A 72089-nucleotide genomic window follows, 5' to 3' on the forward strand; every position below is an offset into this window, starting at 1 on the left:
GTTATTTGCCTCGCAGAGTTTAGTCCCTCAGAAGAACCGGAAACGTAGAATTGTGGGTACGAGTCCCAGTTTCGCCTTGATGATATTTCTAGGTTCGTCAGTGCCCTGGTCATAGGTGTCACCAAACTGGTCACTGTTTAAGATCTGTATCATACATAGGCGGATCAAGGAATTTCGGGGTGAGTGGGTAGCTTAGTGGTTAAAGTGTTGACTCGTCGCCCGGGTTCGATTCCCAACATGGGTACAATGTGTAGCCTACCGGGTGTCCCTCGATGTAATATTGATAAAAGCGGCGTAAAACCAAATCCCTCATTCACTACAATATCAAGCCTAGTAAGGTTTCATTAACGTTCGTAATTTTTTGTCAAATACAATTTCCGTGCATATTTTGCATACTACGTAAGTCTTTATAATTATGTAAACACAGAAAGCATATACTCCGTCGCTCTTATCATGCCGATATGTTCATTTTCATATTATTCCAGACAAAAGGGTGGTGGTTTCGATTCCCCGCATCGAAACACATTTCTAGTGTCCCCTGCCGTGATATTGCTGAAATCTTGCTAAAAGCGGTGTAAAACCATACTCACTCACCCTCAAAAGCGAAATCCATACTCGCTCAATTGTTCAACCACTTAACGCAGAGGAAAAATTAAAGATGAACGGATCATGTTTGAATCGTTTATGTCCGTTTCTGAATATATTTCCATTTATCAGGTGTGGTACACATAAATACTCTTATTGTTAGGATGGCCAATACACCAACAGTGTTGGAGAAACGATCTGCTGGCCGATGGTGAAATGCAGGTTTTGCTCTCGGTTGAAAAGAGAAAATATAATAGAGTGCATGTTTGTCAGCAAAATATATGTCACAATCCCCCAAACAGTGTCCTATTTTTCTGACTCCAACGACCCCCACTTTTTTTTATTTCACAAATTGTCATGTAATAGACACACTAACCCACTCGTGCACTTAGAGCACCAACGTTCACTTGAGACTTACCTCATGATTTTACTCCCACTTCAATTACTGTTTCTCATAAACGCAGCAACCTGGAGTTATACAAAATAGGGGCTTGTAGATATACAGTAAAAATACACAAATAAAATCGAGAGTCAGGTTTCTATTATGTGTACCTAAACGATCCTGAGTAAGAATATCATATGCTTGGCACATATTGATAGGGAGACAATACGTGAACGCCTGGCGTATATTGATAGGGAGACAATACGTGAACGCCTGACATATATTGATAGGGAGACAATATGTGAACGCCAGGCACATTTTGATAGGGAGACAACATGTGAACGCCTGGCATATATTGATAGGGAGACAATACGTGAACGCCAGGCACATATTGATAGGGAGACAATATGTGAACGCCTGGCATATATTGATAGGGAGACAATACGTGAACGCCTGGCATATCTTGATAGGGAGACCATATGTGAACGCCAGGCATATATTGATAGGGAGACAATATGTGAACGCCTGGCATATATTGATAGGGAGACAAAATGGGAACGCCTGGCATATATTGATAGGGAGACAATACGTGAACGCCAGGCACATATTGATAGGGAGACAATATGTGAACGCCTGGCACATATTGATAGGGAGACAACATGTGACCGCCAGGCATATATTGATAGGGAGACAACATGTGAACGCCTGGCACATATTGATAGGGAGACAACATGTGACCGCCAGGCATATATTGATAGGGAGACAATACGTGAACGCCTGGCACATATTGGTAGGGAGACAATATGTGAACGCCTGACATATATTGATAGGGAGACAACATGTGAACGCCTGGCATATATTGATAGGGAGACAATATGTGAACGACAGGCACATATTGATAGGGAGACAATATGTGAATGCCAGGCACATATTGATAGGGAGACAATATGTGAATGACAGGCACATATTGATAGGGAGACAACATGTGAACGACAGGCACATATTGATAGGGAGACAACATGTGAACGCCTGACATATATTGATAGGGAGACAACATGGGAACGCCTGACATATATTGATAGGGAGACAACATGTGAACGCCTGACATATATTGATAGGGAGACAACATGGGAACGCCTGACATATATTGATAGTGAGACAACATGGGAACGCCTGACATATGTTGATAGGGAGACAACATGGTAACGCCTGACATATATTGATAGGGAGACAACATGGGAACGCCTGACATATATTGATAAGGAGACAATACGTGAAAGCCAGGCATATATTGATAGTCAGACAACATGTGAACGCCTGACATATATTGATAGGGAGACAACATGGGAACGCCTGACATATATTGATAGGGAGACAACATGGGAACGCCTGACATATATTGATAGGGAGACAACATGGGAACGCCTGACATATATTGATAGGGAGACAACATGGGAACGCCTGACATATATTGATAGGGAGACAACATGGGAACGCCTGACATATATTGATAGGGAGACAACATGGGAACGCCTGACATATATTGATAGGGAGACAATACGTGAACGCCAGGCATATATTGATAGGGAGACAACATGGAAACCTCTGGCATATATTGATAGGGAGACAACAAAGTGGTTATGACAAAGGTGCGGTTGCCTTGGTAACACAACTGAGACATTATATGTGTTTGAAATCCTAAACTGTGAGATAGTCTGATCCACATGCACTTAAATTGCGATTCAGTACAAAGAGCAGTGCATTACATAACGCATTTTTCTCGAATAACGATATTTTTCAGAACTATATTCTACAGTAGTCTAAAGTACACCTTCAACTAACTGAGGGCCCTGAAAAATTGCGTGACCGGTGTTATAATAACAATGTAGAGAATTTGTCCTTTGTATAATAAAATTACACCGACCTAATGAAACAACACCGTACGGCAGTTGTTATTCATACTTTGAACACAACAGAGGTCAGCGTGACACTGGCTCAAAAACACGTCATCAACAATGGATTACGGCACAATCAGTCATCTTCATTAGCGTTTAACTGTATCGTCGACAATAAGGATGGCCATATCGGCACGTTACAAGAACACCTCGCCCGAGGCTAAAAAGGCGCCAGTCGCATCAGCGTTGCAACCACAAAAGACAGCCCTTGTTCCAAATGCAGAAATATTACTGAAAGACGCGATCTAAGCTCCTATCAACGAGGTGAAGCCATATAAAATGCATCCCTTTCATCACTGTAGCGAGGTATCTAATATAAACACTGGAATTCAAGACGTCATAGTAAATATATATACATGATGTGTTTCATGAATAGACGTAATGTATAAAACACATTTCGCGTTAAATAATAACACATTTAATGAAGAGGCAAAACATTCATTGCTCATTGACTGACACACAAGTGTTACTGACCGCCTCCGTGGTGTAGTGGTTAGAGCCCGACCGCGTCATAGCAAAAGACGTTAAAATATGGTACTTGTTGGTCCCTGCCTGGCGCTCGGCATTAATGGGTACAACAAGGACTGGTCGGCTCGGAGTCAGTATAATGTATCTGAGGGGGGTATTCATGATTCACTGCGGCATGGTATCTCAGTTTGCTAGCACTATAAAACCAGCTTAAGTCTGGGCTAGTACAAGCAGCCGCACATACCCATACACACGCATGCACGTCGTCATATGAGCGAAATATTCTCAAGCACGACGTTAAGCACGACTGGTCGTTTTATAAAGCAGTTACGGTGGTTTAAATTGTTTGAGGGGCTCATAAAATCCAAAGACTTGTGCGAAATCTGAATTACCTTGAAAGTCCTGATCAATACAAACCCTGCAAAATAGGACTCTTTACCCCGTGCATGTTCATGTAATGTGTTTGATTGTACGTCCCTGTGCCGCTGCCCGATTCGGTTGCCAACCTTCGATGATTCGTTGTGATTTCCCGTTAAATTGGAACTTTTTATTGCACCTTCGTTCGTGCGTGCATGCTTGTGTGCGTGTTTGTGTCTGGCTGCTTTTACTAGACCCGTTAATCAGCTGAGTGAGTGAGTATGGTTTTGGGCCGCTTTTAGCAATAATCCGGTAATATCACGGACGGGGGCACCAGAAAGGGGCTTCACACCTTGTACCCATGTAAGGTCTTCGGCGTTACAATCGAACGTTTTAACCACTAGACTAAACCACGTCCTCTCTAACCAATGGAGGTACCACACCGCGCTATAGCGTGGGTGCCCCATTCAGATGCGTTAAACTGTCCCCACGATGTCGGCCCTTGCATTATCCTCTTCATGCCGGCGCACCTGGCAAGTTACAAAAAGGAAATTACGTATTTTAAAAAAAAGTCTGTCAAAGCACCAATCCACCGACATCCATTGTCAAAGTTAAAGCACAAGGTCCCCGTACTTCAACGCTGAAACAGTTTGTTAAAGTTTACATAAGATTTTAACTATAACCATTTCAACAATTAGGCACCTGGAGTCCGAGCGCTCAAACCTAATTACACCATGGCAAAATGCGTGGAAACTCAACATCTCCCATGTTTTGATACCTGTATTTAGAGACCGCCTCCGTGGTGTAGTGGTTAGAGCGTCTGCCCGGAGAGCAGAAGGTCGTGGGTTCGATCCCCGACCGCGTCATACCAAAAGACGTTAAAATATGGTACTTGTTGGTCCCTGCCTGGCGCTCGGCATTAATGGGTACATCAAGGACTGGTCGGCTCGGAGTCAGTATAATGTGTCTGAGTGGGGTATTCATGCTTCACTGCGGCATGGTATCTCAGTGGGCTAGCACTATAAAACTAGCTTAAGTCTGGGCTAGTACAAGCACACGCATGCACGTCGTCATATGAGCGAAATATTCTCAAGCACGACGTTAAACCCAATTTCACCTCACGTCACCTGTATTTATAAAGTTCCCTCTCTGCTCCACTGAACACTACTTGAGCTGTTCTCACCTGAAAGACGTGCAGTATGTTTCGGTTGTTATAAAATGCACGTTCTGGCGCATGTCTTATGTTTATATTGGCCCAGTATATCCCCACTTTGACTGGCCAATTCTGATCAAATACAGGTCTGATTATGACAGGAATACTTTTCCCCATGTATGTTCCTTTTTAACGACAAGCTACCATATGATACAGTTGTTTATTCATCCGAATTTCTTCTATGTCACTTTATCAGATCACTACATTCAACATATTTAGCCTACAGAGCAGAGTTCGTACGCTGATGGCGATATACTTTTTTCGTCAAATCAGTCGAATCATAAAATTCTGGGATTAGGAAAACCCACAGTTACGTCATTGCAAACTTATATTTAACCAACAAAAGGTTATATAAATGTCATGCTGATACAGACTTCGAGTGAGTGAGTGAGTATGGTATAACGCCGCTTTTAGCAATATTCCAGCAATATCATAGCGGGGCACACCAGATATGGGCTTTACACACTGTACCCATGTAGGGAATCGAACCCAGATCTTCGGCGTGACGGTAGAGCGTTTTAACTACTCTCCCACCCCACCGCCAACATACACTCCTCAGTAAGACCAGATATAACGAGGAGTCTCCACGGGGCGAACCTCATTCCTATCGGTAAAATGTAACTTTGCCGTCGGTAGCCTAGTGGTTAAAGCGTTCGCTCGTCACGCCGAACATGGCTAGTATTTGTGAAACCTATTTCTGGTGTCCCCCGCAGTCATAAACTCACGGGCGAAAGAAACGTCACCTCGCATTTTTAACATGTCACAAAACAACAAACTCAGATTTGGGAAATTTAACAATCATATGTGGAAAATTAATGGATTTACAACATTCTGAATGATGAAAGTGTGAACTACAGATATGAATAATCGCTAAGTGTACGATAAAAGATTAAAAATCATTTTGGTGACGTTTCTTTCGCCCGTTAGTATATTACTGGAATATAGTTAAAAGCGGCGTAAAATTACACTCCTCACTCACTGTAGTTAGTATAAGTGTTGTACCGCTTCACCCATTAGCACAGAATCCCGGCATATGGCTGCACAGCCCATTCAGCCTCCTAGAAATAACATATGTAAAGGGAAGCGAAAGCCAGTGCCACCCTGATATTGGTGAGCGTTAGCAGAATGAACATAATAACACTACTCTTGTGCTTCGAACAGAAAACATTACAATATTATATCAGCTAAGGAATAATTAAAAAATACTGCTTGATACAGATAGGTGGGCCTAACCTTTATAAACATATGGGAAAATTAAACCACTGCCACTCAAGTGCAAATATAACCAGATCTAGTCACTACCCAAGTAAGAGAAAACCAGATACCTCCCTTTCACCAAGTAAAAGACTAGGACAATTCATTAAAAATGTTAGAATAAATCAGTACAACTCACTACAGAGCTAAGATTAAACCCGTACCACTTTAACCAAGTAAGAATAACACCTGTACCACCCGTTAACCAAACAAGGATAAAGCCTGTACCACTCACTTACCAAAACAAGAATAAAAGCTTACCACCCGCTAACCAAACAAGGATAAAGCCTGTACCACTCACTTACCAAAACAAGAATAAAACTAGGCAAGAGAAAACCTGTACCAACCACTACCACCCGCTAACCAAACAAGGATAAAGCCTGTGTACTCACCCAAACTAAATAACAAGGATAGGCAACTAGGCAAGGAAAAGCTACCCCCACCTGTACCAACTAGTAAAGCCAAGGAATAAAACCTGTACCACCCACTAACTAGGCAAGAGAAACTAACCAAACAAGCTGTACCACCCACTAACCAAACAAGAATAAAACCTGTACCACTCACTAACTAGGCAAGAGAAAAGCTGTACCACCCACTAACCAAACACCACCCACTAACTAGGCACCTGTACCACCCACTAACTAGGCAAGAGAAAAGCTGTACCACCCACTAACCAAACAAGACCATAACTAGGCAAGAGAAAAGCTGTACCACTCACTAACTAGGCAAGAGAGGAAAGCCTGTACCACCCACCAACTAGGCAAGAGAAAAAACCTGTACCACCCACTAACTAGGGGCAAGAGAAAAGCTGTACCACCCACTAACCAGGCAAGAGAAAACCTGTACCACTCACTAACTAGGGCAAGAAAAGCTAACCGCCCACTAACCAAACAAGGATAAAGCCTGTACCACTCACCTACAGAGGCAAGAGAACATGTACCACTAACTAGGCAAGAGAAAACCTGTACCACCCACTAACTAGGCAAGATAAAACCTGTACCACCCACTAACTAGGCAAGAGAAAACCTGTACCACCTGTACCACCCACTAACTAGGGCAAGAGAAAAGCTGTACCACCCACTAACCAAACAAGGATAAACCTGTACCACTAGGGCAAGAGAAAAGCTGTACCACTAACTAACTAGGCAAGAGAAAAGCTGTACCGCCCACTAACCAAACAAGGATAAAACCTGTACCACTGTAGGCAAGAGAAAAGCTGTACCAATCACTAACTAGACAGGTACCCCACTAAGGCAAGATAAAACCTGTACCACCCACTAACTAGGCAAGAGAAAAGCTGTACCACCCACTAACTAAACAGAATAAAACTGTACCACCACTAACTAGGCAAGAGAAAAGCTGTACTAACAATAAAACCTGCCAGGAATCAAACTGTACCAATCACTAATTACAAGAATTAAACCTGTACCACCCACTAACTAGGCAGGAATAAAATCTGTACCCTCCACTACCCATGTAGGGATAGAACAGCGCCATTCTCTACCAAGATAGGAATAGAACAGTACCCTCCATGACCCAAATAGGAATAGAACAGTCCCCCTTTCTTGAAGCATACAAGAAGTCCTGGGGTGAGCAAACAGAAGCATGAACTGTATGTAGTGAGGAGCGACCACTAGAGTGAGTGAGGGTAATAGTTTCAACGCCGTTTGAATAGTACTTCAGTTCTATTTACTGAATGTCAGTGTTAGTCAGTATGTCTGACTGACTGAGTTTTGTTTTACGCCGCTTTTAGCAATATTCCAGAAAAACCTGGGCGGGGGACACCAGAAATGGGCTTCACACATTGTACCCATGTGGGGATTCGAACCCGGGTCTTCGGCGTGACGAGCCAACGCTTTAACCACTAGGCTACCCCACCGCCCCAGTTAGTATGTCAGTTGAAATGGAAGTTACAAAGTGACAAGAAAGACCCCGCTTACTGATACGACGAAACACATCAGCACAGGTATCCTTTCCGTGTTTGTTGTTTACCGCGATACTCAGCAATACTCGACAGCAGTCTGTAGATAATCGAGTCTGGACCAGACAATCCGGTGAATGGCATCATCAACATCGATCTACACAGTTGGGACAACGTAGATGACATGCACCCACCAAGTCATCGTGTCTTTTACTTATTACGACAAGCACGTTTTGCTGAAAACCAATTCTAACCCGAATCTTCACATTATAAGAGCATGAATATCAAGATGGCAAGTTAGAGTAAGAACTCAAACCATTCGAGTGAGTGAGTGTTGCGTTACGCCGCTTTTAGCAATGTTCCAGCCATTATCACGGCGGGGAACACCTGAAATGGGTCGAACCACTAGAAATGATTATCGATATTCGATATGATGTATAAGAAAATGATTTCAGAAACATGCTGTGTTAAAGTTAAAGAGTCATGAGGTTATTCCACAGGTTCGAATATAATACGCACTTACCTTGGGTTATATCACATGGGTGTTGGTAATATAGCATGCGTTGTTTGGTTTAATTTAAATAACACTGTGGAACTCATTTCCTGTTTAGAGAACCCAAATGTTATCTAAAATTATGTTACTCAAAAAGGGATTTTGACTGGATTCATTTTTTATCAAAGAACAAACAGAAAACTCAACAACAACTAAAAACCAAATAAAAAAACCCTAAAAACCCCCAAAAGAACCCCCAAAAATCGAGTGTATCAATTTCTTTCAAATTGCAATTTTTATTAAGTCTTCAGCAGTCTCTTAAATATAAATTTAATAAGAAACTCCAACTTCGTATTGACTTATTTTTAGAAGTAATAACTTCAATGGAATAGTGTAGTGTTGAGAAAGAACCTGACAAATTCAGGCCCTAGCAGAGGCTGGGTTAGTTTTGGACGGGAACACAGATTGGGTACAAGAACTGAATTGGGGAAGAGATGAGGGCTCAGTGACCCGGTCACCGCGTCACAGGAAGGTGGTTTCAGAGTCAGAGAGATCCTCAAAGCGATCGTAGCCCTACGTCGTTCGTAAGCGTGCTTCATTTAGGGATTTACATTACCGTTAGGGCTGGGCGGAAGGGAAAGTAATATGTTCAGGGAGTGAAAGACAGACTAATTGTCAGGGAAAGAGAGGCTTTCGGGCTGGGTTGGGCACCGAGACAACATCATTTCAAGAGAGGCAATTGAGGGCAAGGGATATAGCAAAATGTTCATGGATAAAGAAACACTGAGCTGGTTCCGGGAAAGTGGGAACCGTCCATGAAATACAGTCCTTGACAATATCTGTAGAACACAGTCCAAGGCAACATCCACGATACAAAGTCCAAGACAACATTCGTGAGACACAGTCCAAGGCAACATGCAGGAGACACAATCTAAGACAACATTCATGAGACACGATCCAATACAACATCCATGAGACACGGTCCAAGACAAAGCCAATGAGACACTGTTTCAGACAATATCCATGAAACACTGAGACAATATCCATGAGACACAGTCTGAGAGACAACATCCATGAGACACAGTCCAAGACAGCAACCACGAGACACAGTCCAAGACAACATCCACGATGAACAGTCCAAGGCAGCAACCACGAGACACAGTCCAAGACAACATCCACGATGAACAGTCCAAGGCAGCAACCACGAGACACAGTCCAAGACAACATCCACGATGAACAGTCCAAGGCAGCAACCACGAGACACAGTCCAAGACAACATCCAGGAGACACTGTCCAAGACAACATCCATGAGTCACGGTCTGAGACAACATTCATGAGACACTGTTTGAGGCAATATCCATGAGACACAGTCCAAGACAAAGTCAATGAGACACGATCCAATACAACATCCATGAGACACGATCCAAGACAAAGCCAATGGGACACTGTTTCAGACAATATCCATGAAACACTGAGACAATATCCATGAGACACAGTCTGAGAGACAACATCCATGAGACACAGTCCAAGACAGCAACCACGAGACACAGTCCAAGACAACATCCACGATGCACAGTCCAAGACAGCAACCACGAGACACAGTCCAAGACAACATCCACGATGCACAGTCCAAGACAACATCCATGAGTCACGGTCTGAGACAACATTCATGAGACACTGTTTGAGGCAGTATCCATGAGACACAGTCCAAGACAAAGTCAATGAGACACGATCCAATACAACATTCATGAGACACGATCCAAGACAAAGCCAATGAGACACTGTTTCAGACAATATCCATGAAACACTGAGGCAATATCCATGAGACACAGTCTGAGAGACAACATCCATGAGACACAGTCCAAGACAAAGTCAATGAGACACGATCCAATACAACATCCATGAGACACGGTCCAAGACAAAGCCAATGAGACACTGTTTGAGACAATATCCATGAGACACCATCCAAGACAACATCCATGAGACACGGTCCAAGACAACATCCATGAGACAATGTTTGAGACAACATCCATGAAACACGGCCTGAGAGACAACATCCATGAGACACGGACCAAGACAACACCCGTGAGACACGGTCCAGACAACATCCATGAGACACGGTCCAAGATCCATGAGACATCCAAGACAGATCCGTTACACGGTCCAAGACAACATCCATGAGACACGGTCCAAGACAACATCCGTTAAACACGGTCCAAGACAACATCCATGAGACACGGACCAAGACAATGATCCGGTCCAACACGGACACGGACCAAGACAACATCCATGAGACACGGTCCAAGACAAGATCCATGAGACACGGTCCAAGACAACATCCATGAAACACGGACCAAGACAACATCCATGAGACACGGTCCAAGACAACATCCATGAGACACGGTCCAAGACAACATCCATTAAACACGGTCCAGAGACAACATCCACAGTGAAACATCCACCAAGACAACATCCATGAGATCCATGAAACGGTCCAAGACAACATCAATGAGACACGGTCCAAGACAACATCCATGAGACACGGTCCAAGACAACATCCATGAGACACGGTCCAAGGCAAAGTCAATGAGACACGGTCCAAGGCAAAGTCAATGAGACCTTCTTTGAGACAACATTCATGAGCCACTGTTTGAGACAACATCCACGAAACACAGTCCAAGACAACATCCATGAGACAATGTTTGAGACAACATCCATGAAACACAGTCCAAGACAACATCCATGAGACACGGACCAAGACAACATCCGTAAAACACGGTCCAAGACAACATCCATGAGACACGGTCCAAGACAAAGTCAATGAGACCTTCTTTGAGACAACATCCATGAGCCACTGTTTGAGACAACATCCACGAAACACAGTCCAAGACAACATCCATGAGACAATGTTTGAGACAACATCCATGAAACACGGCCTGAGAGACAACATCCATGAGACACGGTCCAAGGCAACATCCATGAGACACGGTCCAAGGCAAAGTCAATGAGACCTTCTTTGAGACAACATCCATGAGCCACTGTTTGAGACAACATCCACGAAACACAGTCCAAGACAACATCCATGAGACAATGTTTGAGACAACATCCATGAAACACGGCCTGAGAGACAACATCCATGAAACACGGACCAAGACAACATCCATGAGACACGGTCCAAGGCAAAGTCAATGAGACCTTCTTTGAGACAACATCCATGAGACACTGTTTGAGACAACATCCACGAAACACAGTCCAAGACAACATCCATGAGACACGGACCAAGACAACATCCGTAAAACACGGTCCAAGACAACATCCATGAGACACGGTCCAAGACAACATCCATGAGACACGGTCCAAGACAACATCCATGAGACACGGACCAAGACAACATCCATGAGACACGGTCCAAGGCAAAGTGAATGAGACCTTCTTTGAGACAACATCCATGAGCCACTGTTTGAGACAACATCCACGAAACACAGTCCAAGACAACATCCATGAGACAATGTTTGAGACAACATCCATGAAACACAGTCCAAGACAACATCCATGAAACACGGACCAAGACAACATCCGTAAAACACGGTCCAAGACAACATCCATGAGACACGGTCCAAGACAAAGTCAATGAGACCTTCTTTGAGACAACATCCATGAGCCACTGTTTGAGACAACATCCACGAAACACAGTCCAAGACAACATCCATGAGACAATGTTTGAGACAACATCCATGAAACACGGCCTGAGAGACAACATCCATGAGACACGGTCCAAGGCAAAGTCAATGAGACCTTCTTTGAGACAACATCCATGAGCCACTGTTTGAGACAACATCCACGAAACACAGTCCAAGACAACATCCATGAGACAATGTTTGAGACAACATCCATGAAACACGGCCTGAGAGACAACATCCATGAAACACGGACCAAGACAACATCCATGAGACACGGTCCAAGGCAAAGTCAATGAGACCTTCTTTGAGACAACATCCATGAGACACTGTTTGAGACAACATCCACGAAACACAGTCCAAGACAACATCCATGAGACAATGTTTGAGACAACATTCATGAAACACGGCCTGAGAGACAACATCCATGAGACACGGTCCAAGACAACATCCATGAGACACTGTTTGAGACAATATCCGTGAGACACTGTTTGAGACAACATCCATGAGACACAGTCTGTCATAACTTGATGCAGATAATCGTACCGCTTTTACGAGAAATGTGTAGAGAATGTCCAGATTCAGTTCTTTTAACAGAGCATATAGTTGTACATGTAGAAAGCAGTTTGTTATCTGCTTTTGTTCAGCACTTTTCCATGAAAAATCAAAAATGTTTTATGCACCATTCAGGTGTTCCAGTTAAACTCATAAGACATAAAAAATGTCAAAAACTCAAGGATACGTAGTTGAAATTACAATATTATACAATGGGTGTATAAAATATATATAAAGCTCAAGAAGTATTAATAATTTAGTTTATATGTTCAAACAAGTGTATAGCGTGTCAGCTTCAAGTAGCTATTCACGAAAGTGTTCAGTACTATGAAAACGCACAGAATACTAGTATATTTATTCTGAATTTTAGCGACGATAATCAATGCTATGTCACTTAAAATTATGATATGAAAGTGATTATCAAATGTGAGGCTCAATAGATGCACTGCTAAAATGAGTGTCACTCGTACGCCAAGTTCATCACATTTTATTGTGGCCAACCACGCAAAAAATAACTCAACAACTCTAAACGTAAACACATCATCAGCTGTCAGTCAAGCGTGACACGAGCAACAGAAAGGTCGCGATGACCACAAAATGCCAAGGTTCTGCTGGGATATCCACCAGCCTCGTTCTCATTTCACCGTGACGTCACACTTCGTCTTTGTCGGGAGAAATTCCCCACATATCGAGAGATTCCCCAGCCTGAAATGGTGTATATTTCACGAAATCCTTGTGTTTAGGACAAGATGTGGTAACGTACGATATTTAGACATTATTATCATGGTAACTACCTGACAGACAAGCTCGGCCAAGGCGGATTTAGCCCTGAGCTGAGTGGAAAATCTCGGGGATGCCACGTAGGAAATCAACAACTCTGTCCGCCTCGCCTCTCAAACGTAAGTAGGCCTAATGTTTTATGATAATTTTTGAAACCGAGCTTGGCAAATAACGTTGCTGTCATGCATGTGTCTATATATCCTTGCTTTTGAAGTACATGTAGTCTGATATTACACACGAGGGGTGGGAGGGTTATCTTTTTCACCTCGTTTTGGGGAAACACCTCCAATATTCGACAGGGGTTACCCTTATTAGTTATGCATTCGCCCGCAACATCCGTTGGCTAATTCAGTAAAATGGCTTTACTAACAGCTTTGAATCTTAACGTGTGTGTAATGTTCGTATCTCTTTGAATGTAAACGTGTGTTCAGTGTCAACAAGCTTTAACTTATGACACATATTCAGCGAAAACATTGCTGTTGCGAGGTGGTAATGGCGTTCTAGATGGAAGAGTCGACATAGCAACGTCGAGGGTGAGCGGGTTTCATGTGGCTCGTGGATCTATAAATAGCAGAGACAAGCATTCCTGCACAGGTTGTCGCGGGGTGTTCCGCCGAGGTCGCAGCACGAAAACAACATATTTATAGACTGCTGAATAGTGGGTAATGGGTCCGCGTTTCGTAAAATCAGCTTAATGTACAACGGTGATATCAAACCTGAAAGTAGGACATGAAAATCTTAATTGTTAATCTTGACTTAACGTTAATGAGCAGTTTCCAGTGATCAGAAAGGCTAATCGTATGCTTTAAACCGGAATAAGATTGAATATTATCACAAAACGATGAGAGAATCTATACCTTTATGGAAAATAATGCAATAAGGAAGTTTTTTGTGAGATTTAACTTATGGAAAACATCTAAATGCAGACATGAACAACGGTATGAAACACTCCCAATATTTAGAATAGGATATTGTAATTTTATGCAAACAAGGAGACACCGAACGATCTCGTGTTAGCTCTTTCAAGCTAACATGGTAAAAGGCGACAAACGGGATCGGGTGGTCAGGCTCGCTGACTTGGTTGAGTGCGGCGTAAAACTATATTTACTCACTCTCTCACTCAAGCTAACACAGAAGTTTCATTTCTTCTAAATGAGTGAGTTGCGTTTTACGCCGCTTTTAGCAGTATTCCAACAATATCACAGCGGAGTTTACCCAGGAGGGGTTTCACGGTCCACACATTACAACCATGTGGGGAATCAAACCCGGGACTCTTGACATGGTTGTTCACTGGGAACCCAAGACCATTTATTTGATGTTCAAGACGGCACTCAGCAATATTCCAGCTGTATGGCGGCGGTCAGTAAATAATAAAGTCTAGACCAGACAATCCAGTGGTCAACATCATGAGCATCGATATACGTAGTAAGAATCACAGGGGCGTGTCACGCTTAGAAACGGCGTTAGAAAGACATATAGGTATATAGATCCTACCCTAGTACTATATAAAAGGATATAAGGCGTGTCACGCTTAGAAACAGCGTTAGAAAGACATATAGGTATATAGATCCTACCCTAGTACTATATAAAATGATATATAGTACTAGGGTAGGGTCTATATACCTATATGTCTTTCTAACGCTGTTTCTAAGCGTGACACGCCATAGTACTAGGGTAGGATCTATATACCTATATGTCTTTCTAACGCTGTTTCTAAGCGTGACACGCCCCTGTGGTAAGAATAGGATGACATGTGTCAACCAAGTCAGCGAGCCTGACCACCCGATCCCGTTAGTCGCCTCATACGACAAGCATGTGTTGCTGAAGGTCAGTTCTAAGCCGGATCTTCACGGGTACCCAAGACCGAAATGAAATTTAATCTACTGTATACTGATTACTGAAGTCCACACTCTATGCTATTTATCGACTTACTGACTGAATGTTTGCCGTTACGTAACACCATCACTCATTGTCATGATTATAAGAGAAATCAAATTATATTGTATCTATTTATGCGCAAAGTTAACGGCTGTCAGGACCAGTTTATATGATTTGAGGATCTTGACAAGACGTATTCAAATATGAAGTCAACATAGCATGTAGCTTGGGTTTATAAGCACAAGACCTTTCGAAGAGTGCACGTGAGCAAGTTTGATATTTAGTAATGTTGATTAAATAACGTTTATTTAAATGTAAGTATATTAAATATCCCAAAAGCCTAAATCCAATGTATTTTATTGGTGGCGCAGTGGTCCACTCATAAGAGCGCTCTCTCATCACGTCGAAGCACCGGGTTCGATTCCACAGGTTTCATTCCTCGCATGGGTACAATGTATGAAACCTTTTTCGGTTTCCCCTGTCGTGATGTTGCTATAACGACAGAGGAATCTAGCTTTGGCACTCGGTATTACGCCTATTTTACTCGGCCACTGAGTTCTGCTGTTACAGTATGCTGTAACATTGGTTGGTTGGTTTGTTGTTTAACGCCGCGGACCAGACAGTCCGGTGATAGACAGCATGATCATTGATTTAAGCAGTTGGGATACGACGACATGTGTGAGCCAGGTCAGCGACCCTGACAACCCGATCCCGTTAGTCGCCTCTTACGACAAACATGGGTTGTTGAAGACCAATTCTAACCCGGACCTTAACGGGTCCATTAGACTAAGGCTTAGTCTCTGAATATATATAATTTTGATAGTATAATAAGCCCATTCATATTGAAAAGGAGCCCTAGGGAGACAGAGATTCAGAACCTGAACCTGAGGAAATCTAGACTTGCTTTATTTAGGGCTTTAGCACTGCAGAGAGGGCTTGGCAGTAGGGAAATTAATGTGGTTCAGGGACTGTGAGACAGACTACGGGTCCATGGAGATTGGAGGTTCACAGGTCGCCGGTGTATAAGAACAGCCAACGACCATGACTGAAAACGTCATTAAACAACAAGCAAACAAAATAAAAGCCGGTCTATAATGACTATCGGGCGGCTGTAATGGTTGATGTTGCCATGCAATACGACTTGGGACGTCGGTCGTGCTGTCGAGCACTTGTTTGTCCTGCATGACTGTTATAAACAGACTGGATTCAGTATTAATCAGCGCGGATAGAGAAACTTACGCCATCGAGTTTACATACACGTAGCCGTTACATTTAATTAAAGTCTCAGCATATTTACGTAAACGGAAACAATTTGTAATGTCATTATTTGCGGCGATACTCTTCAGCTTGAATACATCAGATATTACACGTGTAAATCGATATGCATTAGCAGAGTCATCCGAATGATTCTCCTGATTTTGTTTTTCAACATATCATTGATAAACTGTGTACAGTACACAACAATGTGCACTTAAAACAACCCACGAATCCGTTGGTATATGACCAGATGGTGGCCACGTGAATACGTGCAAAACCCTAGTTGCGGGTACAGCAACGTGCAGTAAACACTTGGACAAAGTACTGTGACTATGTGTCCCAGTCCACCCAGCTGTGAATGGGTAACCTCGAAAGGATGGGAAAGCCGCGATAATTCGGTGTGCCTTGTGGCTGCAAGAGTTGTATTATCCCCAGAGAGTTGAGATTGATAATACGATGTGCCGTTGAGATTGACATCCAGTGATCGAGGGAAAAAATACCAGCGCCTTGAGCATGTACTTAAGTATTTAGTTGCGTGGATATGTGCGCTATATACGTATCGTATCCTATCTTAAATGGATTGTACGTCCTCGTCGTAACGTTCATGTCGGAAAGAGGACAAACTGTTCGAAATGAACAATGTAATACTGCTTGTTTTCGTGTAGAGGACACGGGTAGTGCAGTCGCCTTAGGCACCGCAAATAGCTGTGCAGAGTTGTGTCCCTTTGGCTTACCAGGAACCTGTGATAGTGTGTTCAAGTGGGCCGGTTATATTTCTAGGTTTATCAGAACCATACCTGTGCGCGCTTCACCTAAAGGGTAAACGTCTTAGATGTGCATCACTTAGGGCTTCCCTCTAACATTAGTTGACTTTTGACACGCGATGATACAACTGGACCTATGTTCAAAATAGTAATAAACTGAATTCACCCACTTTTGGTGGGTCATGTGTGTCTGTTAGTAATGGATTATATACAGTTATCCGGCAAATTGAAATATATGAAAACAAGAACACTCAAATAATATTGCGTTGATGAAAATCACGTGTTTGTCATTGTAACGTTAAAAAATGTTTAGACTAGACGCAAAATATCATTTCCAGCTGTTTTCAATGCACTAAAAAACGCATATTTTACCCGTTTATTACATGTGTGTTCTTCGTATATGAATTTGTTTTCACATCGGTGTGATATTAATAATATGAATATTACTGACTGCCTCGCAGGTAGCGAAGAGCGATTGACGATTGCGAAATAGTTTGCAACAACTGTTGTACCCCCTCCACAAGAAATGAACTGGTCCGGCAAACTCCCACCTGGCAAGGACCCAAGTCTTCCAGTAGATTAACGTGACCTAAATTTGCGGGATTTCGATCGATTCCTTAGTTGAAACTGAGTTTGATGAATTTGCACAAACGTTACTGTTTTCAAAACACATATTTGATTAGACCATTGCTAAATTACATTGAATCGATGCCAAATTATTGTCGAATTTCATGAATCATAAAAACTGGGCAGTTGTTATTCATGATGTTTTCGCGGCGATCTCGGGACTGCCGGTTACGAGGTTCGAAAGGACACAGGTAAACGTGTGGTTGAATTAGCGGCGAATTCTTTCAAATATTTACCAACAAAATGACCAAGCGTCACCCTGTTTCATATGAGAATTGCTAATTAACACGCGGAGGAGCACAGTTGATGCGTATGTGTCATCGTTCAGTCGCAATCCGAGTGCAGTGTCTGCTGTAAATGAGACTGACCCCATTCGAGCGCTGGGAAACTCAAGTTGTGACGTCATTGTTGCCTTGGTAGCGGTGTCACATGGGTGTTTCCCCATGAAATGATTTACAAGAGGAAGATGTTTCAAATCAATGTTTTTCAGTGTTGTTTAACATATGTCGACGGTTAACACAAGCATCATTCATAACACAAAACTTATAGAACAATCTTTGAAGTGAACTTGAATGCGTAAAGATTTTTTGTGAAAAGAATGTCCAAATAGAGATCTCTAAGCTTGTGTTGGCATTCAGGTTAGGCCATTGAGAAACATTTTCAGTTTCCTGACTTTTTTTAAAAATCACTGGAAAGGAAGGAAAGGGATTATTCATTCATTCGTTCATTTATCAGTAAGACTCATCAACTGAACTTTATAAAATGATATAATCTGGCCAAATGTTGACATGACCTTTCACTTATAAGTCGCTATTATTAATGCAACATATGTCACAGATAAAAATTACATATGCAGGTATATTCTAGATCTGTTCAAACCGCAATTTTTCTGCAGCAAATGTCAGTACAAGTTTCTAAATTGTAAACTGAAATTTGGTGTTTAGTTTCAACTCTTGTTGTGAAAATCATATTTTGTAAATTTCCCAGAAATTGGTCCAATATGATCTCGCCAATATAATCTGAATATAACACTATTGCATTCAACAAAATATTTTAAGAAAAAACTGAATATAGAAAAAACTAGTTCTTTAATTGCTTGATGAGAATACATGGTTGGGACTCCTAGATAAATCCCTGACATGGCACTTATTTCAAAGTCTGGAAATTATCTGCTCATCAATATCAGTCCCTATCAAAAGTATCAGAATCTCCACAGCAACATCAGTTTCTGAAGCAGTCGGGATAGTGTGTACTTTCAAATGGGCACGACCCAGTGGTTAAAGCGTCGCTCGTCACGCTGAAGACCCGAGTTCGATTCCCCAATGTGTGAAGCCCATTCCTTGCATCTCCTGCTGTGATATTGCTTGAATATTTCTAAAAGCGGAGTAAAAAATGAACACCCTCCCTCACTGACTTGCTCAAATGGACACATTAGTCACACACCTGTATGTTTACCATTATAAAGTCACAACAATACCAGGAAGGACAATAACAACATGCAGACAAATCCATCAATCCATTCTTCAAATCTGGCATTAGATTAACCGGTGTCAACAAACAGATCTGTAATTTCTGTAATTTTCAATCCATAACAGGCCCTTTTCAACACTGCAGATTTGATTTACGTCACTTTTACAGGGGTGAAAATAACCCATTGCCGAGTGTTTTTTTCTTTTGGGCTAGCAAATTTGTATATCACACTGTACCGGTATCCAGTTGACTTTCCAACGTTAATTATGTTGTTTATTTAAAAAATCAACAAGAAACGTCCGTATAGTGGGAAAATTATCAGCGCCAGTGATTGTACATGTGCCACTGTACCGAAGTACACTAGCAATTTTAAAGTTATTTCCACCCCTGCTTTTAGCAATTTTCCAGCAATATCACGGCAGGGTGACACCAGAAATGGGCTTCACACATTGTACCCATGTGGGGAATCGAACCCGGGTCTTCTGTGTGACAAACAAATGCTTTAACCACTAGGCTACCCCACCACCCTAAACTCAGTGGTGAAACTGAAAAGTCTCTGAATAATTTGTCTACTTGTTCTCATTAACTTGGTTGGTAGATTGATGTGGATAATAAGTTAAATCAGCTGATGAACCAAATAGTGATTTGAGGGACCTGAATCATAGTTGATGGGGCTGCCAGTTAGCCAGAGTGAAGAGCCCCTTTAAGCATGGCATGAATCATGAATGACACCGTAATATAAAAATCAAATTCTAAAATAGGATTAATACCTGATTGAAAATGCTGTACCTGCATGAAGGCTGTATTGATCAGCACGATTTGCCTCACGATCAGTACAATTAAAATTTTAGAAATACCTTGGTTTCCATGGTTACTGTGTAAAAAAAAAATAGAACCATAATCACATATGCATGATATTGTTGCTTTACCAAAATTACATGTGATTGTCATATCTTAGACAATTTGATAATCTTTGATGTGACTACATGTTTAATACTACAATTAGAAAATGCTGACTATTTTTTATGGTTTTATCTTCTACAAGCAAGTCAACTTGTCATACCAGTATTAGGTCGTCGCGACTCATGACCTCATACTTGGGCCCTTGTTGACCCTTGTAGTTGGGTTTCGAGGCAGACTACGCCCTCGGTAACCCATGTTTGTTTCATTTTTTAATTCAGTTTGCCATGACACATAACAACTATTTAATGGATCTTTTGGATTATGTAGGTGTTCGATGAGTACAGTGTGGTCATACCCTTGCACCATAGAGAGGGACCAGGTTTGGGCTAATTGACAAGCACAGCAAGTTTGATTTTTGTCCCTCAGACAACATTGTATGAGTACAGATGAGTAAATAATGACCCACAAATCACAATGCAGTTTTTTTTTTAGGATTCTGCACAAAGTGGCATAGACTGACGCTTCTTCTCTGAATATATATAATTTTGATAGTAACAAACAAACCCATTTAAATTAAAAAGGAACCCCAAAGATTCAGACCAACGATTCAGAAATGGGGATATCTAGTCTTGCTTCCTATAGAGCTTTGGCACTACAAGGAGGGCTAGGCAGTAGGGACTGTGGAAATAATGTGGTTCAGGGACTGTGAGACAGACTACATTGCAGGGAGGGCTAGGCATTAGGGAAAATAATGTGGTTCAGAGACTGTGAAACAGACTACACTACAGGGAGGGCTAGGCGGTAGGGGAAATAATGTGGTTCAGGGACTGTGAGACAGACTACACTACAAGGAGGGCTAGGCGGTAGGGGAAAGAATGTGGTTCAGAGACTGTGAGACAGACTACACTACAAGGAGGGCTAGGCGGTAGGGGAAATAATGTGGTTCAGGGACTGTGAGACAGACTACACTACAAGGAGGGCTAGGCGGTAGGGGAAATAATGTGGTTCAGGGACTGTGAGACAGACTACACACTACAAGGAGGGCTAGGCTGTGGGAAATAATGTGGTTCAGGGACTGTGAGACTACACTACAAGGAGGGCTAGAGACAGCGGTAGGGGAAATAATGTGGTTCAGGGACTGTGAGACAGACTAGGAAGGCTAGGAGGGCTAGGAGGGCTAATAAAATAATGTGGTTCAGGGATTGTGAGACAGACTAGGAGGGCTAGGCAGTAGGGGAAATAATGTGGTTCAGGGACTGTGAGACAGACTAGGAGGGCTAGGCGGTTGGGGAAATAATGTGGTTCAGGGACTGTGAGACAGACTAGGAAGGCTAGGCAGGTTGAGGAAATAATGTGGTTCAGGGATTGTGAGACAGGACTAGGAGGGGGGAAATAATGGGTTCAGGGACTTGGGAGACAACTAGGAGGGCTAGGCAGTTGGGGAAATAATGTGGTTCAGGGACTGTGAGACAGACTACAAGTGGCTGTGTCTCACAAATAGGAAAGAAAGCATAATTTTGGTAAAAATTAGAGCAGTCATATGAGTTCATATTTTCATAAATGTTTTGATATTTTATTAACTTCATGTAAAACTAAGCATAAAGGCCTCTTTTTGTTTATTTTTGCTGTTGTCAGTTAAATCAGAGACCATATAATAGCTATTATATTGTATCTGGTCAAATTCATGTCTGTTCTGCAAAGCCACAACATTAATTACAAAGACTTGGCATTTTTGGTATATATATAATTACATTTTTTCAAAGTATTTGCCAAAATCTATTGCTGATAAATTCCAAAACCACCGAGCATTGATACAGATACTGTACAGATTAGCTGTATTGAGCATGGGGTCCATTAAACGCCGTCTGTCCCACTCCAACAACAATCTTTAAGTAATCTTTATAAATTCGCCTGTTTCAGACTGAAAATGTCCATGACAGTGTATATTTCCTTGCATATGTTACACATTTATGACTGAAAAGATGTATAATTTATCTAGCTTTGAGGTTGTTCTTGAGTTGGGTTTTAATGCTGCTTTCAACAATATTCCATTTGTATCACAGTGTGACATTTGATGGGAGTGGACAACCTGAAGTGACATAGGTGTCAACAAGCATCCCCCCTTTGTGAATATGTTGATTTGGGCTGCAATTGATATAGTTTTTATTCTTAAATAAGTTTTACAAGATTATGAGTGAGTGAGTGGGTTTAGTTTTACGCCGCACTCAGCAATATTCCAGCTATATGGCGGTCTGTAAATAATCAAGTCTGGACCAGACAATCTCGTGATCAACAGCATGAGCATCGATCTGCGCAATCGGGAACCAATGACATGTGTCAACCAAGCCAGCGTGCCTGACCACATGATCCCGTTAGTCGCCTCTTACGACAAGCATGGGATACTGAAGGTTCATTCTACCCCGGACCTTCACGGTTCTACAAGATTATGAAGCAGTAGACAGTGTATTTTTTTAGATTTAAGTTTTGTTATCGAGATTGTACAGAACATGTCATGATTCTAGTGACTAATGTTTTGTTGATGAGTATGTTCTGTCTTTATTTATTTATTTATTTATTTATTTATATATATTTATATATCGCCAATATCCAGATCACCTGCTCAGAGGGCTTTGTTTTTCCCTCGATCATTTGATGTCAGTCTCAAATGGCACAATTTTTTATCAATCTCAACTCCCTGGGGACCATGCAACTCTTGCATACACTAGGCGCACCGAGTTAATGTGGCTTTCCCATCCTTACGAGGTACCGATTCACAGCTGGGTGGACTGGGACACATAGTCACAGTACTTTGTCCAAGTTTACTGCACGTTGCTGTACCCACAACTAGGTGTTTGCACGTATTCATTAGGCCACCATCTGGTACTATACCAACGGATTCGTGGGTTCTTTTAAGTGCACAGGGTTGTGTACTGTACACTAGGGGTTGTGACAACACTGAGAGAGTCTGCACACAAAGTTGACTCCAAGGTTTTTACACCCGGTCACAGGTAGGCTCGATCCCGTCACCTCAAGCTCGCTGGATCACTAGCCTGGCGCCTTAGCCAGCTCGCCCACCACGCCCCCATCTTTGGAAGAGAAGAAACTTTTTTCGTGTGTAGGTACATGGAAACAATATCAATTATGTTGTAATTCAGTTGGTAGTGAGATGAAAATCTAAAAAGTAATTAGTTATGGCCTTATGGCTCTGTGGCAAGGCAAGTTTAACTTTTCTAAGATCTTCCTCAACCGGATCATAGACCTGCAGCCTTTTGAGAGATCTCGTAAATGTCAAGGTCACAACGAAAATCTTCTAACATTGAGAGAAGTTTTGATGGATATAAGCATTTAGTGTTTTTTAATGTATCTGTAAGTTCATGTTAGTACCAACCAACCAAATGTAGATATCTCATTCTGACCTACTTTCCTTTCTGAACATAGTACCATGACAAATGAAAGCCCAGCTGACAAGCGACTTGTTTTGTTAAAATACGAGTATGTATTGATGTCTTTGTTTATAAAAGAGGATGTAAAAATATTTTGTTTACATAACAGTATGTAAAGATATATTTGTTTATATAACAGAAAGTAATGATATCTTTGTTTATATAACAGTATGTAAAGATATATTGTTTATATAACAGTATGTAAAGATATCTGTGCTAATATATATAAGAATGTGTAAATATATCACTTTGTGGTGTAGCCCCAATCAACATGACGAGTTACAATTTATCAATCAATACTTGAATAATTAATTAGTGAGATGATCAAAATGATAAAGTGAAGAATGCTTTTCTTTGTCAGACAGGCGCGTTTAGTGTACAAGGGTCAATGGCGTGTACATCTCAATCAACATGGCTGTTGTCAATTACTTTCTGTTTGTCTGCAATGGATACAAGGGGGTTCAGCTCTGGGAATAAGTCTTGTAATGGTGTATATATAGCCCAGGCCATATTGCCATTGATTAGGTGACGCTCGTGTATATGGCAAGCTCGACAGGTTGTGTGCTGCGTCCTGTTCCAGGAATGACTCATAGAGTAAAAATAAACACAATGATGTCATGAGATGTCGTTGATATCATTTATAAGGGAAACTGATCATGGTAAGACACCTCTGTATGTCAGTATCGTGTAGCCCTCTGTACAGAATATTTGGCTGCATTTATGGTTTGTACAGATATTTCGTCAATACCATAGCTGGGTCCATGTTTTACAGTTCAGTGCAAGGAGGCCTACTTCATGAGGGGAGTGCTAGTGTTATGGTATTATATTAGTATTAATGAAAGGATATTGCATGCATCATTAAGTTACAGTGCCTGTGTACTTTTGTAAAAGTCTGACACATCTTTAATTGTTGACTTGAAATGTATGCCTGGAGAGACGCTTAATAGATCTTTTGTTACTTTAAAAGATGGAAATTACAGTTTCTTCCATTCTATTTAGGATTTTGTTTGCTGCAGTGAATTCATTGTACTGTAGTTACTGAATCATGTGATCTGAATCCTGCTGAAGTGGGCCTAAGTTACATATGTACCCATTACAAGAGACAGTATTCATGAGTGAAGTTTAATCTTAAAGTCCTTGAGTTTAAATTGTTTACATGATGCATGACCCGTGAAGGTGCGGGTTAGAATATTGATCTACAGTAACCCATACTTGTCATAAGAGGCGACTAATGGGATCGGGTGGTCAGGCTCGCTGACTTGGTTGACACATGTCATCGGTTCCCAATTGCGCAGATCGATGCTCATGTTGTTGATCACTGGATTGTCTGGTCCAGACTCGATTCTTTACAGACTGCAGCCTTATAGCTGGAATATTGCTGAGTGCGGCGTAAAACTAAACTCACTCACTCACTACATGATGCAAAATATTACATCCCAAGCATACAAATTGTGAATTGACACAAGTCAGACTGTACATGCAAATGGATACCAAACGTCTTGATGTTAAGGCATGTATGTATGAGGTATTTATCGGCAGATAAAATGTCGCCTTAGACATCTCTTTTGACAGAAATACAGTCATTTTCTTCACATCCCATGTCAGATTTTCTTCACTCAGTCAGTTTTGATGCATGCAGACCCTTGAACATCTGGGTTAGAATTGGTCCTTATTAACCCATGCAGGTTGAAAGAACCAACTAACAGGATCTGGGGGGTGGTCAGACTTGCTGATTAAATTGATGTATCTCAGTTATTAAGATTGAAGCTCATGATGTCAATCACTGGATTGACTGATCCATGCTCGATTATTTACAGACTGACATCATAGCTTGTGTAGTGCTTCTAAGTGACATTATTCAAGCTTTGTATCATGTCTATAGTCATGATAATAAGCAAAAAGGCATGATACACACTTTGTATTTCCTTTTTTGTGTTGGTAGAGTCGTCACCCACTTTTTCCAGGATGAGATGTTGTGAAGTACTAAGTATTTATTAGAATTGGGAATAATTGAATAATTGCACCTGTGTTCAGCTGGTGGAGAAACAGATGAGGGTTGGGTTCTAACTGCTATTAGGAACATTAGTTTGAGTGCCACAGAAAGTCATACAGAAAGTTCAACAATATCCTGGTCCACTGCACAATTTTATTGGGATGTAAAGAGCACCAATTATTTCAAAATTTGGATGTCTAAGTGTTCAGTCTACTGGAAAATATGAAAAAAAATAGTTTGCTAAATTTATTTATCCATAATAGAATGATAGAAAACGCAATTGATATAAATGGTGGCAATTTCAACAAAATAAGTGTGTTTGGAAATGTTGAATGGTTTTCTTTAATGTTCCATTTTCCAGCTAATTATGTCTAAAACTCAAAGGCTGCTTCATTAATGTACCGGGGCGGTGGGGTAGCCTGATGGTTAAAGCGTTCGCTCGTCATGCGAAGACCCGGTTCGATTCCTCTCATGGGTACAATGTGTGAAGCTCATTTCTGGTGTCCCCAGCCGTGATATTGCTGGAATATTGCAAAAAGCGGTGTAAAACCAAACTCACTCACTCACTCACTCATTAATGTACCAGTCAGAATCTGTACTTGTATCTTATCTTTCTTGTTTGTAAAAATTAGTATGGATTTTTGACTTGCACATGTTAACAGCACCAACTTGAACTATAGATGATGGGGAAACATTATTTTCGGGGTACAAAATTCTATTTCTCTTCATTACACAGGGGTGGAAATAACCCATTGCCCGACGCTCCAGTCCAGTGTTTTTGTTCGTCGGGCTAGCAAATTTGTATATCACGCTGTACCGGTGTCCAGTTGACTGCAGCATGGTATCTCAGTGGGCTAGCACTATAAAACCAGCTTCAGTCTGAGCTAGTACAAGCAGCCGCACATACACATACACACGCATGCACGTCGTCATATGCACGAAATATTCTCAAGCCCGACGTTAAACCCAATTTCACCTCACCTCACCTTTTCAACACTGCAGATTTGATTTACGTCACTTTTACAGGGGTGGAAATAACCCATTGCCCGATGTCCGAGTTCAGTGTTTTTTTCTGTTGGGCAAGCAAATTTGTATATCACGCTGTACCGGTGTCCAGTTGACTTTCCAACGTTAATTATGTTGTTTATTTAAAAAATCAACAAGAAAATTGTCCTGTATAGTGGAAACATTATCAGGGCAAGTGATTTTACATGTGCCACTGTACTGGAGTACACAAGCAATTTTAAAGTTATTTCCACCCCTGTTACACCACGTAAAGTTCAGTCATTGGTCAGAGTTAAAGGGGCTTTTAACATCATATTACAAAATCCTAGTTGCAGATTATTGGAAAAAGCTATTTATTTATTAGATAAAAAAAACAGTTCTGACTTTCAACCTTAGAAAATTTGAAAATTGCAATATTGGTCAGACTTGATATTGATGATTTATAATTAATTAGTAAGAAAAGAAATCATTCTTAGAGTACTAATATTGTCTTAAATTGCTTAAAGTTTCAGGATTTTTCTTCCAATACTTTAGAAAATGATCATGAGGATAGATTTCATTTCCAAAAGCAGAAATACAACAACAGAAAAAAGAAAAAAAGACGTATGAAAAGAGACATGTTTCAATAGTTTGTCAAACACATTAAATTCTTTTTTACACTTGCAAAAGTTGGGACATATTTATTTCTGAATCAAGAAACCAATTGATCTGGCCTGATATGTTTCCTGGTATATCTGTTGCAATGAAACTGGTCTGATTTAATGTCAAGGTCATTTCGTGTCAAGTTGGTTGCTACTTTAAATACCTGAGTATTTGTGAGTGAGTTTAGTTTTACGCCGCTTATAGCAATATTCCAGCAATATCACAGTTTCACACTTTGTACCCATGTGGGGTATCGAACCCGGGTCGTCGGCGTGACGAGCGAATGCTTTCACCACTAGGCTACCCCACCACCCCGAGTATTGATGACGTTTCATTAAAATTGGTATGTAGCTCTGAGTGTGGCCCTGCTTTGAACTCATTGAAAAGTTGGGTTTTTTTGGTCAAAATACATCAGAGGGCAAGGTCATGATTAGTGTTTTTGTAATGTTCTTTTATCATTATCAGTTTCTTAGGCATTGTTGCCATGGTTAATACCTCTACAAACGTGATACTTTATTTTGCATATCTTACCAGCTGAAGTTTTTATATCTGGTCTGTTAAACATGTCAAAGGTCAAGACCATGTGATATTCTGAAATATTGTTTCATCATTCAATGTTAGCTACAGTTGCACTGTTTTCAAAGGCTGTTACGATTCACTCGCATATTCGGTGAATCGAACCGTAGCCCTTCATGAATTCAATTCGTTATTCGTGGTCACCAGAACCGAATATTAATGAATATTTGCGAAGTTTTTAAGGTAGTGTGTTTTACTTGAACCATTATGTCCTCTTTCAAAGTGAGATATGCAAGAATGGAATATGTACTAGCCTTGTAGTACTAGTAGCGCACGTTTGGTTAGTTTGCCTGTAGGTCGCACATGGTACTGTTGACTAACTATTACATACCAAATTTGAGTGTCATGAGATCACTGGTTATTGCTGTGACAAATTAACACTATCAACATGGGCGTTCCACTTTGTACATCAATCACTTAACTACAATATTGTATTCATGAATAATTATTCGTTTACCCACTATTCGTGATACGTATCATATTCGCCAAATAGTGTATTCGTTACAGCCCTACTGTTTTCTGAGCCAAGTTTCTAAGTTGCCAGTTGTATATGCCATTAAACATGAACAGCAATAACTATTGGATTTACCTGGAGTCAAGTGATGATTAACCAGGAAAGTAGCCCAATGGGAACAGCTGAAAGTTTGGCCAAGGATAACATTTCCTGGGAAAGTTTTGGTCTGGTATACAGGGCTTCAACAAAAGTATTCCGTTAACTTTTTCCACTCAAGAAGAATTGACTCCATGTTGACATGGAGAAATAAGTGAATATAAACAATCCATAAATCGTGTCACCTGATATTTAGTTAAGTGTATAGATCATCTGGCACAAATGTTAAGAGTATGGCTTGTAGCATGTGACGACTTGTAGGTACAAGAAACAATCAATACTATGGTGTGACAGACTCTTGTGGAACTTGTAACCAGGGCAGACGGCTTCCTGTGTACTTGTACAAGGGCACTGTAGAACACTACATTCTTGAATATCATGAGATGCCACATATTTCTGTACCAAAGTCAACATACTAAGTTGTTACGAATAGGGGTGGGTATTGCAGAGAATATTCATATTGCGATATATTTCGATGCGAAAGCATGTATTGTGATATGCATTGCAATATATTGCATGAAGTATTTTTAAACAAAAAACTACTTATAATCGAGTTACTGCTTGATTTATAGAGCAAAAACACAACAAAATCACTATGCTTGATTAAGCTTTAATAACAAATTTTAATCATGATAAAATAAAAATGTGAATAATATTTGGCACAAACGAAACAAGGAAATATCCGAAGATTTCCGATTGTTACGACGTTTTCCGAATGCATGTCAAAATACCGGTTTTCGATCAGCGTATCGCAATACGTATCGTTTTCATGTCTGAACCGGTAAATACCGGTAAACCGGTTATATTGCGCAGCCCTAGTTACAAACATAACCAAATAACCGCTATGACATGTCTTCTGCCTCGTTTCACAAAATGTATTTCTGTAATGGTCAAAAGGATTGCGACCGCCTCCGTGGTGTGGTTAGAGCGTCCGCCCGGAGTGCAGAAGGTCGTGGGTTCGATCCCCGACTGCGTCATACCAAAAGACGTTAAAGATGATAGTTGTTGGTCCCTGCCTGGCGTCTCGGCATTAATGGGTACAACAAGGACTGGTCAGCTCGGAGTCAGTATAATGTGTCTGAGTGGGGTATTCATGCTTAACTGCGGCATGGTATCTCAGTGAGTTAGCACTATAAAACCAGTTTAAGTCTGGGCTTATACAAGCAGCCACACATACCAGTACACACGAATGCACGTAGTCATATGAGCAAAATATTCTTAAATGGGATCTTAAATCCCATTTCACCTCACCTCGCCGAAGGATTGCAAACAACTGAATTTTATAGAAAGGTAAATCGACGGCTTCCACTGTTCACTGATGTCATTTGGGATGTTTTGTGTAAATTTCTCTCTGTTAATTTAAAAAAAACCTGAATGCTTTTATGGATGATCCTTCTCTCATATGGTAAGTTTTGTTGGCAGTGTAAGCACCTTACAATACATGGATGTATTCAAATGTTGTATTTATATATTTATGACAACATATTGTTCACAGGTATATGGCTACATGTCAGCATAACTCACGGACATTTTGTCATGCTTCATGCTTTGGCTCTGCTGGCATGTTTATATTGTAAACCTGTCGTATTTGTCATGCTGAAAGCTTGTGTAGTCAAAGAGTTTACAGTACAGAAAGTCTTGAAGGCTCCGCAAGCTTGTCTCACAAGTGACTGCATCGTCATGGTAACAGCATCCTATGTAAATGTTTCTGTTGATTGCATGAAACCTGAATCAAGTGATTCCGCAGAGAACGGTCATCTACCTAGGTATCTTCCTTGCTTGGGATGTTTTGCTACTCATTCCTGTTCATTGACTGGCTTCTACTATGCAGTTATTTCCAAATAAAAAAGAAATGGAAGTGATTCCAGAGCATTTGATTGGCCAACCAAATTAATTTTTTGTTCATTCATGTTTCAATAAACCAAAAAACATCATGCCTATCCCACCAATAGAATACTGTTTCCGGACAGACTGACAACAAAATGAGAATGGTTTTCGTTGCATTATTGCACCAAGTTCGTTTTGTGGTCTACAGATTTTTGTGATAAATATGTCTGTGAACTTATTATTAGGGGTGGACGATAATACCTGTGATTTTCGTGATGTAGTCAAAAATGCAATTAACATTTGTATATCCTATATTAGTATACACTAATAGATTTTTGGTGACTTTTAAACCATACAAATAGAAAAATATAGATTGGTACAGGCACTATTGTAGAGATAAACAATTTGGAAACATTTTCAATTGATCTCTTGTACAATCACATCTGAGTCCTGACAGTGGCCAGTGGCATTGTTTCAAAAGAAAGGAAACAGTATTTTCATTACCTTAAACCATGTGTTACACTTTCACAATATATTGCAATACATATTTCAATACGCCAACACATATCACGATATATCGCAATACGAAAATTTTGGCAATACCCAACCCTAATTATTTTTGATATATTTATTGAAACATTCTGACCTGTAGCATGCACTATGCTGGGCAGATTTACACAGAACACACAACACAATGTTTATGCCTCCTTAAACATGAATAATGCTGAAATTAGATGTTACAAAGGAACCATACAGGGTTTTCACATGATGCAAGGAATCCAACATTTTTGCCAGGATTTTCATCAAAGTTGTCCTCATCTTGTTTTTTGATCACTTATATATGATGCAGCATTGATTTCACACATTTTCAGTCATTACTAGTTAAAAAGGACCGTAACCATGGTAACAGAAATTGTATATGTATTAATTGAAAATTGTTTCAATAAACAGAGTGATTTAATATGAGATCAAAGAGATCCAGTGTCACATGTCAAGATATGTTGAAACTGCTCTCATTCAGAATACTTTCTTGTCCATCAGCAGCAATAAGGCTTAAATGGATTTTCTGACATTTAATTGGTTGACTAAGAAGGTCAGAATCGCTGTAATAGGGCCTGATTGAAACATACAATCAGTTTCAGCTGATATCACATCCAGGTATGTAATACTAGTAGTTTGTTTGTCATATAATGAGTATTGAAATGTGCATTTTATTGATCAATGTTAAATTTGTCATTACTCAGCATAACATTGATTGTTATTTACTAGAAGAGGACATGTTATGAACATACTCCTGGGATCTAATTGCAGGTCCCTTAGATGAAGAGTTCACCTTCGAAACGCCTGGAAAGAGAAGAAAGAGTACAGGTGAGCTTATAGTAACATATATCTCCATAGCAACAGTGGATTTGTGGCAATTAATATGAGATTAGTGCCTTGACATTTTGATATCTTGTCTTTGTTGTTTCCCCGCTGCTAGTTGCGTTGTTCAGACTTGATGATGTATTGGCCACATCACAGAAATGGTCCAAACTGGTCCAGACTTGATGATGTACTGGCCACATCACATAACTGATCCAAACTGGCCCAGACTTGATGATGTATTGGCCACATCACATAACTGGTCAAAACTGGTCCAGACTTGATGATGTACTGGATACATCACATAACTGGTCCAAACTGGTCCAGATTTGATGATGTACTGGATACATCACATAACTGGTCCACACAGGTCCATATGTCGACTTGATGATGTACTGGCTACATCACATGACTGGTCCAGATTTGATGACGTATTTGCAAAATCGCATAACTGGTCCACACAGGTCCAGACGTCGACTTGATGATGTACTGGCTACATCACATAGCTGGTCCAAACTGGTCCAGACTTGATTATGTATTGGCTACTTCACACAACTGGTCCAGACTTCATAATGTATTTGCAAAATCGCATAATTGGTCCACACAGGTCCAGACGTCTACTTGATGATGTACTGGCTACATCACATAGCTGGTCCAAACTGGTCCAAACTGGCCCAGACTTGATGTTTTGGCCACATCACATAACTGGTCCAAACTGGTCCAGACTTGATGATGTATTGGCCACATCACATAACTGGTCCAAACTGGTCCAGACTTGATGATGTACTGGCTACATCACATGACTGGTCCAAACTGGTCCAGACTTGATGATGTACTGGCTACATCACATGACTGGTCCAAACTTGTCCAGACTTGATGATGTACGTGATACATCACATGACTGGTCCAAACTTGTCCAGACTTGATGATGTACTGGATACATCACTTGACTGGTCCAAACTGGTCCAGATTTGATGATGTACTGGATACATCACATAACTGGTCCACACAGGTCCATACGTCGACTTGATGATGTACTGGCTACATCACATGACTGGTCCAAACTGGTCCAGATTTGATGACGTATTTGCAAAATCGCATAACTGGTCCACACAGGTCCAGACGTCGACTTGATAATGTACTGGCTACATCACATAGCTGGTCCAAACTGGTCCAGACTTGATGTTTTGGCCACATCACATAACTGGTCCAAACTGGTCCAGACTTGATGATGTATTGGCTACATCACATAACTGGTCCAAACTTGTTGAGGCTTGATGAACTTACCTCATCTTGAATATTGCATACATTGATTGCTGTCAGGACGATATTTATTGATCAAATTCTAGTGAGTGAGTAATGTGGGTTTAATACCATGTTGAACAGTGTCCTAGTTAAATGACATGTCAGCTGCTGCTGGAGCAAAGGAAGAAATTTTATGGTTCTTGCATTTTGCCAGTTTGATAAAACCCACTCACATGGTTAACAAACCTACTCACATAATCAGTGCGAACCGGGGATTTGAATCAATTAACGGTTGCTGGGTGTGGCCAAGGGATACTCCTCTCCACAGCGACATCACCATCGACGACAGATCCACCCATGCCCCCTGAACCTGGCAATGGTGTTATATGTGTGTAATTTTTGTCCTAGATTCATCAGACTCTCAGTCATCTACAAAGAAAGATGGATTGTCCAAATCTCCAAAATCACCACGATCACCTCGTGCTGCAGCTAAGCAGAGCCCGGAGACAGGTTAGTTCCCATGGTTACTTTGATTATTAGTGGACACTGTCCTTTAAATTTAAATTAAGTCTACTTGTACAACTTTCATTAATCTGGTTGGTACCATGCCTAGTGAAATCAGACCTGTGAAGATCCGGGTTAGAGTTGGTCTTCAGTAACCATGCTTATCGTATGTGGTGATTAACAGGATTGGGTGGTCAGGCTAGTTGACTTGGTTGAAACATGTCATCGTATCGCAAATGTGTAGATCGATGCTTAACTTGTTGATCACTGGATTGTCTGGTCCAGACTTGATTATTTACAGACCGGTGCCATATAGCTGGAATATTGCTGAGTGCGGCATTAAACAACAAACTACCCAATCCAGTGAAATCACCTAAATTAACGACCCAGATTGATGAATCATGAGCACCTTTCAATATTTATACATGGATATTTCTAACACTGTGAGGATAAAATGATTTAATGAAAAACAGGGTCCGAGCTATTTAACTACCCCTGTATGTATTGATTTGCACATTGAACATGATGAAGTGATTATTGGACTTGTTATTTGCTATCCTTGCAACCGATTCCAATTAGGTATCATGGTACAAGAGAAAAACCCATGATCAGTGAAGTTTGGTGTAACCGGCACCACACCATGTTTGTCTCATGAACTATATCCACTTACTAATTCATGGTCCTATTTCTGTATCTGTTTGATAGAAAGTAATTTGCAGTAATATTTTTAAAGTTTTTGCAGTAATGTTGATACAGTTTTGCTGTATTATTTATAAAGTTTGACAGTAATATGTATTAAGTTTTACAGTAACCTTTGTCAAGGCATACAATAATATTGATCAACTTTTTTACAGTAATATTTATCAGGTTTTACAGTACTACTGATCATATTTGCTTCTAAAATTTATATATTGTTTCACCGAATTTTTTAGATTTATCCAGCCAAATTACCACTCAGGCTAGAATTATCTTAATGCCCATTACAAAACAACATACTAAATCTGAACACATGTTATTGTGACTGAGCCTAAATTAACAAGTCTAATGAAGGACAAACTAGTCGGCAGCAATAACTTCATGAAACGTGGAGACTTACAAGCTGAAACAGTGCAAGATAAGTATTCCTGTATGTATTGTATCATGTACATCACTCAGTATGTTAGGATATTGCGAATATTGTGACACCCTTCATTGTCATATTGTTTTGTGTTCTTGTGTTCTTCCACAGAGCATAGAATGTGTTGGCAATATGTTCGTTCACATTTGATACTCACAGTGTTATTTATTGCAGGAGGAAAGGGTTCTGGTACCAAGAAGGGAAAGGGAAAAGGAAGTCAGAGGGATGAGGAAGATCTGGATCCATCCAAACCTCATTCACCTGGATCTTCAGGATCTGAGAAGCGCAACTTGTCCTTGGAGGCTCTGTTCCAGGTGACAGACTCAGAACTGCAGAACATGACGCGACAAGTCCCAGAGGCAGAGGCGGAGTCTGTTGGTGAGAGAGTTATCATTCTCACACCAGAAAACATGGGGAACATACATTACATCATATCTGAAACTCCAGAACCTGTGCAGAACATGGTTAAAATCCCTGTGTCTGAGAAAGGGATTGAGAAATATCATTTGAAATCTGATTCCCTAGAGGAACAAGGCCTTAAGCTCGTGTACACTAAGCCGGCTTTTAATCAGATTGGTTCAGAGGAAGGAAGTTCCAATTCCAGTTCTGGAGAAGTTAAGATCAGGCCTCTGAAGGAGAAACCTACAGCTGTTCTTGGGGAACAGCAGACGGCGCCGTCTGTGGGGCGTAAAAGGAAACATCCTCAGAAACCAGGAAGACATATCTGTTCCTATTGTGGTCGTGGTTGTGCCAAGCCAAGTGTCTTACAGAAACATATCCGTGCTCATACCGGTGAGCGTCCATATCCATGTGTCACTGCGGCTTCTCGTTTAAGACTAAGAGTAACTTGTATAAACACTGTAAGTCCAGAGCTCATGCTCTGAAGGTTGGATTAAACAGTGCTGGTCCTGAGGACAAACTCAAGGACAAAGAGGAAGGCGATGTGACTGTTTCTGAGGTCATAGAGGATGTGGTTGAAGAGGATTCAGAAGACTCAGAAGGGACTGAAACAGATGAAGAGGTGATCGAAGAAAAGGTGGAGGAGCCTACACTTATTATGGAGTGTCCAGAAGATAAGGACCTACAGCCATCAGGGTCTGAAGAAATACCTTGGAGGAAACAGGCCATTCTTGCTGACATCCGACAGAAAATAGACAGGAATAAACTTATGGAGTGGAGTAAAAATTTAGAGAAACAGAAGAAACAAGAAAGTGATGCAATGCTTCAAGTTCATAGTCAGTTCCCTGTCAGAATAGCGCCAAAAGATTTACCAAACCAATCTGATGGTTCCACAGGGGTGCAGATATCAAGTTCAGTGATTGGAATTAAACCACTTGTCGCTACACCAGTTTCAAGCCAGACTGATGTAAAACCAAAGTCATCATCCCTTCCATCATCGTCTGTGGTGACAGATAAAAATACCGGTGAAGTTATAAAAGTAGAGAAAACTCCAATGGATGAGAAACCCGTTGTCAGTGTACAAGAACCGATGCCTGCTCAACCAAGGCAGTCAGTCGATCCTTCCCTTGTCCTCTCAGCAGAAATGGTTAGCCTACCACACCCATGTACAGAGCCAGAGGCTGCAACTAAAGCTCTGAGAGATTTGGAGAACCTTAGTGAGAGATTCCAGAATGCTGCCCATGAAGGTATTGCTTTGTCAACAGCTGTTAACAGCTTACCTGACAAGTCAGTGCAGGTGACAATCCATCTGCCAAAGTATCCACAAGGAAAGGTGAAGTCTTTCCCCAAACTTCAAAGAGGCAGTACTCTGCCACAGTCAGTGTCACCGTCCTCCTCTGGAGGACCAGCTGTTGGAAGATCTACGTCAGTTGATTCTCGAACACTGACACCAGAGATGCTCAAGGAAAGGATCCAGCAGCTTATTCAAGCAAATGCAGCTATTGTAGACATGCCCATGGCTGATCCTCCGCGGGCAAAGTCCAAAGGTCTCACAAGGCAGTACAGTGACTTTCTGATCCATAGCTGGAAACTCAATGAACCAAATACAGCAATGACAGGCGATGCCAGTTCAAAGATCCAAATTCCAAGCATTTCATCAGTTCCATTACAGCCCATTCAAGGTGAGGAGGGTCTTGTGCGACAAGCAGCCGTTGAGGAGAAAGGATCAGGAGATGCAGCTAGGTTGATACTTGAACAAGCAGAAGAACATTCCAAGATTCGTCAGATTCAAACTCTGAGAGATGCAGTGAGGAGAAACAGTTCCTCCTCCTCTGATGGAGATGTTGTCCGAGTTCTGCCATCAACATCGCCAGGACAGGAGATAAAGATTCAGATCAACCTGGCCAAGATGCAGAGTGAGGCAGCTCTGAAGAGCCAGAAGGAGGAGAAAACAGCTGTAATAAATGCCCAAGGGGAGTCTGATCCTAAACTTGGCAAGGCAGCTCAGATCGATCCAACTCTTCTTCAAGGTTCATTAGCATTATCCAAGCTTGACACCAGTCAGGAAAGTAGTGTGATTAAGGACTTACTTCTTAAAGGAAAGACATTTATGAATGCAGTAAGTGCTGATCAGAAGTCTTCTCTGATGTTGACTCAGGCTGAAAAGCTGAATACAGATGACTATGGACCCTATCTTTGTAAGGATTGTAATGTTTCTTTCAAAAAGGACCAGACCCTTCAAATACACAAGAAACTGTACTGTCCATGTAGCAAGCTTCAAGAAAATACAAGGACGTCAAATCCTTTTGGGGCAGGGGCTTCAGACATAAAAGCAGAGGAATTTGCTGCAATTGGCAAAGAAATCATTTCAAAGTATTTCCCCAAAACAGGCCCTGTGTTAATGAGATCACAGTCAGCGCCAGCACCAGACATGATGACAGGGGTTGACTTCAAACATGTAAAAGCAATTCCTGAAGGGTGGTATCCTAGGAAAAAAGGTAGACCTAAAGGCTCTAAAAACCGACCTAAAGACTTGCAAATGCTTGCTACAACACAAGCTTCAAAACTGCTTGCACCGGCTAATCAGCTAACACCCACAACCCCACTCATTCCAACATCACCTCGAGCTCCAGGTACTCCTGTGGTCACCCCTAAGCCCCCAAGTATATCAGCTACTTCAAGTGTAGCTACAAGCCAGGCTGCTCCATTATTACTTGCAAGCCTCCAGGCAGGTCCTCTCATTGTTCCAGGAAGCACCATCCTAACCAACCAAACAACTACATCAACCATCAGTTCATTGATGATTGGACAACCAATGGTGTCAGTTCAAGCAGGTGCATCTACCATGCACGAGTCATGTTCTAGTAAGACCACATCGTCGTCGTCATCTCAGGCTCAGACTCCTCAGACCCCACAAACTCCTCAAACCCCCCAGACTCCCGGGACACCTCAGACACCACAAACACCAACATCCACTGATCCTCAAGCTTTGTGGAAGCTGAAACTGAAGGGCAAGTTGCTGATGAAAAGATCTATGAGTGTTGAGAGAATGTTGTCTCAAGAGAAAGAAGTCACTACCCCAACTACCACTGTTCCTTTAAAAATAAAAATCAAACAGGGATCTGTGTGCATAGAGCCTGAACATTCTGTTAGCAAGATTGCTAAACTGACCGATAATGAACATACAGGACTCTTCACATGGCAACCTCCAGTGGTCAGCCCAAATGCTCCAAAATCTCTGGCAGGTCAAACTCTGCCCAAATTCTTTAACATGCCTAATTTGAAATTGTTAACAGACGACACTAACAGTGCGTCACATGATGTACTGAGAGTGGAACGATAGGAATGATGTCTGCATCATCTGGTAATGTGATTGTACCTGTAGCTATGCCTCAGCCTTTCTTTGTTAATGCTGAGATCCCCAGTGCAGTGTATGCCCAGTCCTTGGCTAGTGTCAATCTCCTTACTGGCGGTCTAGTTCAGCATGGCAGCATCAACATCCCAGGATTCCACATGACATTACCAGCAGCTCAGCCGCGAAATTTGTCATGTACCCCAACCATTGTTTATCCCAGAACACCAATAGCTTCAACACCAACCATCATCATCTCCTCAGATGAAGTGAAGAGTGACGGTACACCTCCCCATGAAAAAGGTGTCAACACATCCACAACTCAGCAGCTGAAGGCCAAACTGGAAAAACAGATCTCCATCTCAAAATCTGGATCTCCATCACCAGTGAAAACCCCCATCACTGATGTGAAACCTTTCTTGACAAGCCGTCAGCTTTCAGTGCTGACAGTTCCAGAAAGCCTAAAAGTTGGGGGTGGAACTTCACCAACAACACCAACCAAACCCACAACACCAACACCAAGAGAACTCCATTCACCATCAGCCAAAGCAGTTCCTCTGTACCTGTATGGCCACTCCTACCCTTCACTCCGAGGCTCCACTCATGTGACTTTCTGTTGTGTTCAGAAGCTCCAGCCTATATGTCCCTGTTAGCAAGAATAGGAAAATTTCTATGTATTCCAACTGGAGGGTGGCCAAACATAATCCAAATCCACCAAATCTCTCCTCCAAGATGTTACTGTCTCTCTACAAGTCCCGGTACACCAGCAACCCAGTTTACAGTGAGAGCAACTTGGCTCCACCCAATGGGGGCATCCTCACTCACAGCTCATACTGGACATACAAGAAGAAGAAACAGGACGCCTCCAATCTGCAGGTGAAAGAAAGCCCTGAACCCAAAGGCACCAAGGCTGACAACTTAACCGAAATTATCACAAACACGGAGGAGCTGAAGGAACCGGTGTATCGACTTCAGAATGAGAAGCTGATTGTTAAGAAGGATCACAAGGGTCTGAGAAGGATTCAGGTCTGTAAGGGAGGCTTTAAGACAAATGAGGAGTATGTTTATGTCCGGGGTCGAGGGCGAGGCAAGTATGTTTGTGAAATTTGTGGAATCCGATGCAAGAAACCAAGCATGTTGAAGAAGCATATTCGCACACACACAGACTTTAGACCATATCATTGTCGGCATTGTCGATTTTCATTCAAGACAAAAGGAAATCTGACAAAGCATATGAAATCTAAGGCACATCAGAAGAAATGCCTGGAGATAGGAGTTGTTCCGGTGCCTATCACGGTGGACGAGTCTCAGATAGACTCGGAAGCCCTGGCAGCACAATCTGCTGTAGCTAAAGAGGCCAGGATACGAGATGCTGCCGATATCAAGACCTATCCTCCTGGTCAGGAGGATGAAGATGATGATGACGAGGACGATGATGAGGAAGAGGACATGGAAGATGATGATGATGATGATGATGATGTTGATGACTTACAGAATCAGATGGTGGTAGAGGAAGAAATGGAAATCAGGTTGGTAATCACCTTTCTGATATTTCAAACCTTTCGAAGGATATTTGACTTTTACCTAAAATGATATTTGTAGACGCCAAGGCCAATCACACAATATTTCATGTACATGGCTGCTTTCTCAGTTGTCAGTTAGAACACCTAGCAATTTGTTAAAATACTTTGGTACTATTTTTTTTACATAGAAAACATCTTATCTGCACGAATGGTGTCTTGATCTGTGTTTCTTCATAATGTTTATCACTAATATCCAAAGAAGATACTTTAAGGGATTCCAGGATAGAATAAGTCCATAGCATGAATGGATGTGTTATCATGAAGACATTTTTCTGCTTATATTCACCTCCACGATATTATCTCCAAAATTTAGAGCTTGGAATAAGGCAGGTATATAATGTATATATGTCAATTTCTAGCACACTTGAAGATGGTTCTGAACAGATCCGAGAAGGAGACAAGGAGTCGTCTCCCCCTGTTTTTGTGGCAGTTCAGGTATCTGACAGTGATCAACCAGCCCTCATACAGATAACTCCTGGAGCCATCACTAGCAGCAGGTAGGTGTACAGACAGGAGGCCTTCAACTGATTCCATTTCAATGATGTCACAATTCAGTGCATCACACATTTATCCTGACTTTTCATTCAAAAAATTATTTGCTTGTACTTAGTTTTCTCAGTGTGAATTGATATGTGAGGTAAGCATATTTGATGCTACAATACCCAAGTCTTCCTTGGTTCTGTACCCAGCTGGGTTCCGGCGTTAATATTGATCCTTGGGCCCCTGTTCCACAGAATGGTCATAGCTCTGTGACTGTGGCAGGGGCTGTAAGTCTATGATAAGTACGGGTATTACCTTTTTGGTACCATCCCTTTGTGGGACAGGGTGCTGCTACCTGTGTTGACTGGAAGAGGCGACTCAAAGGATCAGGTGATCAAGCTTGGTCACTTGGTTAATAGTGTGTCCTCGTACCCCAAAGATGTGGAGCTTTGCCCTAGTGATGCGACTCAGTTATTTAGGGTCAAACAACAGTCACTCATTAACAAATATCTGGTGATATTGCTGGAATATTGCTGAAAGTGGGGTAAAACTAAACTCACTCACTCACTCGCTCACAAGCACATATATTATATCTGAGCATGTGTAGTGATGCTGCCTCTCCCTGTGTTCCAGCCTGCCAACGGTGATGAGTCTCGCTAACAACGTCACAGTCCAGGCCACCACCTCCTCACAGTGTAAGTCACAGTTACTCATTCAAGGTTGCACAATTTTTGGTTAAAGTTATGTTTTTAACTGATGGGAAAATAGAGTGACAAATCATAAAATGTATGAGTGGCATAATATCTAAGTCCATCCATCCATCCATCCATCCATCCATCCATCCATCCATCCATCCATCCATCCATCCATCCATCCATTGCATATAATAAGTATTTGCCAAAACATGGAACAGGTTTGAGTAAGATCCAGGGCCCCGTTCCTCAAAGCGATCGTACTGCTATGACTGTCGTAACTCTATGTTAAAGTATGGGAGTTACGATCAACTTAACGCTACGATTGCTTTGAGGAACGGGGCCCTGGTTGGATTCCAGTATTGATCCCAGCAATTGTTTGCTGTACGTTGCAATTTAATGGCCTAAGAGGGCAGGCACCATGTCTCATCACACCCTGATGTTACCTTACTATGAAGTACTGTATTATCTGGTCCAGGCTTGAATATTTACCAGATGCTTGTACATAGCTGGAATATTGCTGGGTGTTGCATCTAACAAACAAGCAAGCCGACACACTGTGTTAGGTGATCAGTGTTGTACGAAACACAGTTCACTTGCTATAGCTTGGGGGTTTCACTCAGGGTTTTAACTGACCTTCAAAACTTCAGGTCAAGTTGACCAGCACATACACATTTCAAGGGTCCTTACAGGAAGTAGGAAGGTCCTGTGAAGTAATGATATGGTGCAGGGCACTGAACCATGGCATCTGATGATGTTAGATACAGGAACTTTATATTCCCTGTCCAGAATCTGGTACAATGAATGTTATTGTGTAGCCCTTGGGAAGCAATAACTATTTGTCCATGCATCCAATCAATGTATTTCTGCATAGTGGATGCTCATCCCAGCACTGCGTACAAACCTGTGACTGTAGTTTGGTGAATTATCCTGCTGTTAAAAATAATGGTTGTAAATTGTTGTTAAGTATTATCAACAATTATGCAACTTAGACATTGATCAAATCTGAGGTGAAATATCTGTATTTTGTGAATGATTTCTAGAATATTTCTCAACATGAATAGCTAACAGCTATATTTCTTAAGTGGCTCACACTCACTCACTCACTCACTCACTCACTCACTCACTCACTCACTCACTCACTCACTCACTCAAAACTTGCCACTGAGATGCTGACAAAAAATCTAAAACAGAAAATGCTTTTGACTTGATGTTATGAATCATATTTGAAGTAGTTTTCCAAATTGTAAAGCTATTTGTTAAATCCCATCTGATGAAATGTGATCAAAGAACCGTTATGAAACATGGCAAAGATTGTCAATGCAGCCCTATTCTGTATCTTGCTGACAGTGAAGGAGCTGAGTACATCGCAGAAGATTGATGCAGAGATTGCACGGAGTCTGCTGGATCTGTCGAAGAAGGCTGAAGCAGACGGCAGTGGGGGAGATGGGCAGACGTCTGGCATCCTCACACCAGACTCACAGAAAGGTAATCCTCCATCACCAATGCCAGTCAGTTTGATGAATGAATTACTGACAGATGCTTTCAGATGATTAAGGGTTATGATTGATATTGTATTGAGTTGTTTGAACATGATGAATCTTTAAGTTTCGACCTGTAGTGTCACAGAACTGGAAACTGTTCATTGTTTCACTAGTGTCATGTGTCTCTTGTTTATATTGCAAAAGTGTTCATTCGCAAGGCCTTGGTATTCTTTTTCAGAAGAAGTCTTCCTTGGGGTACATATAATCATTTTAATGTCCATTAAAATTCCCACAACAGTTGTAACTATATTTTTATCCCACCGGCATGTAATGCAGTGGGATATAGTCGTCGTCCGTCCGTCCGTCGGTCCATCCGTAATCATTTTGTTTCCGGAGCATAACTCAAAGACCGTTCGATATTTTTCAACAAAATTGGTAGATATGTCAAACATAACGTAAGGTGGTGCCTTTTGCTATTTACAGATTATTGTCATTTTTATTTTTCTCGGTTTCCACGGAAACGTTTTGGACTTAGTCTTAAAGAAGGGTGGGCTTCGTTTCCGGAGCATAACTCAAAAACCGTTCAACATTTTTCAACAAGACTTGGTAGATATATCAAACAGAGCCTAAAGTTGTGCCTTTTGCTATTTGCAGATTTTTGGCATTTTTATTTTTCCCGGTTTCCATGCAAACGATTCGGACTTAGTCCCAAAAGTGACGGGTGCACTTCATTTCCGGAGCATAACTCAAGAACCATTCAATATTTTTCTACAAAACTTGGTAGATATATCAAGCAGATCCTAAAGTTGTGCCTTTTGCTATTTACAGATTTTTGGCATTTTTATTTTTCCCGGTTTCCATGGAAACGATTCGGACTTAGTCCCAAAAGTGAGGGGTGGGCTTCGTTTCCGGAGCATAACTCAAGAACTGTTCAATATTTTTCAAGAAAACTTGGTAGATATATCAAACAGAACCTTAAGTGGTGCCTTTTGCTATTTACAGATTTGTGGCATTTTTATTTTTCTTGGTTTCCATGGAAACATTTTGTACTTAGTCTCAAAAAGTAAGGATTGCTTTCGTTTCCGGAGCACAACTCAAAAACTGTATAATATTTTCCAACAAAACTTGGTAGATATATCAAACAGATCCTAAAGTTGTGCCTTTTGCTATTTGCAGATTTTTGGCATTTTTATTTTTCCCTGGTTTCCATGGAAACGATTCGGACTTAGTCCAAAAAGTGAGGGGTGGGCTTCGTTTCCGGAGCATAACTCAAGAACCATTCAATATTTTTCTACAAAACTTGGTAGATATATCAAGCAGATCCTAAAGTTGTGCCTTTTGCTATTTACAGATTTTTGGCATTTTTATTTTTCCCAGTTTCCATGGAAACGATTCGGACTTAGTCCCAAAAGTGAGGGGTGGGCTTCGTTTCCGGAGCATAACTCAAGAACTGTTCAATATTTTTCAAGAAAACTTGGTAGATATATCAAACAGAACCTTAAGTGGTGCCTTTTGCTATTTGCAGATTTTTGACATTTTTATTTTTCTTGGTTTCCATGGAAACATTTTGTACTTAGTCTCAAAAAGTAAGGATTGCTTTCGTTTCCGGAGCACAACTCAAAAACCGTATAATATTTTCCAACAAAACTTGGTAGATATATCAAACAGATCCTAAAGTTGTGCCTTTTGCTATTTGCAGATTTTGGGCATTTTTATTTTTCCCGGTTTCCATGCAAACGATTCGGACTTAGTCCCAAAAGTGAGGGGTGCGCTTCATTTCCGGAGCATAACTCAAGAACCATTCAATATTTTTCTACAAAACTTGGTAGATATATCAAGCAGATCCTAAAGTTGTGCCTTTTGCTATTTACAGATTTTTGGCATTTTTATTTTTCCCTGTTTCCATGGAAACGATTCGGACTTAGTCCCAAAAGTGAGGGGTGGGCTTCGTTTCCGGAGCATAACTCAAGAACTGTTCAATATTTTTCAAGAAAACTTGGTAGATATATCAAACAGAACCTTAAGTGGTGCCTTTTGCTATTTACAGATTTGTGGCATTTTTATTTTTCTTGGTTTCCATGGAAACATTTTGTACTTAGTCTCAAAAAGTAAGGATTGCTTTCGTTTCCGGAGCACAACTCAAAAACCGTATAATATTTTTCAACAAAACATGGTAGATATATCAAGCAGATCCTAAAGTTGTGCCTTTTGCTATTTACAGATTTTGGGCATTTTTATTTTTCCCGGTTTCCATGGAAACGATTCGGACTTAGTCCCAAAAGTGAGGGGTGGGCTTTGTTTCCGGAGCATAACTCAAGAATTGTTCAATATTTTTCAAGAAAACTTGGTAGATATATCAAACAGAACCTTAAGTGGTGCCTTTTGCTATTTACAGATTTGTGGCATTTTTATTTTTCTTGGTTTCCATGGAAACATTTTGTACTTAGTCTCAAAAAGTAAGGATTGCTTTCGTTTCCGGAGCACAACTCAAAAACCGTATAATATTTTTCAAGAAAACTTGGTAGATGTATCAAACAGATCCTAAAGTTGTGCCTTTTGCTATTTGCAGATTTTTGGCATTTTTATTTTTCCCTGGTTTCCATGGAAACGATTCGGACTTAGTCCCAAAAGTGAGGGGTGGGCTTCGTTTCCGGAGCACAACTCGAAAACTTCACAATATCTTTCAGCAAAACTTGGCAGATATGTGAGTCAGATCTTGAGGTGGTGCCTTTTGCTATTTGCAGATTTTTGTCATTTATTTTTTTCATGATTTCCATGGAAATGATTTGCACTTAGTCTAAAATCAAGCTGGACTTTAAGTAACTGTCAGACGATTTGTTCTTTCAAAGATGTGGGGGCCGGGGGGATATGTCATCTTCTGATCGGGGCCCCCTGCAGCCAAGAGCAGGTAACTCTAGCCGTCAACCCTGCAGCTCACTTTTCATGTCGTTCATCTTGAAAGACGTGTGTGTGCTTCATTGAAGTTTGTGCTTCTTCCCTTCGAAAATATGATTGAGAAAGAGTCAAATACTGTGGTGCTTCCACAGTGGTTAATGTTGGCGGTAAGCAGGCCAAGTCGGTGGATAAAACCCCCTCTTCCCCTTCCCCTTCTACTTCTGCACAGTCCACTCCTGTACCGTTAACTTTGTCAGATGTGTCCTCTCTCTTCAGTGCGTTCACTGATCACGGATGCGATGTCCGGTCTCCGGCAGGAGATCGGTGTCCATTCGGGGTTGAGTGGCGGGCTGGGGTCGTCTGCCGGAGCCACCCCTACCTTGGGCCTAGGCTCCGGGACGGGTACTGCCTCCGGGGGAGCACCTAACCCGAGCCTCGGCTCCAGTAACGGCCTCCCTGCTAGATCAGCTGTGTCTGGCCCGATTTCGGCTCAAGTGCAGTACAGCTCTACGGCGCTGATCCATCAGGTCTAGCACCGATGGCTCCCGGCACCCATGCTGTTGGTTCTCGAGACCGGCACCATCGGTACCTTCCGGCGCTCCGGGCTCTTCCCTCGGGTCTCGACACCCAGGTTCGGCCTCGATCCTAGGGTCGGTCGAGCCAGGCTACTCGGCGCTTCTCGATCCTCTGTCGTTGTCCGTGGCCCCTTCTTCTGTTCCTTCTGAGCCGACTCTCGATACAGAGAGCTCTCCTGGAGGATGAGGATGGGGGTCAGGATCAGCTGGGGGAAGCTAGCTTCTCGCTTAGCTCGTCCCTGAGGCAGGTGCACGAGCGCATCGTTGCAGTATTGCCTCAGGTGGTTGTCTCCTCGGACGGTTCCGGGTGAAGCCTTCGCTCCGTGTCGGGCTGCCGATACCCAGCTACGCATATTACCTTAGCTTATAAGCAAGGTAATCAACCCTCTCCTGTCAGGTAGCCGGTCACGGTTTGATCTCCCCGAGCTCAACCGTCGCTACTTGATGGGAGAGGAAGAGTTGTTTGATCCCCCGGTGGTTGACGAGTGCATCTATGCCTCGATCGCCTTGGGGGATCATCCGGCCACAGCCAAGCATCGGCTCGTCAGGGCCGGCGCTAGCCACCTTTCTCCTCCAGTAACCAGGTGTTAAAGTCGGTTTACCACTCCTTCGAGGAGCAATACCACAACGCCGTGCAGCAGCTTACCCTCGGCCCTGCAGAGGCAGCTGGTGGACTGGGGGGCGTGGACGATGCCGTGTCGTCGTCCAGGCTTGCAAGGCAATTATGGAGGTTCACTCTCATCTGGCCCGCGACGCCATCCGGTCGTGCGCAAGCCAGATGATGAGCGCGGTTATGGGCCTTCGTAGGTTATGGCTGTCGGTCGCCAGGTATTCACTGGCTACACAGCAGGCACTGCTCTCTCTGCCCTTCAGGATGGGTTCCACCCTATTCCCGGGGTCTTTGACAGTGGTCAGGGAGGCCGCGGAGGCGGTTAGTCAATTTAAGGACTCGAAGCCCTTACTTGAACAAACCCTCACCTCTCGCGACCGGCCTTCCGTCCTTGCCGCTCGCATATCCTTCCTCTTCGGGGAAGGAGGCGCCTAAGTAGACTGCTCCACTTCAGGCACGCAAGGGCAAGGGCAAGGGCAAGGGTAAAGGTAAGGCAAGGCTGCTTCCGCTCAGCAGCCTTTTCAGAGGAAGGGGAAGTCGGCCCCAGTATCCCAGTAAGCAATCCTCCGGAGCCCTTGGTGGTCTCGGCGCAAGCAGTCACTACACTGCCGACAGTCGGGATTCACAGCCTATTACCCGACGTCCCTGTCGGCGGCCGACTGACTCTCTTCCTTCGGGAATGGGAGAAAGTCACCTCAAATCCCTGGGTCCTGTCCACACTCAGGGATGACCACATGTCACAGTGGAAGCGAGGCCCTCCTCCTTTCTCCGGGATTCGTTACTCTCCGGTGCCGAACTCTCAGGAGAAGGCAGGTATACTCCGTGCCCAGGTCCAGTCGTTGCTGGACAAGGCAGCCATCGAAATGGTTCCGGTGAGCCAGGAAAATCTGGGGTTTTACCCCACTTATTTCCTGGTAACCAAAAAGGACGGAGGGTTCAGACCCATTCTCAATCTCAGGGGTCTGAACGACTTGATAGAGGTGCCGTCTTTCAAGATGGGGACACTGCGTTCAGTGAACCCATCTGTAGAGGCATGGGATTGGCTCACGTCAATTGACCTCAAAGACGCCATACCTCCATGTATCGATGCACCCCGAGTTTTGGAAATACCTCCGGTTTTTCTTTCAACGGGAAGTGCTATCAGTTTCGTGTGCTCCCCTTCGGCATCTCCACGGTGCCAAAGGTGTTCACCAAACTCATGCTAGTGCCAGCTCAGGTCGCCAGGGCACAGGGCAACTATTGTTACCCGTACCTGGACGACTAGCTACTCAGGGCACTCGCTACCCACTTGAGTCGGGATACTCTCACCAAGTTTGGTTTGATTATCAACCTCAAGACATCAGAACTGGTTCCCACCCAGGATCTGGTTTTCTTGGGGGCAAGATTCGAGACAAAACAGGGCATAGTCTCTCTGTCTCGGGACCGCATTCCCAAAGTCCAGGGGATTGTGTTACAATTCCTCCAGTCCCCCCAGAGCCTCAGCTCGAACTTGGCTTCAGTTGCTAGGCAACATGGCGGCGACAGTGGACATAGTTTGGCATGCACGCATGAGGATGCAACCTGTTCAGCAAGCACTAGCGGAGCTGTGGTCTCACACAGAGACTTACAAGAAGATTCCGGTAACTCCGGAGTGGCTCATTCCTCACTTACGGTGGTGGACAGACAACAGGAATCTATCCAAGGGTTTACCGTTGGAGACCCTGTGCCGATGCTCACAATTCAGACAGACACCTCCCTCACAGGGTGTGGGGGTGTCCTGGGCAACCTCACAGCTTCGGGCCTTTGGTCCGAGAATGAGGCAACCCTGCACATCAATCTGCTGGAATTGAGAGCAGTCCGGTTGGTGTTCGAACGCTTCCTGGATCAGGTTCGAACCATGCGGTTCGTCTAGAAATGGACAACCAAACGGCGATGTCCTATATCCTGAAGCAGGGCGGTACGGTGTCTCCGTCACTCCTTCAGGAGGCGTGGCAGTTTCTACTGTGGTGCGATCAGTTCAGCATACGGGTTATGCCTGCTTATCTCCCAGGGGTAGACAATGTTTGTGCAGATGCGCTCTCACTTTGTGTTCTTGTTCCTCACGAGTGGTTACTCGACCAGGAGATATTCGGGATTATTTCCCAGTTGTTCGGTCGTTCAAGGTGGATCTGTTTGCCTCTGGGGTGATGAACCAGACTCCGGTGTTCTGCTCACGGATCCCGGATCCGAGAGCAATCGCCTCCGATGCCTTCAGCTCGATTGGACAGACAGGGTTCTGTGGGCCTTCCCACCGATACCGCTCATTTCCAGGGTACTCTCGCGGCTAGCCACCCAACCAGCCCGACTACTAGTGCTTCTTGCACCTCTGTGGTTGTCTCAGCGCTGGTTTCCGGTAATATTCAGGTCGCTCGTTCAGCCTCCTGTACTATTACCAATGCGACCAGACCTACTATCCCAGAACGGCGCACGCCACACCTGAATCCCAGGATTCAATGGGTGGCTTGGCCACTGTCCGGAATTGCATCCAAGCAAGCGGAATTCCTGCACCAGTTTGCAGGCACAATTCTGGCTTCGCAGAGGGATTCCACTAACGTACAGTATGAGGATAGGTGGGCCTGTTATGTGCGCTGGTGTGGAAACAAAGGGGATTCTCATCCATTTTCTTCGACTGTAGTCGAGGTGTTGGAGTGTTTACAGTCTCGGTTAGAGTCCGGCTCAGCTGCATCTACTATCCGAGGCTACTCAACGGCTATTTCAGCCTTCCACATTCCCATCGAGGGTGCCCTGTTAGGGTAACATCCTCTGGTGCAGCGCTTCCTAGCAAGTGAGGACAGACTGCATCCGGTCGTTCGTCGGTCCAGTCCCACATGGAACTTGTCTCTCGTTTTAGATTGGATGTCCACACACACGCACGCACGCGTGCATGCACGCGCGCACGCACGCGACGCACGCACGCATGCGCGCACGCACACACACACACACATGCACACACACTGCCTTGATTGACATCAGCGGTCAGGTGACTAGGTAAGTGTTATTTTCTCTATTTCCGTACGGTTATAGATTATTACTATCAATGGATCACTTTGTCAGACTGAATAACACTGCTGGCTCCTTTGTCTCTGGGAGTCTGTTTAATGCTTATATGTACCCCAAAGAGGACGTCTTCTGAAAAAGAATTATACAAACCTGTAGAGGTTATGAATTCTTTGAAGAAAGTCCTCCTTGGGGTACAGCCACTGGCCTCCCCTCATTCTGTCTGATATGTTCAGCATGAAAAGTGAGGTGCGAGGTGGACAGCTAGAGTAACCTGCTCTTGACGGGGTGGGGGTGTCGGTCTCACAAGACAAAAACAAGGTTTTTGTTTTGTAAATATTTTATTACAAAATATAGTTACAACTGTCGTGGGAATTTTAATGGACATTAAATTGCTTATATGTACCCCAAGGCGGACTTTCTTCAAAGAATTCATAACCTCTACAGGTTTGTATAAATTTCCGTATCCTTCGAGAAAACTAGAACCTCTTCACCTGCGCAGTGCTCAAACGTTTCTTCTAGACAGAACTCAGTCATGTAATGGCGGATCAATAGCGTCTCCATCGCCCTCGTTGACAACAGACAAGCTAGCCATTAAATGTCTTGTGTATCACATCAACACAAGTCCCCGGCAGAGGAGGGATATTTGTGGCCCGACATTTGCTTGTATTAGTCAAGTTGGATCTAAGTCGATGTAACATGGGGTTCTGATTGGATAGAAAGAAGGGAGATAATTCGTGTTGCGATTTTTGGCCGATAGGGGATATTACGAGAACCGGAAAATATTGCTGTATTAGAACAGAGGTTCGTAGGAAGATATGACAAGTAACCTCTGTGGGAAGAGAATGGGTGCTTAGAAGAATGTTTATGTTTCTGACTATATCAAAACATTTCTGAGACAGTTTTCATACATTTTCTTTATGCAGGTGTTACAAGATTAAACTCACTTATTGGAGCCTTGATGTCAAGGACAAAGCCTCTGTCTGGTCTCAAACCAGGGGGAGAGAACTCTCCACTGACTATAGAGGTTGCTCAAGGAGGAGAAGCTGTCTTATCAGTCACCAAATCCAGCATGGTTTCTCTTACTCCAACAACACCGAAAGGATTCGAGGTAGGCTGAATGAAAGACTTTGCGTCACACAAAACAAATTATGACACAGGGTCTCACAGTGTCAGACTAGTTGCAAGTTTTCATTATGTGTCATTATACCAAGATACTGCTGATATTCCCAGTCACTTGGTTAGACATTGGTGTAATATGATTAGATAATTGCTAACTGCCGCTTAAAACAAATGACACCCACTTGTCATCATGTCATTGTAGCAAATACACAATGAACATGTTATGACATTATGTCACCTGTCACTGTCTATTACAAGCCTGTGGATGATGTTTTAGAATGTAAACATTCAGGCACATTTGTGGACACAGGTTGTACTGGAATGGTATTTTTCATGTATTTATAGGAAATCTGAAGAGATTTCATTTTTGTGTAAATTTTAATTTGTTTCATGTTAGCAAAAGTTTTTGGTTTTTGTTTGAAAGTGTTTTAACTTTTTCAGTTCAGTGTGGTTCTGCCTGTTCGCAATAAGTCTCACTTGGTCAGACATGTTTCATTATGTGAAATATCTGGGAAAACGTGACAATATAGCCATTTTACTTGAAAAGTATGTTTTAATACAATCACTGAGAATGAGAGCTCATCCTGATCTCTTTAAAAAAGGATATACACAACTTTCTTCTGATCAGGGATATTTAACATCATGTAGACAAATAGATTTAACATCTATTCTCCCATAACAAATCTGTTCATGATAAATCCTTCATGATTATCAAACTAAGTACTTTTTACATAAAGTGTTTTTCTTTATATTTATGCACTCATATATTAACAATTCCATATGGAAAAAGAATTCCCTTTAGGATAATAAATATTGTCACTGTCATTGTTCCAGGCAAGCCTCCAAGCTGCAAGAGGCCTACCTTTTACTATGACATCGTTTGAGAAGGTCATGCCTTTGAAAATGGATTTTTCCAAGACCTCACCGAAAGACTCTCCCAGGACTCCAAGTGTGGACATGAGCATCAAGGCCCTACCAGCCATGCAGATGAATATACCAGTCATGACCAAGCCATCGCTACTGGCCTTTCTTCCTGCATATGCAGCTGTGACTAAAGACATGGCCACAAGGACCAGCACTGGACCAATCGTGGGTCAGTTCATTCGACAAGAACCAATTGTCCTGCCCAACTACAGCCACTCCTGGGGTTACAAGCTGCCCAAGACAACGGAATCTTTTCAGTTCAGTCATCCCTTCCCTGGTGTTATGATTGGGGAAGGTCCGGTTCCATCGATTTCAACTGATCCTGAAGATCAGAAGAATAAGACTGTTGTCAATGCTGGGAATGGAAATGCTTCCTTTGCAGATGCATTGAAGATTCCAGTGGTAATTCCTGTGACAGACACTTCAACGGTTCCAATAGTTGTTAGTGAGAGTTCTGATGAGTCAACGAATCAGGACCTTGAGCCAAATGATTCGGACAAGGTTCCAAAAGTAACAGTATCAGAAGATGATGCAGTGGGAGCATCAGCTTCAGAAGGTGTTGAAAAGTCTGGGGTGACTCTAGTTCCGGTTCAGGAGCTCCTCAGCCCGGTGCTTCATTCCCCATCGGTCATCAAGGAAGGAGCAATCATCCTCTGCCCTCCTGAGGCAGGGGGAGCCACTACTCCCCAGCAACAGATTGTGTACTTCATTGGGGACTCACCGGTTCAGGTGCTGGGGATGGAGAAAGAAGGACCTCATGCTTGTGATGTTTGCAGCAAATCCTTCCCCCAACAGCATCAACTCACCTTACATCGGAACATTCATTTCATGGACAAGCCATTCCGGTGTTCTGTTTGTTCCATGTACTTCAAGAACCAGGGAATGTTGGAGAGGCATGAGAAATCAGAAAGTCACATCGCAAAACATGAACTAAGATCTCAACAAGAAGCCGCAATTAAGGATGACCCTCGCCCATACAAATGCTCATTTTGCAATGTGGCTTTCCGAATCCGTGGACATTTGTCAAAACATCTCCGGTCTAAACTACATGTGACCACCTTAGAGAAGATGGAAATGTTACCAGCAGGAACGTTTGATAGACTGGACAAGAGTGGTGAGATTGCTCGAGTAGATACATCAGACCCTCAGAGTGTTTTGAAAATCCTTCAAGGGAAGGGTGTAGGAGATGGGTCAGATTATCTGCATTCACCCAGACCGTCCACATCCAAGGATACAGAGGATGAAGACGAGGATGGAGAAGCTGAAGGGGAGCTGATGATAGATGAGTCTCTTGTGGAAGAAGGGAACCGAGAACGAAGGGACAGCATGGCTAGCCCCATCAAGGACCACTTTCATCTCAATAAGGTGGCAGACTATGAGAAACACGACCAAGCCTCCAATGAGCGAGTGACAGTTGAAATTAAGCAGGAACCTCTGGACATCTTTGAGATTGGACAAGGTAATTCAGATGCTCAGCGTTACGGGACTGAAACGGAATCAGAGAAATTTGCAAATGTTGAGACAGTGAATGTGGTGGCAAAAGATGGCCGAACATCCCCAGGTGTTTCGGGAGGCAGCTCACAAGTGTGGTATCTGCAGGCAGAACTTCAGATCACTGGACCAACTGAGGGTAAGTTGTGAATACCCTGTAGCTTTAAGCACTTCCAAGCTCACTGACATTTCTTTAATGTTTCCCTTTTCAGGCTTATGCTGGATAGGTAGCAGATATTCTCAATTAACTCACCAGTATATTTGTATTAGAGGACCAGACTGTCATGTCAATGATTTTAAAGTTGCCAGTACCACAATGTTGTTTGACTTTAACTGTATTGCAGTGTACAGGATCTCACATAGACATAGTTTAGTTATTACCCTGATTGTATTGTTTGACAAGTACCCATATTTTCACGATATGTGACTGATCTGTACACTTCCAACCCTATCCTTATCATTTCAGGAATTGTTTTTTTTAAGATGACATCAGATAGTCTGTAATTTGGTACTAATGACCAGATAATGCTTTATGATTAGATGTCTTCCATTTAGCGTAAAACCACTCACTCGCTCAAATTGGTTGCCGCATGTCATCATATCCAAAAGGGGCGGTGGGGTAGCCTAGTGGTTAAAGCGCTTTAGAAAACCCGGGTTCGAATCCCTACATGGGTACAATGTGTGAAGCCCATTTCTGGTGTCCCCCGCCGTGATGTTGCTGGAATATTGCTAAAAGCGGTGTAAAACCCAACTCAGTCAGTCATATCCAAAATGCATAGATCGATGCTCTTGCTTTTGATCACTGGATTGTCTCGTCCAGACTCGATTATTTACAGACTGCCGCCATATAGCTGGAATTTGGCTGGGTGTGGCATTAAACAACAAAGTCACTCACTCAGTCACTCATTTTGTTTTGCATGGAAATATACCTGTACTATGTTGTCAGAGACTGATGTTATTGTTTGTGTTACAGTCACACTTGATCACACATGCCGAGCTCCGCCCCTACGTGTGCGAGTACTGTGACGCTGGCTTCACCAATGCCATGGCCTTGCAGAAACACCTCCAGACTCACAGAATGGTCAGTGGTCTCATATTGGCATCAGGGTCCCATATTAGTTCAGTTCTTATATGTGAGGCACAGAAAATATATCGTGTACTTCATGGTTGTTGTAGGAGCCAAATGTGTTGGGATTCTAGGTTAGAATAGTTCCCCAGCAACCCAGGTAACAGGGACCAATGGATTGGGTGTTCAGGCTCAGTCACTTGGTTGATGGTGTTTTGTCTTGCCACAACAGCGTGTTCACATTAGCAATCAGTGAATTATCTGGTCCAGAATGTTATTTTCATGGTTATATATAAGCCACCTTCATATAGTTGGAATATTGCTGGGTGCAGCATTAAACAACAGACAAACGTCATAATCATCATGATAAGATGGGGGGGGTAAGTGTCTCTCATTGCCCTTTTGTCTGCATTAAGACGGGGGGGGGGACTATGGTCTATGGATTTTGATTCTCCATTACGAGTTGGACGAATCTGTGGTGTGCAGACTTTGATTCTGCGTTTAGCTGACTTGTTCCCTCAATTCCCTCACTCATATTAAAATGAAAGGAAACTTTGTTTTTTTCATGTGATGCAAACACTTTTATTTGTGGACGTTTTTGTGTTGCAGTTTGAATCGTTCACCCTGTCCCAGTCACGCCCATATATATGTGGGCTCTGTGGGGATACTTTCACAAAGTCAGAGGAATTGAAGACCCATCATGCAACACATTCAAGGACAACATTGCTGCGACCATCTCTGCGAGACAGTTTCATCCAGTCCCAGAAGGATACCACTTCCTCTAATGGATCTCAGATAGATGCGAACAGTGAAAACAGTGATGCCAATGCTTGTGCAGAAGACACAGAGAATCATTCAAAGGGAGATAACTCTGACTCATCTTCTTCACCCAAGGGAAGTAACTCATTCCAGGCAGGTGTTTCTAAAGGCGAGCACTCTGCAGAAGTTGATATGACAGAACAGTCTATTCCTTATAAAATGGAGTTTGAGGTTAAAGGAAATAGTGACTGTGCATCCGACGTGGTTATAGACGAAATAAAGGTTCAGAGGAAACAGATCCAGAGACAGTTTTCAGTGGACGAAAGTGACAAATCTATTTCCTCGACCAGGAAACAAAGGAACAAACTGACTTCTTAAAAGATGATTCTGTTTCTCAAAGTATCTTGTCAGAAAAAAGAGAAAACAGATGATAGCAGGTGTATGATTTGCAGCAAATATTTATCATATCAAAAACTGAGATCTAACGAGATACGTGGTATTCACAGAGGAGCAGTAGGTAAACAGTTACTGGCAGAGTAACCTCTGTTAGTTAGAGACACAGAGATGTTAAGGAAAGGCATGCATGGTTTCTGAAATGATCGTGTAATGGAAACAAAGGGTAATGTAACTGATTGCAAAATTATGTTGTGTCATTAAATGTGTGAGTATTTTCATGTTTGTATCAACAGGATAGATTGATAAAGTGTTTCCAGTGCTTTAGCCAGGCAGTCCATTTGGCATTCCAAAGAATTTGTGGAAGTTTGCGCTTAACGTATACACAAGTTTTTGTACATTGGTACTCATCTTCATTTCAAGTGATGATAAGATGATGATGATGATGATGATGATGATGATCATCATCATTGAAAATCTTGACTGAAAAGAAGTTACGAACCAGTCTTTCAAACTGTTGAAACACAGTTGTATTTTTAAAATGTTTAATTCATTTTGTGACTTCTAACCACAAAAATGTCATCAGCTATATTTATTCCTATGAGGGTGCATATACTAAATGTAACATTGTTTCAAAAACAAAATTAGCAATAAATGCTAACATGAGATATATATTGGTTTGCATGACAAGGCAACCATAAAATGTACAGTCATCCTGTGTTTATTTCTGTAGGCTTATTCAAAAATTAATATGCCAAAACACACTGATCCTGGCTGAAGCACTGCATTTCAGCTGTCAAAGTGGAAGCATTGGAAATGAAGCATCTTTAGATAAGAACAAGCGTCTTTAAATTTGTAAACACCCTGAAAACAATTTAACAATAATTTCATTGTTTATGAGTCATAACTGTCATTTATCACCAATACTTTAGTGTCTTGTAGACACTACGTTCCACCATCTTGATGTTGGAGTGTAGCATATTCAAACGCATGAAGCATTAACAAAGAACTGTCACCATTCATTTTTAAAAGGTTAGAATTAGAACTGGTCTTCAGCAACCCATGCCTGTCGTAAGAGGCGACTAAAGGGATTTGGTGGTCAGGCTTGCTGGCTTGGTTGACGCTTGTCATCGTTCCCACTTGCATAGATCGATGCTCATGCTGTTGAACATTGGATTGTCTGATCTCGATTATTTTTAGACCGCCGCCATATAGCTGGGATATTGCTGAGTGCACCATAAACAACAAACCAACCAACCAAAAATCATTATTGAATGGATTCTTGATAGCTCCTGTATTGACATTACAACTCACAATCAACAAGCTATGTTGTTTGCTTAGGGCAGGCCAGACCTACTTTTGGTTTTGCAAAGGCAAATATCTACAAATGCTGTGTTCTGAATATATTTTATTTTTTCATGTTTTTAGGCATAAGAACTTTTCAGAATATATACTATTCCTCTGCCGCTGTCCAGGCAGGTTGAGCAAGAAATCTGACAAGAAATTGGATTGGCCTGTCCTAATTGAAATATTCAAACATTCCATGGACTGGGGCCTCTTGTTGGTTGGTGCTCAGGCCCAATTATATCTGTGTTTCATTTTTCAGCCATCAAAATCAGTGTCAGGGCTTTTTAATTGTCTGTTCAAGTTTCATTCTTTAGAAACAGCCATTTGTAGTGTATCAGAGAAGTGTCGCCATTTTAAAGATAATGACTACTAAGTGATCTGATGCTTGCAGCCAAGAAATTTAAATTGCTATGTTGCACCTTTAGAAATACACTTGAAAACATTTAGAGATTGGTATTAAGATGAGGGTTGGATGGAAACAAGAAACACAGATATGTATTTGTTTTTGCCTGAAGCATGGCATGAAGGAAAAATGTTCATGTTGTCATTTCAGCAGTGTTTGGTTGGCATCTGTGTCTGACACTGGACATATGAGAGTAGTTACAAAGGTATTTCTGATCTCGTCGACTAACCAGCACTCATTTGTGTCATGCCATATGGATTGGTAAAATGTTCATATTGTCCACATCTGCTTCAAGACCATAGCTTACTCTTTGTGTGACCAGGGATGGCGGGGTAGCCTCGTGGTTAAAGCATTCACTTCCCACGCTGAAGACCTGGGTTTGATTCCCTACATGGGTACAATGTGTTAAGCCCATTTCTGGTGTCCCCCGCCAAGAAATTGCTGGAATATTGCTGAAAGCGGCGTAAAACCATACTCACTTTGTGTGACTGACATCAGCTGCAGTGTCTAACCGGAGCCACTTGGTTAAAGCATCATCTTGCGTTGATGAAGATGTTGTTGTTTCTTCACATTGGTGCAGTGTATGATGCCCATTTGGGTGTCCACTGTGATATGGCTGGAATATTGCTGAAAAAATATCACTCATTAAGAATGGTGTTGCTGTTGATAATGATTCTGATTATCGTAAGAGGCGACTAACAGGATCGGGTGGTCAGGCATGTCAACCGTGTCCCAATTGCATTGATCATTGTTCATGCTGTTGATCTCTGGATTGTCTGGTCCAGACTCGATTATTTACAGACCGCCACCATATAGCTGGAATATTGCTGACTATGGCGTAAAACTAAACTCACTCACTGTTTTTTCAGCTGGGCTATTATTTTTTTTCTCAATTTTAGCTTTTAAAAATTTGTCAGAACAGTTTGATATAAAGACTGCATTCGTTTGTAAAATATTTAACCTTGCAGTTTGGATTTTCACATGATTATGACTAGATTACTTCACAAAGAGCTGTTAATAGGTAATTTATGAGTGTCTCACGATACAACTGTATAAATGTATGATGTTTATAATTATGTTTTCGAACTTGGCTGTATCAGTCAAATGTTGAAGATATTTATATCTTTGTGTACAAATTTGTTAAAGGAAGCATGTTGACTCATGAATCAGATGTACAATTTATCATATTGTTAATGTTCTTGTTTTTGTGGGTGAGTGTAGTGAGCGAGGTCGTGAATGAGGTTTTCACCGAAGTATGAACTCAACTGAGTGTTTATGTATATGTGGTTGAGTTGGTGTATCTGAATTGTCTCAGTGTGGTTTATAAACATTGTTGGTTTCCATGGTAAAAGTTTAGCCGTAACTTTCCACAGCACTAGATAGAACCGATTTCATTCTCTCTCACTTTCCAGTTTGAGGTAGGTGTTTTGAAAATGTGATCTGGAACGACATGGGTGATCATTTTGATTTGGGAAATGATATTTCTGAATTTTGATAGCATCCTTCCTAGATATAATCACATTAGTAAATAATGAGGTACTGAAAACACAGAGCTAGATATTGTTAGGGAATTTGGCATCGAAGTGGGCAATTTTGTAGAGGGAGGATGAAACTAAGAGTGTATGAAATACACTGTGCCCCAAGTACCAGTTTTCCTGTTGAAAAAAGCAAATTGTATCTTGTGTAGGTGTGCTGGTCAAGTGGTGTCAGTTAAATCAGGTCATTTACTTTGACCTACATCATTAAACAAGACTAAAATAATTGAATGAGCCGATCACTCTTAATCCACAGTATGGCCGCCTCGCCCTGAGAATGTCTAGACATGATGGATAACCAGATGTGAATATTATATTCAAGTCGTGATTTTCTGGTTTATGACATTTGATAGCATTTGAAAATCCAGGTAGAGATTTATCTACGATTTGAAACTAAGTGCCCTTGACAGGAGAAAGGAGAAATCTGGCTTTTTTATTAAAAAATGGGAGGTTTTTCAAAATAATTCGAACCAGGCATCAACCACTGAGCAAGTCCAGATACTTTAAAAAATATGTGATTTGTAATAAAGAAAAAGGATGGAAATTAAAAACAGTATGATGTATTTCATATGTCAATAAATATTTAAGTATATCCATTATCTGAGAAAGAAATATTAAGTCACAATGTTTGACATATTTCTTTAACTGATTTGTCATTTTAAAAGTTAGAAAGTCAAGATGATATTTGAGAAATGCCATATTGTATTCTAGAGAATAGGGATTACATCCAGAAAAGGTTATTGCTATGACATTTCTAACACCCAGTTCAGGGTCATGTTGAGCACTTTTCATGTTGTGGAACATGGGCTTGTAACCTATAGTTGTGTCTCATTTCCCTTGTATTTCCAATGCACACCCCCTTTACTTTATCCCAGGATACACAATCACTTCAGTTCTTAGGTGTGTGCTATATACATAATGTAATGGTTACAATAGATGGTAGACAAAAATTGATGAGATGACGTTTTCTCTAGTATGGTGTTTTTTGCTCATGAAAGGGTGTCAATAATTTGTGTCTTAATAATAAAGTTAAAACATGGATGGCGAACATTTTGGGACAAATGTAAATATGGAGTTTTCATCCAGCACAACCTTTTTTATGACAACAACCTTTTTTTCAAATGCTTCAAACTTAATAAACACAATGGTCAACATTGTCATGACAACAACTCTCGCCTCGCATGCACATAAGTTGAATTCAGGTTCAAATTGAGAATTGCTACAATTCAGTTTAATTTTGTTATATTTAAAATAACTTTTTGATTTAAAAAGAAATGCTCGAGAGTAGAATTGTACAAACAGTATCGATTCGTTTGTTTTAAAAAATGATGCAACTTTTTTCCAGAGCATGGTCTTAACTTTTGACATTGTGTGCCATGGATTATTTTCAAGTGAATCAACACAATCCGATCTTTTCCCTATGTAAAAGATTATTTGTACTTACAACATGGACAATTGGTCATTTTATTTCCCACAGATTTGCGAAGATTTTCGATGCAATCAAAATCGAATGATTCTACGACGTTTCCGATACTGTTAGAGTTATGTCCCTTAGACCAAGCAAGGCCACTTTGAAGGGCGGTTCATGAAGTTCAGCCTCGTACTGTTTGTAGGTGTAACGTGATTGGCACTTGTGTCTATATAATTTGCGACCCATAGACGTTTATACAAACTTGATGATTAAGAGAATATAAAAAATTTGCTTTCGATTTTTGAATTTGCTTTCGATGAATATTTTGTTTTCTGACGTCAGAACCTCTTGCAGTTGTTGTCTACCGATGGAAATATTGTCACAAAGTTGTATTTGAACGGGAGTACCATATTTGCCAAATAGATGTAACGACATAAGGGCAATAGACATGTTTTGTTATTACAGTAATACTGATTTTTAAACATTGAGTTATTGTCACAAGTTAAATAACAATTTCAAGTTAAAAATGTGGGTATCCAGCTGTTTAACGACATGGTCAGACAAGAAATTGTCACAACTCTTTGGTTAGCTAGATGTGACATTTTAATGTGGTTATAATTTATATCTTATTTTGTGAAATTAGTACCGTTTGTATCAAATATCATTATAGAGGAGATGCGCACCTACAGACAAGCATTCCAGCCACGCATTTCCTTCACCTGTTGTATCTAGATAAGTTACAGAAATCATGCTGACATATTGACACGTCACTGTACGTTGACAAGTACCGTACGAGGCAAATATAAGTGCCATTCTGTTTCAGTTGTTTGAGGCTGAAGACCCCACGTGATCAGTTGAATTGTAAATATTGTTTCATGTTCCGTGATTTTACCATTGTTGTGAGAAATAAAGTGCTATTAATGAAACGTTATTTTTGTTTTGTTTTATTTTGATTTGTGTTTGGATATATAATGATCATTTCTAGATGGGTCTGTATCAGAATTCTCCGGCGTGAATATTCGACTTTTTAGAAACTGGCGAGTTCCAATTTAATGCGGCCAGTTGTTGCCAGGTCGTCTATGGCACCGCAGTTCACCACAGTTTTGGACCCCTGAAGATCCGGGTCAGAATTGATCTTCAGTAACCCATGCTTGTCGTAAGAGGAATCGGGTGGTCAGGCTCGCTGACTTGGCTGGCACGTGTCATCGTATCCCAATTGCGCAGATCGATGCTCATGCTGTTGATCACTGGATTGTCTGGTCCAGACTCTTATTATTTACAGATCGCCGCCATATAGCTGGAATATTGCTGAGTGTGGCTTAAAAGCGTAACTCACTCACTCACTTGAATAGTTTGATTCGTGACAGAAAAATATAGGCCCACTTTATCGCCCGTGTGTTAATTTGTAAATGATATTGTATTGCTAAAATATGTATATACCAATTGTTTTTGGGTGTGACGCTGTACTTGTAATGGACCTGTGATTATTTGCGAACCTGGTATCCTCGCTATATGGCTTAAACAGGGATGATGCAACAGTATATTTAACTCACTCACCTTAGGTCCACTAGGGATGATCTCAACGCCATGACTAACTGACCCGTGCGGATCCAGGTTCGAATTGATCTTCAGTAACCCATACTTGTCGTAAGAGGCGACTAACGGGATCGGGTGGTCAGGCTCGCTGACTTGGTTGACACATGTCACCGTATCCCATTTGCGTAGATCGATGCTCATGCTGTTGGTCACTGGATTGTCTGGTCCAGACTCAATTATTTAAAGACCGCCGCCGTATAGCTGGAATATTGCTGAGTGCGGTATAAACAACCAACCAACCAACCATCTTAAGTCTATATGGGCACCAGTTTTAAATGTGTTTCACGTAGCCAACATGATATAAAGTTAGGTCTGTCGGTCGGTTTGAAATTATACGAAAATCAGAAAAATCTTGATTTATTCATATCTACCCCAGAAAAGAAGACAAAAACATCTGTAACTTTGATTCTGCTAAAATAATTTATCTTTTTAGGAGTGGCTATGGGAAATCGGCATCTGGAAAAGAAGAAAAGTCCTTTTTTAAAAAACTAAATATATTCTGTGTTATTTGGTATTCAGGAAATAAAACATGACGGCAAAATCATATGCGTTTGTTGTCAAGTTTGCAGATTTTTAATCCATAACATAGCTTGCATTGCAAGTAATAGCAGCAGAGAACATCAAAATAGACCGAATAGGACGTTACAGTGACAAAGTAGACACCTCCATCATTAAAATTGTTTTTACTCTTGTATATATACCATTCAAAGAAAGTAGGGGATATTCCATTTTGCGAGCATACCACTAGCCAATGCCAATGCATATGAGAAAAAGTAATATATATCCATACAGATGAAACATTTCCAAAGGAATGAAATACATTGTCACATTTTCCCATAATTTCTCTTCATCATCTGTTTCCTCCTTGGCTTCTTCATTTGCATTTTATCCATCTTGTAAATCCAATATCCCCTACTTTTTTTAATGGTATATTATAGTGCATTAATAAATGAAATATAAGGAAAGAAGAATGTCAATACCAAGCGCTTATATATATAATGTTGCCCTATTAAAATCATTGTACTATTGTCATAGCGCTAAGATTCCTTTGTGCAAGAGGGGCGGTTGGGTAGCCAAGTGGTTAAAGCGTTCGTTCATCACGCTGAAGACCCGGGTTCGATTCCCCACACAATGGGTACACTGTATGAAGCCCATTTCTGGTGTCCCCGGCCGTGATTGTGCTGCACGCGGCTCCTGGACAATAAGTCTGAATCCCAGTTCGACATAAGTATGTTTCTAGGTTTGTCATCTCCATACGCATGCTCGTGGATTTAATTAAAATAATCAACTTGAGATGCACTCGTAAGGGCAGGTGCAAACTTCGGAATCTATTCCAATCAGAAGGGGTATTTTCCAGTCCTTTGCTTTTTTGTCTTTAAATCCTTTGAGCTTCCTGTTCAACAGAGAGGTTACCATCCCGGACCTTCCTCAGCACAGATCCCCAACACCGCTTACTCATCTTCTTTACATGGATGACATCGAGCTCCTTGCCAAAGGATTCTAATGATATTGGCATGACTTTTGGACTCGACAAATGTTATACTCTTCATTTGAAACGTGGCAAGGTAGTTAATGGTGGATCAGTCAAGTTACAGGGGGGAGGAGTTATTGAGCATCTTGTGGAAGATCAGACCTACACCTATCTTGGAATGCAAGTTCGAGACAAGCTCCAGAATGCCCAGATTCAAGAAAAACTTCGGGCTGAGTATAAATCTCGCTTACAGAAAATTTGGAGCTCAGAGCTAAATGCTCGAAACAAGGTCAAAGCCACAAATACTTTTGCTGTGCCAGTCCTTTCCTGTCCCTTTGGAGTAGTTGTTTGGACAAAACAAGACATCCAGAGTCTTTACCGCCTGACCAGAAGGATCATGTCTGATAACAGAGATCACCACCCTCGTATATAACCGTTTATATGTGCCAATCAGTTCTGGAGGTCGGGGTTTGATTAATGTGGAGGCTCTTCATGATAGAATTTTGTTGTGTAGTTTTGCACATATTTATTCATCAATCATTTATTTTTTCATATGGTACTCTGGTGATGCAAATCTGGTCAAGACTCATGATGAAAGCAAGGAATTCCACAGCTATCATAAGCGTGCCAAGGTTGTTGGACAAAATCTGAAATTTGATGTTGATTTTGTTGATGGCGATGTACTGCTGGACGGTACAGCGATGGGAGTAAACCAGGTGAAGTCATTCACCAAGTCTGCCCAGAGTCGGTCATTTGAGGAGAAGCTTTCTGAGAAGCCACTGCATCGTGTGTAGATGCAGTGTGTGGAACAGAATAGCAATCCAACCGACTCCTTCGCCTGGATGAAGTCGGCTGGTCTCAGATGTGAAACTGAGGGCTTCCTTTGCTGCTCTTCCAGTCACTTGCCACTAGTAATCGCCAAACTGTGATTCTTAAAGAAAATATAATAACATGAAATGCCGACTGTGAATTTACAGAGACTGTCCAACACCTTGTTAGTGGATGCTCTTCCTTGGCACAAACAACATATCTTAAATGACATGATGGCATGGCTCGTTGCTTTTACTATCGTCTTCGCCATGTCTGTGGCTTTGACTCCGAGGTCCATCCATGAACATGTCCAGGGCGTCATGGAAAATGATGCTTTCAAGCTTCTGTGGAATAGGCCCATATACAGCCTCAGAAGAATTACTGCCAACAAACCTGATCTTGTCCTTTTTGATAAAGCTAATGAATTTATTTATATCATTGAATTTTCTGTCCCTTTTGACAGCAACGTGATTGGCAAGATTCAGGAAAAGCATGATAAATATTCGGACCTCGCCTTTGAAATGTCTCGCTTGCATCCCAAGTACACTGTCGTCAGACTCCCCATTGTTCTCGGTGCCCTTGGTTTGGTACCTCCTCCTGATCTCTTGGCGCAGATCAGGAGAGTGCCTGGGTTCTCCACCGGGAGCACAGCCCTTCTGACACTCTGGGTAATGCAGAAGGCTGCAGTGTTGGGGAGTCTACATATTCTCCGGAAAGTTCTTGGTGGGTTCGACTAGGCAGTGTTTCCTGGGAGAAGTCCCATTCGCTGTCTGGGCTGCGTGTAGAGGGGGCAAGGGCCCTGATCTGATGATGAGCCTTGCCAGCCTGACTGTGCCAGGATCACCCGAACCCTCTCTGCTGCATTTTTCATTTTAATCTGTAAAACATAATAATGATAATAATTTCAGAATGTCACCAGCCCAAAATGGATTTAACCAGACCAGATACCAAGATATGGTGAATTTACTCAGATGTATGGAACATCTAAAAACATTACCAGACCATTGGGCTGGCTGGTCGTAAATTTAGACCGTCCGTCAGAAATCTGGCCCGTCTCGGGCAGTCGGACGGGCCTTATTTCATACACTGTCTTCAGCAACCCATGCTTGTTGCAAGAGGCGAGTAACGGGATCGGGTGGTCAGGCTTGCTGACTTGGATGATACATGTCATCGTATCCAAATTGCGTAGACCGTTGCTCATGCTGTTGATCCCCGGATTGTCTGGTCCGCGGCGTTAAACAACAAACCAACCAATCTTACACCAGCTCGCTGACTTGGTTGATACATGTCAACGTATTTCAGTTTCTTAAATCGATGCTCATGATGTTGATGGACCACCTCCGTGGTGCAGTGGTTAGAGCGTCCGCCCGGAGACGTTAAAATATGGTACTTGTTGGTCCCTGACTGGCACTCGGAATTAATGGGTCAGTATAATGTGTCTGAGTGGGGTATTCATGCTTCACTGCGGCATGATATCTCAGTGGGCTAGCACTATAAAACCAGCTTAAGTCTGGGCTAGTACAAGCAGCCGCACATACACATGCATGCACGTCGTCATATTAGCGAAATATTCTCAAACACGACGTTAAACCCAATTTCACCTCACCTCATGATGTTGATCACTGGACCGATTATTTACAGACCGCCGCCATGTAACTGGAATATTGCCGAGTACTGCGGTGACCACACTTCTTCCCACACACACACACACACACACAACACACAAGACAAGACCAGTAACACTATCTCCATCAAACGTGATTTGTATTTTGTATTCACTAGTGCAATTTAGTATGATGGGGTAAAGAAAATCAATCGGTAGGCACGAGATCTAAACTTCCAACAAGACAAGAACACAGACGTTAAATATCAGCAGTGTGATTTCCCTTCGCGAAATATGATCCATTCAGCTTATATCAGTCTAGCATGAACGATAATGAAGCTATTACAGAAATATTTCACATGGGCGTCATAAGGTTATTCACATTTAACATATTAGCGTTCAAAACATCACTTTACCACTCACAAAATAGCAGTGTAAAATCTTGTTCATGCGATACGACATCTCGGTCCTTTTAACTTGTGTAACTTGCTCTAAAACCGACGTATGGTCCGTTTTCCTGTTAAGTGCAGAAAGTGAGTTTGATTTTACGCCGCACTCAGCAACATTCCAGCTATATGGCCGCGGTCTGTAAATAATCGAGTCTGGACCAGACAATCCAGTGACCAACAGCATGAGCATCGATCTACGCAAATGGGAACCGATGACATGTGTCAACCATGTCAGCGAGCCTGACCACCCGATCCCATTAGTCGCCTCTTACGACAAGCCATGGGTTACTGAAGATCAATTCTAACCCGGATCTTTTGAAGACTGTAACTGATGTGTGGTTCGTTCGTGCCTTTAATATATTTTAGTTTTTTATGTTATTTCTTTACTTCAATGCTAAACAGTGTCATGAAAATTTGAATAAGTATGTGGGTGTGATTGATTTTATCAAAACCACGTACACTGTTAATATATATTGTCAGCAATTAAGAACTTGCTATCGCACTTTTACTGGTCAAGACGACGTTGTAAAATGTCTGTATTCAGACAGTAACAATTAAACGATGTGGATGTTATGCAATACAAAATCAACATAATCAAGAAAACATCAAGTTGCGTCCCATTTTAACCTCCTCTTTAACAGACGCTTCTCCCTCGCGCATGTTTTCTCAAATAAAAATGAAAAGCGATCACTGTTATTTTCTTTAATATCGTGGTGAGGAATATTGATATCTAAAGGGTCCCTTTGGCTAAAAAGAAAGCTAAAAAAATATCAAATCTCGCGCTTAGAAAGTTAAGGAGTGATTTCCCAGGTATCAGTATTTCTTACATATGGTCCCTTTGCACCTGCGATGCCACATAACATCATCATCCACATAATCATCCACATCATCATCATCATCATCCAAAAAATCAATGAGGCTGGCGACGCTGTTCCTTAATGACTGCACCAAAGTTTCATATCGATTAGTTATTCAATAACCAGTCACAAAAATAATTTTACAAGCTGTCATGCCCGTATTCCAATGACCATTAAAAGATTTTCAAATGGATTTATTCCAGATTTCTGTAGTCCCTTGTTAAAGAAATCAGGAGACTGATATTTTTTCTCCTTTCTCGTCTCATAATCAAGAAAAGCTCTCTGGTGCGTTGTGGGGCTAGTGTGACTCACACGAGGACCGAGGTTACCATGCCATATTGACCTATTCCGCTTGGTTTCCGTTGCGATTATATAACTCCTCAGCCAGATTATTCAATACTGCTGTAATACGGTAACGCGCTCTCGGCGTGGTCCCGTGTGTATGATTAGTAAAGATGAGAAGTTGCGATGGTTGGCTTCGAAAACTGTTCAAATGAAGGCGATGTTTTACTGATTTATAACCGACTGCTTTGAGAAATGTTCTAACTTCAGCAATTGTGTTTCACGCAACAGGTTTAAGGACTCCTTTTAATTGATCGGTTTGAAACGTGTCATCGATTTTACCGTTGTAAGAAATCTGAGACCCGCTTCCATGTTTTAAGTCAAACCTTAAGACAAATTAAGCATGAAAAACGATAAATAACGAATTTGCCTGGTTACGTTAACATGGTTTAACGTTTAAACTGCACATGTAATGTCTGATGTTTGTCTTGGAGTAACATTGCCGTGGCTTTGTCTCGTATACTTTGATATAGGCTAAAGGACACTCTGCTCGGGGACATTAGCACTAGCTATATATTACCGTCTCACATAGTAAATAATACTAATTCTTGTTTTATGTTTTGTGCTATTTTGAGCTTGTGTTTCAGGTGGTATATATAATAACAACATAAGTATATCTAATCTTCTACCAGGAGATCTGAAGGAAATACATAAGCTAATAATGTTAATAAATTATAGATGGGGGGAAGTGAGTGAGTGAATTTTTAGTTTTACGCCGCTTTTAGCAATATTCCAGCAAATATCACGGCGTGGGACACCAGAAATGAGTTTCAGACATTGTACCCATGTGGGGAATCGAACCTGGGTTCTCGGCGTGACGAGCGAACGCTATAACCACTAGGCTACCCGAGCGCCCCGGGGTAAATAGGGTTTAACTAAAAGGTTCGAGGTTATCGGACTTAAACTCTGTATGTGTGTGTGTGTGTGTGTCTCTCTCTCTCTCTCTCTCTCTCTCTCTCTCTCTCTCTCTCTCTCTCTCTGTGCGTGTGCGTCCGTGTGTGTGTGTGTGTGTGTGTGTGTGTGTGTGTGTGTGTGTGTGTGTGTGTGTGTGTGTGTGCGTGAACGAGCGCAAGGCATGGTAACTAGTGCAATCTAAAGACACTTCTTGTATGACGGCTGGGTACTGAACAATCCAACTCATCACTGCTTAAGTCAACAATGATTAGGAAAGTCTTATTGTTTAAGGCTCTGAAATGATTTCTGGGCTTTCAACTTTTAAACAATATTTTTGCATTATTTCTTGCTCTTGAGATAGCTCTTTATGGGAATAAATGTCATTCTACCGGGCATGGAACCAGCGACCACCCGGTGTCCATGTAGACTCTCTATCCTCTAGGTCACAGAAACGCACAGTTAACTAAGACCCGGGTCCGATTCCCAACATAGGTACAATGTGTGAAGCTCATTTCTTGGTTCCCCCGCCGTGATGTTGCTGGTATATTACTTATACGTCACTCATATCTACGTAGTTTTTTGGTTGGAATAAAATCATTTTATGCAACTTTGAACATTAGCCACGTAACATCGGGTAATAGCAGTTCAATGTTCGGTTAAATCGCAAAGTGATCACAGATTTTTCCACGTACGTGAAAGCCAAGAACAAAGTTAAAGATATGGTGCTAAAAAGCAAGGACTGCATGTTGTTTTAGACGCCATATGTATATCGGAAACCATTCTCTAGTGGTTCCAAGTTATCTGACACAGCTATAGCAACAAAGTAGTGCCAAGGTGGGTCCGAAACCGGCAGTACTGGCCCGGCGGAAAACAACATCCACTCATTTCACTGTTTTCTTAGAGATTCTGCGACATTCCTGTGATAAAGAAAACGGTGCGTGATATGACCCAGGCCAGTTGCCCTCCTTAGCTGTGTCAGGATGCGCTGATTGTAGGGTCGAATACCAGATTAACCTCATTGCATGGTTTACCAGCACACATACCAATGATCTTTGGATTCGATATTGAAGTTGAAAATTAACGACCACGGTGAGGTAGTCCCGTGGGTTAAGCGTTCCCCCGTCACGCCGAAAACCCGGGTTCGATTCCCCGAATGGGTACAATGCGTGAAGCCCATTTCTAGTGTCCCCCGCCGTGACATTGCTGAAATATTGCTAAAAGGGGCGTAACACTAAACCCACTCACTCACTCATTCATTTCGCACATGAGTTCAACGTGTGAAGTCCATCACTGTTACATTCCTACTTTACAATGCTCAAATATTGCTCTGTGCGGCCTAAAACAATGTTCATTCAGTCTTTGAAATGGCCTACACAATTGACAAACCCCAAAGTTGACATTCTGTGTGTACCCCAAAGTTGTAACATTCTGTGTGAGATTGAAGATCCGGGTATCTTCAGTATTTTTGTCGTAAGGGTAATCGAAGTTTCGCTGACTTGGAAAATTTCGATGCTCATGCTGTTCATCACTGGATTGTCTGGTCCAGACTCGATTATTTACAGACCGCCGCCATATAGAATTGCTGAGTTAAAACTAAACTCACTCACTCACTGTTCCCAAGATTGTTTTGAACACATTCATTATGCATGCCTTGGCTAAATAATATAATTATTCAATGCCATTTCTTTTCTTTTATCGTCAATGTTTCAAATGAAATCGGCGGCGCCAAGGAAAACACGTTATAAATGTCAGAGTACCTTGATAAAAGATGTAATTTATTCCCCCCCCCTTCCCTTGTTTGTTTTTCAATTTCAGGGTGAAAAATGGAGGGTTTCTAAACTAGGAAGCTGGAGCCATATATCAACATTCGCTCAATGATGATATATTGATGTACATTGTAATAATGTTTTGAAAACGCTATTTACAACTTGTCAGCGCCTGATCTTCACAAATCATTACATCCTTTAACCAGTTTTCTACTTAAACATATACAGGCTCGTTTATTAGGCTCTTCAATAACAAATTATCGATCGGTGGCCATGACTCATCGTTTTGGCTAGTGGTTCTTGCCCATTTTCAAGAGACATTTGTCAGCAGAAGTGGCCGGTAGATGGCGCTGCGATTTGTGCGCGCAAATTGCACGTGCCCTAAGGCCATTAACCAATCGATGGACTCCGGGCTCGGAAAAAGCATGCAGTACATGATTCCTTGGATAATTACCCTCGGTTCTGTCTGTCTGGGAGTTGTGTATCGGAATGAAAAACACCAAGCGCATTTCTTGTCAAGGGGAGATAATAAAAAATCGAAGACCATTGAAAGGTCTTTTCAGTGAAGCCGAAATTTTGCTAAGTTTCTGAACAAATTTGTTCAAAGGACTCTCGATCACAACTGAAAGATGTAAGCCGACATTTCATCTCTGAGACGGCTCAGATGGAAGCTGGTTGGAAATGGAATCAGCGATGAGCGCGCAGATTGTTTTATGCTCGTAGCGAACAAGTGACATTTCTGGAGACAGCTGTTGATAGAGTGATGAAAGCAGCTTTTAAAATTTTGGTTTTGGATTCAGACCACGTGTCAACAATTTCTTGTCATTTGCAGACATTTTTGATAATTTATTCATTGCTGTTGCCTTAGTCTCTGACTACAAATCACATTCTGAGAAATTGAATTTCTTTGTTCATACAATCACAGATGAAGTTGAAATTTGAAATGACATATGAAAATTGAAGTTATGAAATTTTAACAAGGTTATTAAACAGTTTTTAGTCAGTATAGGAACCGTCAGGTATTTACAACATATCATACAGTTAGTCTGCATTACATGCCATCTCCCCTCTACAACCGCCATATTGCTGAAATATTACTGAGTGCGGCGTTTCACAACAAACGAACCAAATGCTACCATGTAACATTGATATTGAACTATCATTCAACTGCAAACGCCATTTATTGATACGAATCATATTGATAAAGTTTTATGATTCTGTTCTGTGTGGAGATCTTAGTCAGAATTTCAAGAAAATGTGCGGAATCAGATGATGAATGAGGCACACGATGCATTTAGGCCCCGTTTTACTGGTTTAATTCAGACTATGCGTTGCGTCCATTTTATGATGATAATCATTGTATGCTATGATCACGCTGACATACCTCTTACATTTTCTCTTACAGACGTTCGTGAGCACTAGACTTCTGATGCCCTGCAATTTGCTGTGCAGAGATGTATCCCTTTGGCACGCCATAATCCTAACCGGGTTTGAATGTCGGTTCGACACGATTATGAATCTAGGTGTGCCAGCAACATGCCCATGTTCGTTGCAATAATATACGGTATACAGTGAATGTGTGATACCCGCATTATATCGGGCTTCTCTCACTCTTCACTTATATCTCTGTGGCGATAGTAAACTTATATCATGTAGGTTTCATTTTGTCGTTGTTTGGTTGTTGTTTAACGCCCCACTCGGTAAAATGTCAGTCGTGATATACAGCAAAAGGACGGGGCACAAAACGCTGATATAGTTCGATATATCCGTCAAGTCGTAATAAGTGCGTTCGTTATAACCATACTTTACTGAAGTTAAGTGGTAACCATGATCCCCACGTGCAGATACCCACATGCTTCTGAAACAGTTGTTGATTAAAACAACGTTTTGAATGTCAAGAGG

General features: G+C 41.7%; 1 protein-coding gene across 1 annotated transcript; it reads left to right on the top strand.

Annotated features, from left to right (window-relative positions):
* The first annotated feature begins 13517 nt into the window (after window positions 1–13517).
* On the top strand, window positions 13518–56837 carry LOC124272186. The gene is given in 15 exon segments (XM_046707326.1): window positions 13518–13759; window positions 31947–32003; window positions 33651–33752; window positions 35038–35676; window positions 35679–38599; window positions 38602–39251; window positions 39253–40143; window positions 40557–40694; window positions 41311–41372; window positions 42720–42857; window positions 50875–51059; window positions 51905–53585; window positions 53587–53624; window positions 54459–54566; window positions 55185–56837. Coding segments are annotated over 15 exon segments (8160 nt in total). The 5' UTR covers window positions 13518–13713; the 3' UTR covers window positions 55689–56837.
* Window positions 56838–72089: the final 15252 nt, after the last annotated feature.

The sequence above is a fragment of the Haliotis rubra genome, unplaced genomic scaffold, assembly GCF_003918875.1.
Source record: "Haliotis rubra isolate DU_JTF1 unplaced genomic scaffold, ASM391887v1 Scf167, whole genome shotgun sequence".
Lineage (NCBI taxonomy): Eukaryota > Metazoa > Mollusca > Gastropoda > Lepetellida > Haliotidae > Haliotis > Haliotis rubra.